Genomic DNA, 72,089 nt, shown 5'->3' with positions numbered 1-72,089 from the left:
TTTTCCTAAACTTCTAATACATATATATCGAGCGATAAATCACAAATAAACTTTTGCAAAGTTTCCTTAAAATTGCTTCAGATTTAAATGTTTCCCATATTTTTTTACTAACATTGTGTTCCACCTTAGTGCATTAGCCGACTTAAATTTTGAGTCTATAGATTTTGTAGAAGTCTATCAAATTCTGTCCAGATGGAGCGATATTTAAATGTATGTATTTGGGACCAAAATTTATATATAGCCCCCAACATATATGACGGATGTGATATGTTATCGAAAATTTAGACCTACAAAGGGTATAATAATGTCGGTCCCGCCCGACTTTAGACTTTCCTTACTTGTTATCAATATTTTTATACCCACCACCATAGAATAGTGAAGGGGGTATAATAAGTTTGTCATTCCGTTTGTAACACATCGAAATATCGATTTCCGACTATATAAAGTATATATATTCTTGATCAGGGAGAAATTCTAAGACGATATAAGCATGTTCGTCTGTCTGTCTATTGTAATCACGCTACAGCCTTTAAAAATGACGCTATCGTCCGGAAATTTGGCACAGATTCGTTTTTTTGTTTGCACGCAGGTCAAGTTCGAAGATGGGCTATATCGGTCCAAGTTTTGTTATAGTCCCCATATAAACCGACCTCCCGATTTGGGGTCTTGATCTTATAAAAACCGTAGTTTTTATCCAATTTGCCTGAAATTAGAAATCTAGAGGTATTTTAGGACCATCAAAAGGTGTGCTGAGAATGGTGCCTATCGGTCCATGTTTTGGCGTATCCCCCATATATACAGATTTCCCGATTTTGCTTCTTGGGCGTTTAGAAACAGTATTTTCTATCCGATTTACCTGAAATTAAAAATCTAGGGGTATGTTAGAACTGGAAATTGGAGTGCCGAAAATGGGGTGTATCGGTCCATGTTTTGGTATAGCCCCCATATAGACCTATCTCCCGATTTTAATTCGTGGGCTTCAAGAAACCGTATTTTCTATCCGATTTGCCTGAAATTGGAAATCTAGGGGTATTTTGGGACCATAAAGATGTGTGTCGAAAATGGTCCTTATCGGTCCATGTTTCGGTATAGCCCCCATATAGACCGATCTCCCGATTTAATTTCTTGGGCTTCTAGAAACTGTAACTACTATCCGATATGCCTGAAATTTGAAATCTATAGGTATTTTTTTATCAAATATTTTTTTCAAAACATTGTTTTTTATGTTGTGTATCGTTTTTATTTTCGGTGTATATTTTTGTATAAATATATTTTTGTCCATTTAAACTCAATAAAAAATTAAAAATTGTAGTAACATGCAAAACATTCTCGTACGAACTTCCAGGGAAGTGAAAAAGCCAACAGGCACAGGTTCGATTCACCGCGGGGGTGAAATTTTCAATTTTATTTTCTTATTTCTTCTAATTTTTTGTTTATTTTCTATTCGTTTATTTGCGTATTTTCTAAGACTGGTCCAAAATACCTTCATCGGAAGTGGAAAAAATCGGTGGATGATCACGTGATGCTCTTTTCAAGAAATGGTTGGGGAACAGTAACCAATTTTTTTGCTGGGTATTTGAATCACGTTTCCTTTTTTCTGGGTGTAGGTTGGACAATCCCTTTGTTCCATTTTTCCATAAAGAGACTTAAGTTGTATGCAGAATACATATTTACAAAATTCTTCAAGTCTGAAGGAAAGGTGATCATTGCTTGTAATTTGGAATATCTGCCAACCAGTAGTAATCAATAGTTGTCAAAAGAATTCATCAAAGTTATATCTCTTACCGCATTTCAAATATGCGTATATAAAAAAAATATTCCTTGGATCCTCTTGGCTATGCAGTATAACTTTCCTGTTCTCAATGTAGTCGTCGTTCATTGTCATGATAGCTGCAGCATCACACAATCGTTTTGTGTTTTCCCACTAAAGGATGTGGGTTTTGGAATCAATAGCAAACAATCTGTGCAAAACATTTTAAACAGACAGACAATAACAATAATGGAGACGATAAAGAAGTTTGTTCCTCCAAGTAACTTGCAAGTTTAGTAGACCAAACTATTTCTCAACGAGAAAGACAAACAATTTCTATGAGGAAATTTCTTGGGAAGACACCAAAGACATCAAGAGTACTGATGGTTGGTAGATACGCCATACAACGGCAAAGCCAGAATGGCTTAGGAAAGTAAGACTCGTAGAAGCAAACCAACCAACATGCCGAGAAATTCCAAACAAATATAATCGGAAATTAACTGGATGAGATTGTGTAACAATCAATGATAGTCAGCGATGGCAGATAGTGTGACTCTTGGATACAAGGAAAATGTTGTGTAGATTTGTTAGATTTGTTTTTGCAAGAAAAACAAAACAATTAAGAATGATGCTAAAATCGTACATTTGCATCATGAGCGTTGTTGTCACAGTTCTAGCAAAAATTGACGATTGGTAGTTCAGTAGAATTCTTAGCGTTTTGGTAGATTTTCCAAAATATTCTCCTCCGACGAGGAGAAATTTCAATTACTCTTCTGTTATATTTATTTTTGATGAATATCAGTACAGAAAAATTAGGATGATAGATACGACGGCAGTTCGGAAACTTCTTAGCCTAGCACAAAAAGCGCGGTATAAACAGAAAACAGTTAAGTGTTTTTGAAATTCCCATCTCTGTTATGAACACATGTTAAATTTTGTTTCGAGCTGGCAACTCCTTCATATATGTTAGAAACAGGTGTTCAGAAAAGACACATCCGCATTTTTTTTTACAATGGAAAAATTAGAAATGCGTGCTGCCATTAAATATTTACATAAAAAAGGTTTATCGGAACAAGAAATTCATAATGATATGATATGGAATGTGTTAGGTGAAAGTGCTCCTTCATAAGCAACAGTAAAAAATTGGGTTGCTGAATTTAAACGTGGTCGTACAAGCATTGAAGATAAACCACGTAGTGGACGTCCAAAAACTGCAACAACAATAGAAATTGTAGCCAAAGTGCATGATATGGTATTAAATGATCGACGAATAAAAGTGCGTGAAATTGCTAATATCATGGGCATCTCAAATGATCGAGTCCATTTAATTTTGCATGAAGAACTATACGCAAAGAAAAAAAAAAACGTTTGGAAAACGTGTACCGAAAACGTTTTTCTTTTGTTAGAGTTTTTTGAATTGCTTCGAAAATTTTAAACTTTTATCACCAAAAAATTCGTTTGTCACAAAATTTTTATTTTTTCAATAAAAAAAGTTATTTTTGAAACAACAACACAGTCCATTTCGTTTATATCAAACACTGTTCTTTTCTGACTTTAGGTCTTTAATAAGACACATTTTACAGTTCAAAATTTAACATACTACAATGTAATGTTGAACATTTTTTCGGAATCTTCCGAACATATCTGGAATATATGTAAAAAAAAAACAAAAAAAAAACTTTGGTCGAAGCAGGGATCGAACCCACGACCCTTGGCATGCAAGTCGGACGTAGCAACCACTGCTCCACGGTGCCAAACTAAATGTTTGTTTCTGTTAAGTAAACTTTGTTTATTCGGTTTGTGGGCGCCGCAAGCTATGCTATATAAATATAACTTATATGGATATTTATCTATTGATGACCATAACAGGTACATAGCTCAGTGGTTAGTGTGTTGGCTTACATAGTGCATGGTCCGCGGTTCGATTCTCCGTCCAGGCGAAAGGTAAAAAAAAATTTTTTAAATTTATAAAATCGTATAATTTCTTCTACATTGTTGGTATTACAGGAAAAGGTGTTAAGAACTAAAAAACCTCGTGGATGTGAGAAAGATGTGAGGAAAAATGCAATTAGCAAGAAAACAATGTTTTTTTTTTTTTTGAGTTTGTCTTTATGAAATTGTTTTTACATCCTGGAAAAGAATAAATACACTTCCTTACAGCGAAAAGCAAATGAGAAACGAACTTTGTTTGTCTAAAATTTCGTTTGGGAGGAAAGAATTATTTTTTTGCGTGTACAGATGAAAAAGCTTTCTGCAAGATGGGTGCCGCATTTGTTAACAGTCGATCAAAAACGCATAATATTGAACATTTATCAAGCTGGTTTGGGTCGTTTTAAGCGAAATAAAATGGATTCTAAGCGTCGTTTCATAACTGTTGATGAGACATGGATCCACCACTATACTCCAGAGACAAAAGAACAATTCAAACAATGGACTGAAGCTGAAGGAATTGTCCCAAAGAAAGCAAAAACAATTCAATCGCTTGGTAAGGTTATGGCAACGGTTTTTTGGGACTTCAAAGGTATTTTATTGATTGACTATCTGCAAAAGGATAAAACAATCAATTCAGAGTACTATTGCAACCGTTTGCATCAATTAAATGTACAAATTCTAGAAAAATGTCCTGGCTTACATCACAAAAAAAAATAATTTTTCATCAAGACAACGCACCAGCGCACAAGAGTGTTTTAACGATGGCTAAAATCAACGAATTAAAGTACGAGTTGCTTGACCACCAACCTTATTCTCCTGATTTAGCTCCCAGTGACTTTTACTTGTTCTCAAATCTAATGAAGATGCAATTACAGTTGTAAACCACAGTTTTGAAGACCTTGAGGAAAACTAGTTTAATCAAGGGATAGAATTGCTAGAAAAGCGTTGGACTAAGTGTATTGAAGTTTCAGGAGATTATATTGAAAAATAAACATATTTTTGAAAAACTAACTATTTTCTTTCATTGATAGGCTAAGAAGTTTCCGAACCGCCCTCGTACTATTCCATTTGTAATAATACTGTAATTTCCGCATTATTCATATTCATATGGAAAAAGGTTTACTTACAAAATGCTTCATGATTCAAAGATCTTAATTCTCGTATTCCACCCTACACTGAAAAAAATATTTACGTGATATTAAAGATGACGCAACCTTAATTGTAGGATGCGAAATTTACAAAATATTAAGGACAAATTTCTTTAAAATAAAGTTTATAATCTTTGCTTCAAAAAGTTTTTTCATTACATTTAGGACACACATTTTGTAAATTTTGCGTCCCTCCGTTAAAGTCGCATGTCTTTGAATTAAGCCTACTTTTCCTTAAAGTAAAGAAACACATTTTTGATTTAATGAAATTGTCCTTAAATTAACTGAAATATTGAAACTTTAGATTTAAGATAAAAACGCTTCAAATATAGGCTAAGACTTATTTTGAGGATTTAGCATCTTTGGTTTAAAGTTTTTTTTTGGAATTAAGAAAACATTTTTTACATTGAAGTGTCAGTTATAATTTGGATTTTTAAACTGGCATTTGTTTGTACGTGAGTACATTTATTAATAAACCGCGAAAAGAGAATGAAATGTTGATAAATGAGATCTGTATCTTAATTTTAATTTTATTGGTCCTAGATTTAAAGCCAAATTTAAAGCCAAATATGTTTTCTTTATTTTAAAGAAGCCGCATCTTTGGCTCAGAATCAATAGCAAAATCCTTGAGGGAAGCTCAAAATCTTTGGATCCAAGTAAACGTTTTTTTGGGTGTAGGATGGAGGCAATACTAACTATGTAACACATAGAAATATTGATCTTAGACCCCATAAAGTATATGTATGTAGGGGAATGCTGAGGCAATCAAGCGATGTCCAACCTTCCGTCTCTTGAAATCACTCTAACTTCCAAATAAAATAAGCTACCGACTTAACTTGGCACAAGTAGTCATTATTGATTATTATTGTATATTATTGCAAATGGACCATATCGGAGGATGCTCTCTAAAAAGCATACAAAATTTTGTCCCTATCAGTCCATAATTTTATATATCCCCCGTTTTGACTTCTGGAGCTTCATGAAGGAGCAGATTTCATACATATATGCTTTCAAAAACCGTGGTTGATATCAGGGCTGTGGAGTCGGAGTCTTGGAATCGGAGTGTGAAGATTATGCTGGAATCGTAAAAATTTGCTCGACTCCGACTCCGGTTAAACTATTTTTATACCCACCACCATAAAATGGTGACGGGGGTATAATAAGTTTGTCATTCCGTTTGTAACACATCGAAATATCGATTTCCGACTATATAAAGTATATATATTCTTGATCATGGAGAAATTCTAAGACGATATAAGAATGTCCGTCTGTCCGTTTGTCTGTCTGTCTGTCTGTTGTAATCACGCTACAGCCTTCAATAATGGCGCTATCGTCCCGAAATTTTGCAGAGATTAGTTTTTTGTTTGCAGGCAGGTCAAGTTCTATATCGGTCCAAGTTTTGATATAGTCCCGATATAAACCGACCTCCCGATTTGGGGTCTTGGGCCTATAAAAACCGTAGTTTTAATCAGATTTGCCTGAAATTGGAAATCCAGAGGAAATCCAGAGGACCATAAAGAGGTGTGTCGAAAATGGTCCGTATCGGTCCATGTTTTGATATAGCCCCCATATAGACCGATCTCCCGAGTTTGCTTCTTGGGCGTCTAGAAACTATATTTACCATCCGATTTGCCTGAAATTGGAAATCTAGAGGTATTGTGAAACTATAAAGAGGTGTGTTGAAAATGGTCCGAATCGGTCCATGTTTTGGTATAGCCCCCATATAGACCGATCTCCCGATTTTGCTTCTTACGCGTCTAGAAACAGTATTTTCTGTCCGATTTGTATCAAATTGAAAATCTAGAGGTATTTTGGGACCATAAAGAGGTGTGTTGAAAATGGTGTCCATCGGTCCATGTTTTGATATAGCCCCCATATAAACCAACCTCCCGATTTGGAGTCTTGGGCCTATAAAAACCGTAGTTTTTATCCAATTTGCCCGAAATTGGAAATATAGAGGTATTTGAGGACCATAAAAAGGTGTGCCAAAAATGGTGCCCATCGGTCCATGTTTTGGTATAGCCCCCATATAGACCGAGATCCCGATTTTGCTTCTAGGGCTTCTAGAAGCTATATTTACCATCCGATTTGCCTGAAATTGGAAATCTAGAGGTATTTGAGGTCCATAAAAAGGTGTGCCGAAAATGGTGTTCCATGTTTTGATATAGCCCCCATAGAGACTGATCTCCCGATTTTGCTTCTTGGGCTTCTAGAAACTGTATTTTCTATCCGATTTTCCTGAAATTTAAAATCTAGAGTTCTTTTGGGACCATAAAAAGGTGTGCCGAAAATGGTGCCCATTTTTTGGTATAGCCCCCATATAGACTGATCTCTCGATTTTTACTTCTTGGACGTCTAGAGACTATATTTTCTCGCCGATTTGTTTGAAATTGAAAATCTGGATGTATTTTAAGATCACAAATATGTGAGTAGCAAATGGTGCCTATCGGTCCATGTTTTGGTGTAGCCCCCATATACACCGATCTCCCGGCTTTATTTCTTGGGCTTCAAGAATCCGTAGTTTTTATCCGATTTGCTGGAAATTAGTAATCTATAATGAAATTTTAGACAAACGAAATTTCCTTTTCTTATAAAGTATTTTCGTTTATTCAACGATTGTCTCTAAAATTTGGGTCAAAAGAAAACCTTGCTTGTCTAAAATTACGTTTCTCAAAAAAGAAAACACTTTCAGGGTATAGCAGGCGCACTGACCATGAAAATTGCTTCAAACTGAAAGTAAAATTTCTAGATGTTACTCATCGTATTTAAATAATGGCGGAAAAATCTACATATTTAAGATTTTAAATCAAGGCGTAATTTCATCATATACACGATATGTTTATAATTTCTCTAAAACTCAAACAAAATTGGTTCTCATAAATCCAGAATCTGATCTGGTCTTCATAGGTAGAATCTTTAAAGTTTGTCTTCGGGAACTGACTTGCTTGGGAGAAGAATTGTCATCAAACCCCCTACAATTCTATATATTATCAAGTAACCCACTACGACGAAGAGTTTTCAAAGTATACTATCATATGTGATTCATGGTGGTGGGTATTTAAAATTCGGCCCGGCCGAATTTACTGCTTTGTATACTTGTTTTTTTTTTTTTTTTTTTTTTAACACTGCACATTTTTGTAACTAAACAAGTTTTTACGCAAATTTGTTTCCATTGTGTTTTTCATTCGATCCAAGTAAGGTATGACTGTAACTAAAAATCAACTTCCAATTACGGAGATTATTTTATGTTTCCTAGAATGTTAGACTAGCAGATGGGCTGAATCGATCCATTTTACTGCCTACCAACACAACATTTTTTGTTATGAAATATTTATGAACAAGCGATTTTATTTTTTACATTTTATTATAAGACTATATACCTATATATATATGTAGAATATTGGCAAAAATTTTTTTTCAATAGAAGATACAGATCCTATCTATCTGATAGAATTTTTTTCAAAAATGTATTTCTATAGAAAATTTTATCAAAATTTTATGTCTATAGATATTTTGGTCAAAATTTTATTTCTATAGAAAAAATGTTCAAACATTTATTTCTATAGAAGACTTTGTCAAGATTTTATTTCTAAAGGGTGATTTGTTAAGAGCTTGATAACTTTTTTAAAAAAAAAAAACGCATAAAATTTGCAAAATCTCATCGGTTCTTTATTTGAAACGTTAGATTGGTCCATGACATTTACTTTTTGAAGATAATTTCATTTAAATGTTGACCGCGGCTGCGTCTTAGGTGGTCCATTCGGAAAGTCCAATTTTGGGCAACTTTTTCGAGCATTTCGGCCGGAATAGCCCGAATTTCTTCGGAAATGTTGTCTTCCAAAGCTGGAATAGTTGCTGGCTTATTTCTGTTGACTTTAGACTTGACGTAGCCCCACAAAAAATAGTCTAAAGGCGTCAAATCGCATGATCTTGGTGGCCAACTTACCGGTCCATTTCTTGAGATGAATTGTTCTCCGAAGTTTTCCCTCAAAATGGCCATAGAATCGCGAGCTGTGTGGCATGTAGAGCCATCTTGTTGAAACCACATGTCAACCAAGTTCAGTTCTTCCATTTTTGGCAACAAAAAGTTTGTTAGCATCGAACGATAGCGATCGCCATTCACCGTAACGTTGCGTCCAACAGCATCTTTGAAAAAATACGGTCCAATGATTCCACCAGCGTACAAACCACACCAAACAGTGCATTTTTCGGGATGCATGGGCAGTTCTTGAACGGCTTCTGGTTGCTCTTCACTCCAAATGCGGCAATTTTGCTTATTTACGTAGCCATTCAACCAGAAATGAGCCTCATCGCTGAACAAAATTTGTCGATAAAAAAGCGGATTTTCTGCCAACTTTTCTAGGGCCCATTCACTGAAAATTCGACGTTGTGGCAGATCGTTCGTCTATTCATGATGAAATGTCAAAGCATACTGAGCATCTTTCTCTTTGACACCATGTCTGAAATCCCACGTGATCTGTCAAATTCTAATGCATGAAAATCCTAACCTCAAAAGAATCACCCTTTATAAAAAAAATGTGAACATTTTATTTCTATAGATATTTTGGTCAAAACTTTATTTCTATAGAAAATTTTGTCAAAATTTTATTTCTATAGAAAATTGTGCACAATTTTATTTACTATATAAACATTTTTTCAAAATTTGGTCTAAAATTTATATCTATAGAAAATTTTCTCAAAATTTTATTTTTAAAACAAATTTCTTAAAAATTAATTTCTATAGAAAATTTTCTCAAAATTTATTTCTATAGGAAATTTTCTCAAAATTTTATTTCTTACTGACGGTCACTGCTAAGTCGAAAACTTGTAAAAATGATAAAGCATTATACCTTTAATACATATCTATCGACTCATGAATCATAAATGCATTTTTGCAAAATTGCCTAAAAATTTATAAATTTATAAATATTATAAATATTTATTTCTATAGAAAATTGTGCACAATTTTATTTACTATATAAACATTTTTTCAAAATTTGGTCTAAAATTTATATCTATAGAAAATTTTCTCAAAATTTTATTTTTAAAACAAATTTCTTAAAAATTTATTTCTATAGAAAATTTTCTCAAAATTTATTTCTATAGGAAATTTTCTCAAAATTTTATTTCTTACTGACGGTCACTGCTAAGTCGAAAACTTGTAAAAATGATAAAGCATTATACCTTTAATACATATCTATCGACTCATGAATCATAAATGCATTTTTGCAAAATTGCCTAAAAATTTATAAATATTTCCCATGCTTATACTCTGCGTCACACTGTGCCCAAGATTTTGTAGAAGTCTTACAAAATATTGTGCAAATCGGGTCAGTTTTAAATGTTGACTAATGGAAATATAAACCTTTATATTAGAATTTATCGAAATGTAGATCTAAATACAAAGTTGTGCAGGGTATATTATAGTCGACCCCGCCCGACTTCAGACTTTTCTTATTTTTTTTTTTTATCACAATGGACTGAATAGTCTAAGTGAGCCTGAATCTTAATCGGGCTGCCACTTTAACCTTTAACCTATTTGGTTTTTTGCTAAAATTGTGTTTCGTCCCATAACGTTAGATTTAACTTTTAAGTACATAGATTTTGTTGAAGTGTATACAATTTTGTCTAAATCGGTTCAGATTCAAATTCATACATATGGTAATATTAACCTTTATATAAAGGGTGATACTGTCAAAATTTGGTCAAGGAAAAACGCGTGTAAATCGGTGAAATCGTTTATTTAAAAAATCAAATTAAATTTCTTTTTCAAGTTCAATTAGTATAAAATTCAGGAAAAATATTCAGTTAGGCTTTCGCTTTCCAAATCCGAATTGCCGGGCCTCACGATTGACACCTGCCATCAGATTTTGTACAGCCACCTTGTCCACCTTCTTCGCCGCAGAAAGCCAGTTTGCCTTGAACTGCTGCTCGTCCTTAGTCTTCTTCTTTAGGTTCCGCTTGACAATAGCCCAGTATTTCTCAATTGGGCTCTGGCGTGTTGGGAGGGTTCTTGTCTCTGGGAACCACCTGCACGTTGTTGGCGGCGTACCACTCCATGGCCTTTTTACCGTAATGGCAAGATGCCAAATCCGGCCAAAACAGTACAGAACAACCGTGTTTCTTCAGGAAAGGCAGCAAACGTTTATTCAAACACTCTTTCACGTAAATTTCTTGGTTGACAGTCCCGGAAGCTATGAAAATGCTGCTTTTCAAGCCACAGGTACAGATGGCTTGCCAAACCAGATATTTCTTTGCGAACTTTGACAGTTTTATGTGCTTGAAAATATCTGCTACCTTTCCCCATCCTTTTGCCGTATAAAACTCCTGTCCCGGAAGCTGATTGTAGTCGACTTTGACGTAGGTTTCGTCGTCCATTACCACGCAGTCAAACTTCGTCAGCATCGTCGTGTACAGCCTCCGGGATCGCGCTTTGGCCGTCGTATTTTGTTTATCATCGCGATTTGGAGTCACTACCTTCTTGTAAGTCGATAGTCCGGCTCGTTTTTTGGCTCGATGCACGGTTGTAGACGATACACCCAGCTTATTTGCGGCATCTCGGAGGGAGAGGTTAGGGTTTCGCTTGAAACTAACGGCAACTCTCTTTGTCGTCTCAGCGGCTTCCGGTTTTCGATTTCCCCCCGATCCAGACTTCCTGGCTGTCGACAAACGTTCCCCAAACACTTTAATTACATTTGTAACGGTTGATTTGGCAACTTTTAGCGATTTTGCCAGCTTTGCGTTCGAGTAGCTCGGATTTTCGCGATGCGCGAGCAAAATTTTGATACTCTTCTTGCTTAGACGGCATTTTGACAACTGAAGAGTGAATTCCAAAATCAAAATAGGAGCAACATTCTACACACACACACACCTTCAAAATGGGGGGTGTTCAGGTTTTTTAAATGCAAAATTGAAAGAAATACGTCAAGTTTATATTGACCAAATTTTGACCGTATCACCCTTTAGCTCGCAACAAACTTAAAGGACTTGAGATGGTATCAATCATTTTGGTCCACAATGTGCTGAAGGGTATAATACATTATTATTTTATTTATTAAACATGGGACCGACATTACCTTCAATTTTAAATATAGAGTTCAATTGGCATAAAATGTGGAATTAAGATCTTTTTTGCACATATAAATTAATACGATAATTTATATCATTTACGGTACCCCCATATTAAAATGAGATTTAGTTATATTACCCGTAGTCGACTACGGAGTCGTAGTCGAGGCTGATGAAAAATGCCGGAGCCGGAGTCGAGCAAAATTGGCTCGACTACACAGCCCTAGTTAATATCGGTTTATTACTATATATAGCCCCAATATAAACCCATCCCCAAATGAGATTTCTGGACCCTCTTGAATTGGCAAATTTCATCCGACGCAGTTGAAATTTGGTACCTGATGCTACTATATGTCCTCTAACAACCATGCAAAAGTTCGTCCTTGTTAGTCCATAATTATATATAGCCCCCATATAAAGAGATCCCCTGATTTGATTTCTGGAGCCTCTTGAAGGAGCAAATTTCATCTGAGGCGGTTGACATTAGGTACGTGATGGTAGTATATGCCCTCTAAAAACCATGCAAAAAAAAAAAAGAGAAGGGATATGATCACCTTAAACATGTTTCAAGAGCAAAATGTTATTTTTTTATGGGGAATATGTATACCGAAAAAAATATTGTTGTGAGGCCAACGATTGTCCTTAAAATATAAATACGAATTTAGCTTAGCGTAGAAGTTGCACTTTTCTGAGATAAAATTTTTTCCCTTGCCTAACTAAAAGTCGATAAACTTTTCAATGAATTCGTTGTGTCCTTATAGTTAAGCGATTCGACCTAACATTACGTATCCTAAAATGAAAGAAAATTTTGTTTGACCCAACTTGACTTTAATAATTCAGAAAAATTCTTCAAAATGAATAAAATCGTCTTTAAATTTGTTAACTTTTTGCATCTTGACTATAAAGCAAAAAAGCGTTTAAAAATAGATTTATTTCAACACTTTATAAAATATAAAGACTTTTTACTTGAAACGTAGCATAACTTCTACTCGTAGTCGAGTACGAATTTGGACATTTAAGTTGTCGTTAACATGATTTTAAAGGACTCTGATAGAACACGAAGAAAAGCTGAAATAACTAATAAATTAAACTTTGCTTCCTACACACAAAAAAAAATTTTTTGATTTCAATCACGAAAATCGCGGATTCAATCATTTTTTTAATTGAAATGTCTTCAATCACGAAAATGATAGTATCAATCACCCATTTTGATTGAAAACCAACACGATTTTCAATTAAAAATTTAATTGACTTTTGTCACGGAATCAATTAATTGTGTGATTGAATCAATTAAAAACGTGATTGATTTTTAACATAAAATTCAATCACAGTTTTAATTGAATCATTTAAAATTTTAATTAATTTCGCGACAAAAATCAATCAACTATTTGATTCATTCAATTAAATAATTAATTGAAATTGGTTATAAATTTCGATCAAAAAATTTATATATTGCGACCCCAAAACCGTATTTAGTTTTATTTGAAATAAAAGAAAATATGTGTTTCTTATAATATTTAATATTTTATTATTTTTTTAATTATGCAAAAGACAAATAAATTTGGTTCCTTTCATTTGTGTTTTGTTCTAACATAACTTACAAATACAATTCTATCAATAACAACTATAGGGTGAAAAAATAAATTATATCAATCATTAGCTAATAACCATGTTAGCATGTTCCTTCTAATATGTAGATGCGCCTAGAATTCCAATAAATCAGCAGACTGTAAGCTAAATTAGTTTTTCTGAAAGTAAACAGAATAATTCGAATTTAATTTTGTTCAATTAAAAGTTAATTTTGTTAAATATTACCTGCATAGAATATCAAGTTCAATTCTTAGTTCCAGGTTGCAGATTTATAATCTTCTTTTGCAGTTGTAGTCTTTTAGCATAAAAAGGTGTATTAAGGAGCTCGGTAATTTAATTTTAGTAACAATTCCTTTTCAAAATTTCCGCACATTGAAATCGTCTATTAAAATTTGAACCAATCAAAGACAAAAAACAATGGGAAAGCAATGTACTATTTGGTATTATATTGATGATACTTTGCAAATTCTGGAAATAGTTAAAAATATAAATGGAAAATATATATTTTTATTATTTTCGGATATTTTTCATATTTTTAAATCCAAAAGAAAGAACTTTTTTACCATTACATAATTCAGCTCATTAGTTTATATATCAGATATACTGCTCTCTACTTGGGTTCAAACTGAAAAAGGCAGGTAAAACAAAAATGCAATTTAATGCCAACGCCACTTCGCAACTTCAAGGTGAATCTTCCAACAAACCCATACCGCTCTTGGTTTTAAGAAAACTAGGAGTGAAAAAAATTTATAATTGTAAAAGATCAATACGGTACCCACTTTTTTATTGCAAACATATTCTTATATATTTGATAAAATGGTGGAGTTGAAGGGATTGATTGGTCAATTTCACGAAATAAAATTGGTCACTAAAAGAAATGAAAAAAAATATATATTCCATTGAATCCGTTTAATGTAAACAGGCTTCAATGGAAAACGGTATTCACATTTCATAATTTCTTACCTTCAATAAACGTAGATTGTTTTCCATTTTTACAATACCACAAAACACAAACACAGGTAATTTCAAATGCGTTCTCTCATATATTTTTTTTTCAAACCTTTACCACGTGGCCATTTGTTGTTGCACACTTTATTTATTTCAACCCTTTGCTATGATTTGTTGTTGCGTTCAAAATATTTATGCACACATTTTGAATGCAGCAGACAGAATGTCGCCAATCATGTTTTTCAATTTACGCGAAAAACAAAAACCCAACCGTTCGTTATGAGTTACTTCAACAGACTGATCTCTCCGTCATACCTTGTTGAATAAATACCCATTCTCTTGTTCTCTTTTCGCTCTTTCCATTGCTCAAAATTATTCAATTTCAATCACAAAGGTGATTGGATCAATCACATGTGTAATTGGAAACGGAAAAAATGTCAATCACGTTTGTAATTGAAAATTATTTCCGAATTGATTAACAAATTGATTGAATCAATTAATATTTTAATTGGAAACGTAACAAATATCAATTATTTTTTTAATTGGTTTTTATTCGGATTTGATTAAATAATTAATTGAATCAATTAACATATTAATTGAATCCGTTTCCAAATTCAATTAAGTGTTTAATTGAAAAAATGTTGGTCATAATTTTTTGTGTGTAGAATAAGTACACAACACTTAAACTCACAAGAGAATTGTGTCTTAAATTTGTCCTTACTTCAACTCTCCGCTTTGTTTGGCTCGGAATCAATACCAAAATCATCAGTGTAAAGACAAAATCTTTGGAAACGGGCATGCTTTTCTTTCAGTGCAACATATATGTAACCGTGCTATTTTCTCCGAAGTTTTGAGTCTGATTTCGGCAAGCATTTAATGTTCCACTCTTAATAATATATAGCTTCCATATAAATCGATCCCCAGATTTGACTTTGACCGCTAGGAGAAGCAAATTTCATCCGATCCGAATTTGTACTTCTACCCTGAGAAAAAATTAAGCATTATATTTCAACAACATACAAAGAATAACTGTTTCCTGTCCAATAAATCGGAAAGAGTGAATTTACCACATTAATATTTATTAAAAAGTTTGACACGGAGACCATGTCTTTCCCGAACATACACCGACAAATGATGCACCATCTACACTCTAAAAAAAAAAGTTTACTTGGATCCAAAGATTTTGACCTTCCTTTAAGGATTTTGGTATTGATTCCGAGCCAAAGATGCGATTTCTTTAAAATAAAGACATTTTTAGGGACCTCCCTGGCTTTAAATCTAGGATCGATAAAATTAAAATTGGATACAGATCTCATTCATCGAAGATGCAAATCCTTAAAACAAGTCTTAGCCTATATTTGAAGCATTTTTATCTTAAGTTTAAAAATTCAATATGTCAGTTGAGTTAAAGACGATTTCTTTAAATTAAATTTTTTCTTTATTTTAATGAACACTTGCCTTACTTCAAAGATCTACAACTTCAACAGAGGGACGCAAAATTTCAAGATTTGGGTCCTAAATTTAATGAAAAAAATTTTTGAATCAAGGTTTATAAACTTTCTTTTAATTAAAATGTCATTATTTTAAAGAATTTTGTCCTTAGCATTGCGTAAATATTGAATCCTAAAATTTAAGTTGCATAATCTTCTATATTAGGTCAATATTTTTTTTTCAGTGTACGTTGTCTGCATTTTTCATATAAATTTAAGTTTTTTACTTAAAAAAGTATGGCAGAAGCCTGTGCAAAAATCATAAAAATATGTACCGAGTTCCCATTTACGGAAAAACCTCGCCAAGATATCGGAAAATCACGTACCCTATATTAAATTCACAAACTACCCAGCGGTCCCTATAAATTCAAAGTAAATCGACAAACTTTTCCTCCCCAACCCCCAAGCTATCGAAAAATCATGTATAAATTTAATCACCTCCTCCCACGTTCCCTGTAAATTTCAAGTAGATCGGAGAAGGTTATATTTTGCTCAATATTTTTTTTTAAAGGGGTGTCACTTTCCCCGATAAAATATCGACAAACGCCGAAGTGAATAGCACCCTTAACCTTCACTGAAAATTCCAAGAAAATCTAGAAACTTTCCTTCAAGTGTGGGGCAAGGAGAAAGTTTCCTCCCCGTCCAAATATCCAAACAACAGGTACACCACATTGATATCATAACCTTCGCCCACGACCTTTGTAAATTTCCAGAAAACCTAAGTATTTTTGTTTTTTTATACCCTCCACCATAGGATGGGGGGGTATATTAACTTTGTCATTCCGTTTGTAACACATCGAAATATTGCTCTAAGACCCCATAAAGTCTATATATTCTGGGTCGTGGTGATATTCTGAGTCGATCTGAGCATGTCCGTCCGTCTGTTGAAATCACGCTAACTTCCGAACGAAACAAGCTATCGACTTGAAACTTGGCACAAATAGCTGTTATTGATGTAGGTCGGATGGTATTGCAAATGGGTCATATCGGTCTACTTTTACGTATAGCCCCCATATAAACGGACCCCCAAATTTGGCTTGTGCGGCCTCTAAGAGAAGCAAATTTCATCCGATCCGGCTGAAATTTGGTACATGGTGTTAGTATATGGTCTCTAACAACCATGCAAAAATTGGTCAACATCGGTCAATAATTATATATAGCCCCCATATAAACCAATCACCAGATTTGACCTCCGGAGCCTCTTGGAAGACCAAAATTCATCTGATTCAGTTGAAATTTGGTACGTGGTGTTAATATATGGCCTCAAACTCCCATGCAAAAGTTGTTCGAAATCGGTCCATAATTATATATAGGCCCCATATAAACCGACCCCCAGATTTGACCTCCAGAGCCCCTTGGAAGAGCAAAATTCTTCCCATTCGGTTGAAATTTGGTACGTGATGTTAGTATATGGTATCCAACAACCATGCCGGAATTGGTTCCTATCAGCCCATAATTATATATAGCTCCCATATAAACCGATCCTCAGATTTGACCTCCGGTGCCTTTTGGAGAAGCAAAATTCATCCGATCTGCTTGAAATTTGGTACGTGGTGATCGTATATGATATATAACAACCATGCCAAAAGTGATCCATATCGGTTCATAATCATATATAGTCCCATATAAACCGATCCCGAGATTTGGTTTTGGAGCCTCTTGGACGATCAAATTTCATCCGAGTGAGTTGAAATTTGGTACATTGTGGTAGTATATGGCCGTTAAAAACCATGCCTAACTAGGTCCATATCGGTCTATAGTTATGTATATCGCTCAGATAAATCGATTTCCAATCACACAAAAATTGGTCCATATCAAGTTCATAATTGTATATAGCCCCCAAAGCGACCCCCATATTTCAATTCTGGCTCTAATTATTTGTAGACCTAACTATACATAACTTTTTTGTCTAATATACCACGTATGGAAAATTCCAAGAAAATCTAGAAACTTTCCTTCAAGTGTGGGGCAAGGAGAAAGTTTCCTCCCCGTCCAAATATCCAAACAACAGGTACACCACATTGATATCATAACCTTCGCCCACGACCTTTGTAAATTTCAAGAAAACCTAAGTATTTTTGTTTTTTTATACCCTCCACCATAGGATGGGGGGGTATATTAACTTTGTCATTCCGTTTGTAACACATCGAAATATTGCTCTAAGACCCCATAAAGTCTATATATTCTGGGTCGTGGTGATATTCTGAGTCGATCTGAGCATGTCCGTCCGTCTGTTGAAATCACGCTAACTTCCGAACGAAACAAGCTATCGACTTGAAACTTGGCACAAATAGCTGTTATTGATGTAGGTCGGATGGTATTGCAAATGGGTCATATCGGTCTACTTTTACGTATAGCCCCCATATAAACGGACCCCCCAAATTTGGCTTGCGCGGCCTCTAAGAGAAGCAAATTTCATCCGATCCGGCTGAAATTTGGTACATGGTGTTAGTATATGGTCTCTAACAACCATGCAAAAATTGGTCAACATCGGTCAATAATTATATATAGCCCCCATATAAACCAATCACCAGATTTGACCTCCGGAGCCTCTTGGAAGACCAAAATTCATCTGATTCAGTTGAAATTTGGTACGTGGTGTTAATATATGGCCTCAAACTCCCATGCAAAAGTTGTTCGAAATCGGTCCATATATCGTCCAAATATCACCCCCCACGTCTTCTGTAAATTTCAAGTAAATTGGAAAAGTTTAAATGTTTCTCTGTATGTACTTAAGGAGAAACGGCCGACCAAAATTTAAAAAATCAGGAACCTAATATAAATTTCATAACCTCAATCAGTTTTTCCGTAAAATTTCAGTCGGAGGGCTTTAGTTTTTTTCACTGTACTTTAAAAAAGTCGGCAAAGGGGATGTCCCACTCCCCGGACTAAATATCGAAAAATGAAGTAGCCGTTCTTTGTCCAGACGCCCCCTTCAACCTTCCCTGAAAATTTCAAGCAAATCGCATAATTTTATTCCAAGTGGGAGGTCTCCTTCCCCGTCCACATATGGAACACGTCAGGTACCCCATATTAATTTCATAACATGCGGTGAGGATGTTCTCTGTAAATTTTATTTAAATTGTGTCTAGCGCTAAAGACATCTATATATATAAAATTCAATCTATGTTTGTTTATTTGTTTGTTTGTTTGATTGTTTGTTTGTATGTTCCGAGTTGGCTCCGAAACGGCTGAACCGATTTACTTGAAACTGTCAGAGATCGTAGGGAGCGTTCATGTGGTGAAAATAGGGTACCTCATTTTTTGACACCTGGTCGCGGAGGGGGACCTCTCCTTTGTCGGACTTTTTGAAAATTGGACCAAAGTTGACCGATTTGCTTGAAATTTTCATTGAAGTTTGGGGTTGGCATCTAGACAAAAATCCGCTACTTTATATTTCGATATTTGGTGGCGGAGGGGGACCTCCCCTTTGTTCGACTTTTTTTAAAGTACAGTGAAAAAACTAAAATTCTCTAAATTATCTGAGATTTACAGAGGACATGCGGTGAAGTTATGGAGTTAATATGGGGTTCCTGATGATTTCATATGTGGACGGGGAGGGTGCCTCCCCCTTGCCCTACTTTTTGAAACTTGGAACAAAATTATGCGATTTACTTGAAATTTTCATTGAATGTTGGGGTTGGCATCTAGACAAAAATTCGCTACAGTATTTTTCTATATTTGGTCGGGGAGGGGAACCACCCCTTTGCCCGACTTTTGTTTTAAAGTACAGTGAAAACAAAACTAAACTCCCCCGACTGTAATTTTACGGAAAAAAATGGGTGAGGTTATGAAATTTATATCAGGTTCCTGATTTTTTAATAAAAATAAAATGACATAGGGCGACATCCGCTTATCTTAAGTATATACAGAGAAACAATTAAACTTTACCGAGTTACATGAAATTTATAGAGGACTGGGTAGAGGTTAAGATATTAATAGTTGATACCTGATTTTGTGATATTTGGACGGAAGAGAGACCGCCCCTTTATGTTAGGCTTATATAATCTTGACATTTTCTGGGACGTTTACAAAAGATACGCTACATTACTTTTCGATATTTGGGGAGGAGGTCCTCCTCTAAAACTGGAAAAAAACAAAAAATCTTAAGTTTTCTTGAAATTTACAAAGGCAGTGGGGGAAGGTTATGAACGAAGAGGTAACCTTCCTTGCCCCACACTTGAAGGAAAGTTTCAAGAATTTTCAGGGAAGGTTAGGGGTGCTATTCATTACGGTGTTTGTCGGTATTGTATTGGGGAAAGTGACGTCTCTTTAAAACAATAGAGCAAAATTTAAACATCGCCGATCTACTTGAAATTTACAGGGAACGTGGGAGGAGGTGATTAAATTTATACATGATTTTTAAATTGGTATATGATTTTCCGATATCTGGTTGGGGAAGGGGAAAATTGAAATAAACTTTGTCGATTTACTTCGATAGAATTTATAGGGACCATTGAGTAGTTGCGAAATTAATATAGTCCGATATCAGGTCGGAGTGGAGCGAAGGTGGGGAGAGGATTCCCTTTTGTCCGTTATTTTTTCTTAAATTGAAAGTAGAGGGTTGTCCGTAAATGGGAACTCGGTACATAATTGTATGATTTTTGCACAGGCTTCTGCCAGACTTCTTTTTAGTAAAGAACTTAAATGTACATGAACGTAGAGGGTGCATCATTTTCCAACATTTTTGGAAATGTTAATGTGGTAACATTTTTTACTACTTTTGCTTTTTCCGATTTATTGGATGGGAAACAGTAATTCTTTGTATGTTATTATAATATAGTGCTTAATTTTCAAATATGTTGAGGAGAAGGATACCTTTCCTTGACAAACCACACTTAAAATTCACAAGAAATATAGAAGATTGTCCAACTACTTGAATACAGAACATTATTTAAAAAAGTTGGAGGAAAGGGTACACTCTCTCTCCGACATTTTTTAAAACGAACCATCTTACATATGCATATCCGCCGTATTTGTACCTATAAACGAAAAAGCAAGTAGTCCGATTTGTTTGAAAGAATTCAAATCTTTTCGAATTTGTTTTCAGCACGAAGGATATGGTTGACTAAGTTAACGAAAAATGTTCCTACATATACGCTTCGAAAGGCGCAGCGAAGCGGGCCGGGTTACGCTAGTTAAATTATAAATTACAAAAAAATATTAACTTGTTTGTATCATGTTGAAATTACTAAAAATATTTTAGTTCAGGGCGTAACGTGCGAAAATTGGCTCATATCGGCTCATTATTGTCAAGATATATAGTGGCCAATGTATGTATTTATCTGCTTTTTTATCTAACATAGATGGTCTAACTTACAATTTAGAAGACAATGTTAAGTGATCAGATCTCAACATTTGCCTAGATCTAATGTCTTAGATATATCTATCCCTATATATAGTTCGACCATAAGTTACATCTCGACAGATATGGAATTATATATAATTATATCTAATTCTATCTCATCATATCTGCGTAAATCTGCTTATATATAAAGTGGTCAATTTTGAGATCTAATCATATCTGATCTGATCCACCAATTTTTACACGGGGATCGACTTTTCTGTGTCGATTTAGCCCTCTATGTCTAAGCGTTTGTCCATTTCATGATTGCACCATTAAAAATTAGCGTTAGCTTAGCTCCAAAGATATTGGACCTACAATGGTTTGTATGTTCGTATTGCTGTCTGAATAGGGCATTGCTTAAATTGTACCCGTTCTTAGTATTGTCTTTAAATAATTAAAGAAAAGTCAAAAGTCTTACGTCCGCAGTGCTCGGCTAGGTGATAATATTATTCAATTAATATAAGTGAATTTCCATTTCATTTTGAATATAGATTTTCATAATGACACTTTTATCGGAATTTTTCCTTTCCGTCAATGTGTTAATGAGTCCAATGAAAACAATTTCCAGCGAACTCACATTTTGTTGGCCTTTAAAACATCCAGTCAATGCATATCAAATATCATCCGAAATATAATAATGAGACTTGAAAGCATTCTTTGGGTAAACCTATTTTCATAACAAACCCCAAACTGAAGCCATTGCAGGTTGTAGATAAATGTCCTGCCTGTCTTATGCTCTTGTCTATAAATATTATCCTTATATTGTGGAACTCTATTGACTGCATGTTTGCACATTGTCAACGTATAAAAACACAACATAAAATAATGGACGAACAAAAAAAAAACACACACACAAATAATAACAAAAGCAGCCTTAACTACAAATGGCAATGACAGTTTTATCCCACAGTGGAACAGCACCATCCACTGGTGGCAGTAGCAAGGACGCGATGACGTTACTTTTATTAAGAGGAGGAGGTAAACTAAAAATTGCACTAAGAGAACAAATATCCCGAAACGCACAAAAAAGAATGCAGAATATTCATATCTGTGTTAGTCCTTCCTCTTCACCAGCATGTATCATAGGTCCTGTCCATGTATGCATGTGTATGTGAAGGTATTTGCTCCGAAAGCAACAAACATGCCGAGCATAAATGAAGGCCAAGGATAACGGCTTTGGTTTGACATTCCAACATAGATTACAATGGTAGGTGAGTGGTGTATGTTAATGGTTTACATCCCCTTCTTATTGGAGAAATTCTCTGAAAGGCGTTTGAGAGAGCATGTTTTTTTTATAAAGCTTGTCAATTTAAAGCTTAAGTATAAAGAGGGGTATAGCAAAGCTTTAACCCAAAACTACACAAATTTTGTAGTAAGAAATTCGACGAGTTTTATATTTGTATACACACACATTTAAGGGGTAAAAGCTTTACGTATGTTGTGGGGGTTCTTGAGAAGTTCTTGTTAAAATTTGACTAAGACTGTGCAACAGAAAAGATTTTCTTCTTCACAAAATTTCATTAAATTTGTTTGGTCTTCAAATGATATCAAAATTTTATTTCTATAGAAAATTCCGTAAAATTTTACTTCTAAAGAAAATTTTATTAAAATTTTATTTCTAAAGAAAATTTTGTCAAAATTTTAATTCTACAGTAAATTTTGTCAAAATTTTATTTCTATAGAAAATTTCGTCAAAATTATTTTCCTATAGAAAATTTTGTCAAAATTTTATCTCTATAGAAAATTTTGTTAAAATTGTATCTCTATAGAAAATTTTGTTAAAATTTTATCTCTATAGAAAATTTTGTTAAAATTTTATCTTTATAGAAAATTTTGTCAAAATTTTATCTCTATAGAAAATTTAGTGAAAATTTTATCTCTATAGAAAATTTAGTGAAAATTTTATCTCTATAGAAAATTTTGTCAAAATGTTATCTTTATAGAAAACATTGTCAAAATTTTATCTCTATAGAAAATTTTGTCAAAATTTTATCTCTATAGAAAATTTTGTCAACATTTTATCTGTATAGAAAATTTTGTCAAAATGTTATCTCTATAGAAAATTTTGTCCAAATTTATCTGTATGGAAAACTTTATCAAAATGTTATCTCTATAGAAAATTTTGTCAAAATTTTATCTCTATAGAAAATTTTGTCAAAATTTTATCTGTATAGAAAATTTTGTCAAAATGTTATCTCTAGAGATAATTTTGTCAAAATTTTATCCCTATAGAAAATGTTGACAAAATTTTATCTCTATAGAAAATTTTGTCAAAATTTTATCTGTATAGATAATTTTGTCAAAATGTTATCTCTATAGAAAATTTTGTCGAAAATTTATTTTTATAGAAAATTTGTCAAAATTTTATCTCTATAGAAAAATTTTTCAAAATGTTATTTCTATAGAAAATTTTGTCAAAAATTTATCTCTATAGAAAACTTTGTCAAAATGTTATCTCTATGGAAAATTTTGTCAAAATTTTGTCAAAATGTTATCCCTATAGAAATTTTATCTCTTTAGAAAATTTTGTCAAAATGTTATTTCTATAGAAAATGTTATCAAAAATTTATCTCTTTTATACCTATAGAAATTTTTGTCAAAATTTTATCCCTATAGAAAATTTTGTCAAAATTTTATCCCTTTAGAAAATTTTGTCAAAATGTTATGTTTCTATAGAAAATTTTGTCAAAAATTTATTTCTATAGAAAATTTTGTCAAAATTTTATCTCAATAGAAATTTTTGTCAAAATTTTATTTCTATAGAAAATTTTTTTAAAATTTTATCTCTATAGAAAATGTTGTCAACATTTTATCTCTATAGAAAATTTAGTGAAAATTTTATCTCTATAGACAATTTTGTCAAAAATTGTTCTCTATAGAAAAATTTGTCAAAATTTTATCTCTATAGAAAATTTTGTCAAAAATTTATCTCTATAGAAAACTTTTGTCAAAATTTTATATCTATAGCAAATTTTGTCAAAATTTTATCCCTATAGAACATTTTGTCAAAATTTTATCTCTATAAAAAATTTTGTCAAAATTTTATCTCTATAGAAAATTTTGTCAAAATTTTATCTCTATAGAAAATTTTGTCAAAATTTTATCTCTATAGAAAATTTTGTCAAAATTTTATCTCTATAGAAAATTTTGTCAAAATTTTATCTCTATAGAAAATTTTGTCAAAATTTTATCTCTATAGAAAATTTTGTCAAAATTTTATCTCTATAGAAAATTTTGTCAAAATTTTATCTCTATAGAATATTTTGTCAAAATTTTATCTCTAAAATTTTATCTGTATAGAAAATTTTGTCAAAATGTTTTCTCTATAGATAATTTTGTCAAAATTTTATCTCTATAGAAAATGTTGACAAAATTTTATCCCTATAGAAAATGTTGACAAAATTTTATCTCTATAGAACATTTTGTCAAAATGTTATCTCTATAGAAAATTTTGTAGAAAATTTATCTTTATAGAAAATTTGTCAAAATTTTATCTCTATAGAAAAATTTTTCAAAATGTTATTTCTATAGAAATTTTGTCAAAATTTTATTTGCATCGAAAATTTCTATAGAAAATTTTGTCAAAATTTTATCTCTATAGAAAATTTTGTCAAAATTTTATTTCTATAGAAAATTTTGTTAAAATTTTATTTCTATAGAAAATTTTGTCAAAATTTTATCTCTATAGAAAATTTTGTAAAAATTTTATCTCTATAGAAAATTTTGTCAAAATTTTATCTCTATAGAAAATTTTGTCAAAATTTTATCCCTATAGAAAATGTTGACAAAATTTTATCTCTATAGAACATTTTGTCAAAATGTTATCTCTATAGAAAATTTTGTCGAAAATTTATCTTTATAGAAAATTTGTCAAAATTTTATCTCTATAGAAAAATTTTTCAAAATGTTATTTCTATAGAAATTTTGTCAAAATTTTATTTGCATCGAAAATTTCTATAGAAAATTTTGTCAAAATTTTATCTCTATAGAAAACTTTGTCAAAATTTTATCTCTATAGAAAACTTTGTCAAAATTTTATCTCTATAGAAAATTTTGTCAAAATTTTATCTCTATGAAAAATTTTGTCAATATTTTATCTCTATAGAAAATTTTGTCAAAATTTTATTTCTATAGAAAATTTTGTAAAAATTTTATGTCTATAGAAAATGTTGACAAAATTTTATCTCTATAGAAAATTTTGTCGAAAATTTATCTCTATAGAAAACTTTGTCAAAATGTTATCTCCATAGAAAATTTTGTCAAAATTTTATTTCTATAGAAAATTTTGTTAAAATTTTATCTCTATAGAAAATGTTGTAAAATTTTTATCTCTATAGTTAATTTTGTCAAGATTTTATTTCTATAGAAAATTTTTCAAAATTTTATCTCTGTAGAAAATTTTATCAAAATTTTATCTCTATAGAAAATGTTGACAAAATTTTTTCTCTTTAGAAAATTTTGTCAAAATGTTATTTCTATGGAAAATTTTGTCAAAAATTTATCTCTATAGAAAATTTCGTCAAAATTTTATCTCTATAGAAAATTTTGTAAAAATTTTATCTCTATAGAAAATTTTGTCAAAATTTTATCTCTATAGAAAATTTTGACAAAATTTTATCTCTATGGAAAATTTTGTCAAAATTTTATCTCTATAGAAAATTTTGTCAAAATTTTATATCTATAGAAAATTTTGTCAACATTTTATCTCTATAGAAAATTTTGTCAAAATTTTATCTCTATAGAAAATTTTGTCAAAATTTTATCTCTATAGAAAATTTTGTCAAAATTTTATCTCTATAGAAAATTTTGTCAAAATTTTATCTCTATAGAAAATTTTGTCAAAATTTTATCTCTATAGAAAATGTTGTCACAATTTTATCTCTATAGAAAATTTTGTCAAAATTTTATCTCTATAGAAAATTTTGTCAAAATTTTATCTCTATAGAAAAATTTGTCAAAATTTTATCTCTATAGAAAATTTTGTCAAAATTTTATCTCTATAGAAAATTTTGTCAACATTTTATCGCTATAGAAAATTTTGTCAAAATTTTATCTCTATAGAAAATTTTGTCAAAATTTTATCTCTATAGAAAATTTTGTCAAAATTTTATCTCTATAGAAAATTTTGTCAAAATTTTATCAATATAGAAAATTTTGTCAAAATTTTATCTCTATAGAAAATTTTGTCAAAATTTTATCACTATAGAAAATTTTGTAAAAATTTTATTTCTATAGACAATTTTGTAAAAATTTTATTTCTATAGACAATTTTGTAAAAATTTTATCTCTATAGAAAATTTTGTCCAAAATTTATGTCTATAGAAAATTTCGTCAAAATTTTATCTCTAAAGAAAATTTCGTCAAAATTTTATCTCTATAGAAAATTTCGCCAAAATTTTATCTTTATAGCAATTTTTTTTTCTAAATTTCGTATATTTTCTAGAAAATAGCCCCGGTCATCAAAAGATTTAGTTTTTTAAAGATCCACCCTGTATATAGGAGGGTAAAATAGCATATCGTGAAACCTTTTAGGACAACATTACTACACCCTGTTTTTGGAGTGTGTGTCAATAATTTTAATCTCTTAATTATGATAGAAATGTTTTATTTGTAGATATATATAAAAAAGTCCATTTATTATCTTGTACTGACCATATTTCGAAAATTTAAAAAGAAAACTTTTGAAAGTTCCACACTTGAATATTCTATCTCGAAAGTTAATAACAGATTGCATTTTTATAGTTAAATATCTAACAAACTTTTGACTTTTGTAGCTTTTCTGTAAGAAAAAAGCATTGCTAAAGTTGACATTGAAAACTTTATAATATTGGTGGTAATCTAAGATAGTAAAAAAATCCATTTTTGACGACGACATCTTTAGGGAGAAAATTTACTTCGTTTCTCACGTGACCTCTAACCAGGGAAATTTGAATTTATTTTGGGATATATTTTTTAACACTGTTGCTTCTCTATCTGTATCTACGTTTTAAAGGACTTTGTTATTGTTTTGCCTACATACCTTAATGAGGATAGAAGTGTCTGTGTGTGTTCCCCCACAAATACACACAACTACATAGACATATTTTTATGTTGAAAATGAAATTGTTGTATCCTTGCGAAACATTTGAAAATCAACATCATCGGCACACAGACACAGAGAAACGCACAGAAATACACACATGCACACACAAACACATATGTATTTGTGTACACAGACACCCTCTCATTCGCACATGTACACGCAATTATTTTGTTTCCTATATTAACAGGATACATCTGGAAAATACATTTAGTCTACAGAGATCCTTTGAACATTCAACAACGATTTTTCGGGACTACAAAGGCTCCACAGATTTGGAGCCAAGCAAGTAGTAATCAAGTAGCAGCAGAAGCAGCAACAAGCTGTTGTTGGATTATTTACTTAGGCCTCCCATGGACAAACAAGTGAAAGTAGCAAACAAGTGTTTCTCAGCCAAAGTATTGATGGGTGTAGGTGGCAAAAGCTCTGTGACAGCTACAAGCAACAGTTGGATTTTAAGAATATTTTGAAATAGATTTTTTTCCACAAAAGAAAGTGTTTATTGAGACATAATTATAAACCAAAAAAAGGATATATTAATTAAATGCAAATGATGTTCAAAGGATAATTAAGAAGAAAATAAAAAAGCAAATCAAGCTAAGAGATCTCTAATTTAAATGAAATAGAAAAAGTTTGAAAACTAATTGAATTTTGAAATTTGTTCAAAACAAACATCCCTGAATTTTGGCATCAAAAGTAAATTTGTGTGTGTGTGTTTTGTGTTTTTCAAGAAATTAAACTAAATTGATTAAAAATTTTAAAATAAAGCTATAATTGAAAATTGAAACAGTGAAATTGTGTATTTAACTGACCGCAGAAAATCAAATTATCTAAAAACAAATCATATTTTAATTGGACTTGGAAAACCCTATTTTTAAAGGACAAAATCCCAGGTATGATTTTTTTTTTATTTTTTTTTTTTTTCAGACAAAGTATTACTTACAATAGGACTAAGGTCATTTGGATTATAAGGAAATGTAAATTTAATAATAAATATATTTTCCCCAAATTTGTGAATCGTTTACATATAATTTCGTATATTTCCTTGTATGGTTATTATAGGGTTTCCGCCACACGAATGAAAAATAATGTTTTTCATATGTTTCGGTGTAAAAATTATATGTTTGGAACTCAAATTGTTAGAACATTTTGTTTAAGTGCAAGCATATAATGTTCTTAAAACTAATATAACATGTTTGGGATATATCTTTAAAAATTTTGGAATATATTATGTTGGGCACATTACATTTTGTTAAATATAATGTCTCTGAATCCAAACATATATTAATTTAGAAATTTCTTATAAACCTATTTGTGTTCGAATTGCCAGAGAGAGCGGGAAAGAGAAAAAGGATAAATATGGCACGGAAAAGCGTCGTCAAAAAAGTAGTGAAAATATTCTTGATGGATCCGGAAGTGGTTCAAAATTGGCGCAGAAGCGATAAATTTAACATGGGCTTGTCATAGGACAGATGTCCACTATTTCAAAAGCTGTTGCACTGAATTTACATCACTTCTTAAGGTGTGATCCAAATTCAGTGTTTTGAATGTGAATTAAAAAATTTTGTTACATTTTGCTTCTAGGGGATTTCGTCTATTTGAAAAATAATAAAATTACGATTACACTTTTTAATTGAATAATTACCACCAAATCACTAAAATGTTATACCTCCCACCAAGCATATCATGGTGAAATTCCAGCTTCTAGGACAGAAGGGCGTCCTTCATCTCAGGTTTTCGTTATCCTGTAGAAATTTATCAATTTTAAATTTTCCGAAACGAACTCAATAAAGAGATTAACCCAATTTATATTCTTTGGCCGATTTATGTGAAATTTGAATAAACTTAAAATTTATACAATTCAAGATTTCCTGAGTCGAGATTAGATATTTCTAAAACAAATGAATAAATAAAACAAATTGTAATAGCAGCAGAGTGTACCTACAGTATCTTACTATTTGAGTTTGGTACTTATATTGAAGTCCCCCTGTAGAAAAAATTTATTTTTTCTCGCCAAACATAATATGCTTGCCGAAATCAGATATATAGTGTACGAGAAAATAATATGGTTGCGACAAACATTACCATCGGTCCATTACCATCGACGGCACTTGAGTTAGTGTGCCAAATCGATGGTGTACATTTTCAGCGGACCTGCTAGAGATCCGCATTTAAATGAGATTCGCAGAAAATGTACACCGTCAATTGACCACCCGAATTCAAGCACCGTTGATGGTAATGTTCGTTCACAAACTGCTTAATTTGAAATGGCTTCTTATCGGAGAAAATGAAATTCCGTAACAGACCATTTTCGTGGTAGCGAAGCAACTCCTCTGCTCTGTCCAGTCTAATTTGTTTTGTGCAATGGTGAATTCCTGGACTTCTTAAAATTGCAATGGCTTAGTACAAGCTCATGAGAAAGGCATGGATTTCGATAAAATCTGGTCTTCACTTTTCGGATCATTTCTGGTGTTGTTACCTTTTTTTCGTCCTGTCATAAATAATACACAGTAGATATTTATTACGATTTGAGCACTTTATACATTAATGCCCATATGCAAAACAATTTATTGACAGTTTATCAAAGGAATTTCTATGGAAAAATAGGCTTGAAGTTTCTATAACTTTTTTGCATATAGGTGTAAAAATGTAAGATTTCACTTGATTTCTGTGATTGTTTTTAAACAGTTGATGCAAGTATTGCACATTTTTGGGCATGTCTTGGATAAACGCGTAATCTGGTTTAGAAATGATTGCAACCTGAAGTTGGTTGCAATACAAGTCGTCCACTCTGTAAGTGAGCCTTTACAAATAGTATACAATTTTATCTAAAGGTGTGTACTATGTTCAATCAATGACAAATTGTCATTGAGCTTAACATGGAATCGGGCAGCATTCAGTGATAAGAGAGAAGTTCACCAATGTGGTATCACAATGGACTGAATAGTCTAAGTGAGCCTGATACATCGGGCTGCCACCTAACCTAACCTAACCATGTTCAATCAAACTCACTTTATTTTCGCGATTACTTTTCCTGAAATAATCAAAATCATAAATGAAAACAAACATATTTCTGTAAAGTCTTGCCGAAATATAGAAGTAATATACCCTCAAAGAAAAAATCGCATCTGTGACATTTACCCCAAACACATTTTGCTATCAAGCATATATATTTTCAGGATTGGTCCAAAAAAAATATTATTTGTATTGTTCAAACATATTATGTTTCACTTTAGGGCATACACTGGTAGAAAACATTTTAATGAAATTTTCTTTGTGTGGATATATTTTTAAGGCGTCCATTGGTTACTTCCTTTATTCTAAAAGCGAACATAGTACTGACCTTAACATAACTTACGTTTGCATTTCAATATGTTTGAATAATATTTGGAAGAAAGTTTTAATCAAACTCAATTCAATGAGAATTAACCTTGCGTAGATTTTTAGGCAATATTGATAGACATCATATAATTTTTGCCACGTTCGCATATTAAATGTCAGACTCAGAGCGTGTAAATTCTAAATAACTTGTTAGGCGTAAATAAATTTGAGATCCAATCATCCAGTGTTCATATTCAAAATACGCTATAACACTATGTTAGATTAAACTTCGTATGTTTGGTACACAAAACAGTATAACAGTGAATGGTGATTTTTTAAGACACATAAGAAAATTACAAAAAACAAAAAAACAAAAACAAGTATATACGGCCGTAAGTTCGGCCAGACCGAATCTTATGGTCCCTCCACCATGGATTGCGTATAAACTTCTACGAAAGACTTTCATCCACAAATTTCAACTCAAATGGTTGTTAAATATCATATACTAAAGATACGGTCAAAATTTGGTCAATATAAACTTGACGTATTTCTTTCAATTTTGCATTTAAAAAACCTGAACACCCCTCATAAGCTGGGTGTATCTTCTACAACCGTGCATCGAGCCAAAAAACGAGCCGGACTATCGACTTACAAGAAGGTAGTGACTCCAAATTGCGATGATAAACAAAATACGACGGCCAAAGCGCGATCGTGACGATGCTGACGAAGTTTGACTGCGTGGTAATGGACGCAGCTTCCGGGACAGGAGTTTTATACGGCAAAAGGAAAGGTAAAGATAGCTGATATTTTCAAGCACATAAAACTGTCAAAGTTCGCAAAGAAATATCTCGTTTGGCAAGCCATCTGTACCTGTGGCTTGAAAAGAAGCATTTTCATAGCTTCCGGGACTGTCAGCCAAGAAATTTACGTGAAAGAGTGTTTGAATAAACGTCTGCTGCCTTTCCTGAAGAAACACGGTTGTTCCATACTGTTTTGGCCGGATTTGGCATCTTGCCATTACGGTAAAAAGGCCATGGAGTGGTACGCCGCCAACAACGTGCAGGTGGTTCCCAAGGACAAGAACCCTCCCAACTCGCCAGAGCTCCGCCCAATTGAGAAATACTGGGCTATTGTCAAGCGGAACCTAAAGAAGACCAAAAACTTCTAAGGACGAGCAGCAGTTCAAGGCAAACTGGCTTTCTGCGACGAAGAAGGTGGACAAGGTGGCTGTACAAAATCTGATGGCAGGTGTCAAGCGTGAGGCCCGGCAATTCGGATTTGGAAAAGCGAAAGCCTAACTGAATATTTTTCCTGAATTTTATACTAATTGAACTTGAAAAAGAAATTTAATTTGATTTTTTAAATAAACGATTTCACCGATTTACACGCGTTTTCCCTTGACCAAATTTTGACCGTATCACCCTTTACCACAACGTACCAAATTTCAACCAGATCGGATGAATTTTGCTTCTCCAAAAGGCACCGGAGGTCAAATCTGGGGATTGGTTTATATGGGAGCTATATATTATTGTGGACTGATAGGAACCAATTCCTGCATGGTTGTTGGATACCCTATGCTAACACCAAGGTGCTCCGGATGTCAAATCTGGGGATAGGTTTATATAGGGCCTATATATAATTATGGACCGATATCGACCAATTTTTGCATGGGTGTTTGAAGCCATATATTAACCTCACGTACCAAATTTCAACTGCATCAGATAAATTTTTGTCTTCCAAGAGGCTCCGAAGGTCAAATCTGGTGATCGGTTTATATGGGGGCTATATATAATTATGGACCGATATGGACCAATTTTTGCATGGTTGTTAGAGACCATATACTAACACCATGTAGCAAATTTCAGCTGGATCGGATGAATTTTGCTCCTCTAAGAGGCTCTGCAAGCCAATTCTGAGCGTCGGTTTATATAGGGGCTATACGTAAAAGTGGCCCGATATGGCCCATTTGCAATACCATCCGACCTACATCAATAAAAACTACTTGTGCCAAGTTTCAAGCCGATAGCTTTTTTCGTTCGGAAGTTAGCGTGATTTCAATGAATGTTAGGAAATGTTTAAATTAAATGTTTCCCATATTTTTTTCCTAACATTGTGTTCCACCCCAGGGCATTAGCCGACATAAATTTAAAGTCTATAAATATTGTAGAACACATTTGATGGATTTGATATGGTATCGAAAATGTGGATCTACAAAGTGGTGCAGGGTATAATATAGTCGGCCCCGTCCGACTTTAGACTTTTCTTACTTGTTTTTGTGATGAATTTTAACAACAAAACGATTTCAGTTCTTGATGATACACCATTCCTGGCCAACAAAATTTGTTCTAGTCATAACCCATGATCATATTTTAATGACTGTTTTTAGCTATTAAATAATGTGCTTTTAAACTAAACTATTTAAATAAAAAAATACTTTCTAACGTTTATCTTCTTTCATTACAGATAATATCTATATAAAATTAAAACTAAAACCATTCAAGAAGAAAAACCTATTGGACAGTATTTAGATGTATTTGTGACGTTAATATGGATTAGGTATAAAAAAATAAACCAAATAAATAAAAAAAAAATATTCCCAAGTGACAAATATCAACTAACAATTGAAGTGGAAAATAGTGTTTATTTTACAAAAAAAGTGCACTCGTAGAAAAAATGTAAATTTAATAACAATAATCATATTTGGCAATTGGTTGAACAAAAAAAACAAGTTTAAGTATAATGAAATTCATAAAATTATTGGTCAAATAATACAGCAACAAAAAGCATCTATTATCAATCCCCAATACAATTTAAGTGAAATGAATTTACTACAAAGTGAAATAGGAATAAAAAACTAGCAAATAAACTAATTGATGTACATTTGAAATACTGTCAGTTGCAATTAATCAATAAAAGAGCTTGTTCAAAAATATTTCCTTATCTCTTGGGATAAATTGTGAAATTGTTAAACAACAATAGTTTTTATCCTCTATAATGGAATGTTAATTAACGGAAAATGTTGAAAGAGAAAAACGAAAAACAACAACTGAAAAGAAATTACATCAATTGTCCCGGGACTTTATCAACTAAGCTGTAATTTTTCAACGCCCTTCTGACGTGGCCCACAAACAAAGCTTTGGAATTCATACTTCCTTTTACCTGCTGCTTGTTCATTTGGTCCTTTGGTTTGATGAAATACAAAAGCGAAAAATTCTGAAACAAATGCCAGAGTCTGAAACTGGTTTTGACACTTGCTAACAACTGAAAATTTCCCAATTGAATGTCTTTGTGAAATAACCAAGTTAACGTGAGCGGAGAGTAAGAGTGTGTGAGAAAGAAAAAAAAACTCTTAATGTCATACAACACACTTGCACACCAATACTAAGACAATTGCCAACAATTTTCCTGTAATTTTCCACTTAAGCCATTATGGCCCAAATAAAACTGTGCTGAGGTAAGTTGAATTGAAAATAAAATCATTCTAAAGTTCTCAGGAGGAACAAACAAAAAAGTAAAATTCAATTTTACTATCTCTACTTTATATGATTGGCTTTTTTCTTAGATTCCATTGAATCGAAATATAAAATTAAAGAGAAATAATTCAGCATTGAAAACTTTTTTGTTTTATCCATTGGCAACTGGAAATTAATTCTGAAATTGGTCAGTTAGTGATTATTGAAGCTTATAAGATAGTGGATTTTAGTGGGGGAGTAAATATCAATGAAGATTTAATTTCGCCGAAACTAAATTAATCGTTTTTCTATCATACACTGAAAAAATACTGACGTGCGGTCAAAGATTTCTGATTTTTTAAATTACGAATGCGAATTTTGCTTATCATAAAAAATGCATTTCTCTGACAAAACGTTTTTGTCCTTGTCCAAAAGTCGATAAACCTTTCGACTCAGAATTTCACCACGACTCAGGATATAATAGGTTGGCTGATAAGTCCCAGGTCTAACAAAGAAAAACACATTTTTTTGTCAAAATTAGTTTTTATTATTCACCATAGTTCCCTTCAAGAGCGATACAACGATTATAACGACCTTCCAATTTGTTGACACCATTTTGGTAGTACTCCTTCGGTTTTGCTTCAAAATAGGCCTCAGTTTCGGAAAAAAATTTGGCCGCAATGAAGAGGTCTTCATTGCGGCCAAATTTTTTCCCTGCGACCATCCTTTTGAGGTCTGAGAACAAGAAAAAGTCGCTGGGGCCAGATCTGGAGAATACGGTGGGAGGGGAAGCAATTCGAAGCCCAATTCATGAATTTTTGCCATCGTTCTCAATGACTTGCGCATCCCAAAAAACAGAGGCCCTTACTTTGCCAGCGGTCTTTTGAGTCTTTCCACGCTTCGGAGACTGGTTCACCGGTCGCTGTCCACTCAGCCGACTGTCGATTGGACTCAGGAGTGTAGTGATGGAGCCATGTTTCATCCATTGTCACATATAGACGTAAAAACTCGGGTGTATTACGAGTTAACAGCTGCAAACACCGCTCAGAATCATCAACACGTTGTTGTTTTTGGTCAAATGTGAGCTCGCGCGGCATCCATTTTGAACAGAGCTTCCGCATATCCAAATATTGATGAATGATATGACCAAGACGTTCCTTTGATATCTTTAAGGCCTCTGCTATCTCGATCAACTTCATTTTACGGTCATTCAAAATCATTTTGTGGATTTTTTTGATGTTTTCGTCGGTAACCACCTCTTTCGGGCGTCCACTGCGTTCACCGTCCTCCGTGCTCATTTCACCACGCTTGAATTTTGCATACCAATCAATTATTGTTGATTTCCCTGGGGCAGAGTCCGGAAACTAATTATCAAGCCAAGTTTTTGCTTCCACCGTATTTTTTCCCTTCAGAAAACAGTATTTTATCAAAACACGAAATTCCTTTTTTTCCATTTTTTTCACAATAACAAAAGTTTCTTCACAAAAGACTCTCTATCTCACAAACTAATTGACTTACAGACGTCAAATTTTGACACGAATCATTTGAAGGTTGGTACTATATAAAAATAATATGCATTTAATACTAGCGACGCCATCTATGTGTCAGACCGGGGACTTATCAGCCAACCTGTTATTTACTTTATGGGGTTAGAGACCAATGTTTCGGAACGCAATGACAAAATTTCAGTATACACCCCATCATATGGTGGAGGGTATAAAATTATATTTGATTTATAATTTAATTCAATTCATCGTCACTTTCAATTAGTTTTTTTTAATTGAATAAAAAAATTGATATTGATAGCACAACACATTGAAGAGCAAATTAGCAATGCATGATTTTGTCAAATGTATGATAAATTACTCCAAAAATAATTGTAATAGAATGATCAACTGTATAATTGTCCATGGTTACACCGATAGAAAATTCATGAACGGCGTGCACATTTCAAAACGATCCGTTCGTGAAAGTGAGTCAAAACACATGTGGTGTCAAACGAAGAACAGACGGTGTCAATCTGACAACGATAAAATGACACCATGCGTTATCAAAACAACAACCTGCGTTCATGATCTGAAAACGTAATGATGACGAATTTATTAAAAAAAAAATTCGCCACTGTGACTCGAACATGGATTGTCTGCTCCATATACGTTAGCTTAGGTTAGGATTGGTGGTGGCCCGATGATCAGGCTCACTTAGACTATTCAGTCCATTGTGATACCATATTGGTGAAATTCTCTGTTATCACTGAGTGCTGCCCGATACCATGTTAAGCTCAATGACAAGGGACCTCCTTTTTATAGCCGAGTCCGAACGGCGTTCCACATTGCAGTGAAACCACTTAGAGAAGATTTGAAACCCTCAAAAATGTCACCAGCATTACTGAGGTGGGATAAACCACCGCTAAAAAAACTTTTTGGTGTTCGATCGAAGCAGGAATCGAATCTACGACTTTGTGTATGCAAGGCGGGCATGCTAACCATTGCACCACGGTGACTCCCATATGTGTTAACAGTCGCCTTAGCCCATTGTACCGCCGAGTTGCCATAAGAATTTCTAACGAATTTTTTGAGACTTTCATGGCCGAAGAAAAATGAAAGACGTTCATGAACACCAGTTGCCGAAACCGTGAATATTCCGTTTGATTTTTCGTGAATGTATCCGTATAATTTTGCTGCCATTCGTTCATGATTTTAGTACTTAAGTTTTTAGCCTCTATTTATTCCCATCCGTCCAGTAACATATATCAGATGAATAGCGTTTGCGAATTGGCTCAATTTTTCGATTCCTCATAACGACGCAAATGCTGATCAGCCAGGTAATGCGTCATTTAGGGGAACATGTTGTAATCAGAAGTAGCAATGTTTGGGCTTTCCTTTCCCAGCAAAAAATATTTCAGCAGTAAAATTTAGTTGTGCTTTTTGGTATACAATAAAGTAGGCAGTGCACACTTCTGAGCAATATTGTTATTGAAATGAGCAATTATGTTATATCAGCGCTATGTTGAAGCTGCTATAAATCGCGACATCGCCCACAAAAATCAGCGCCGATTCGGTTGTTTTGTAAGCAGTTCGTACTGCCTCTCTCCCTTACAATCCTGCTGAAATAGTGCTCCATTTTAATGTGGAAGACAAAGAACGTATAGGTCAGGCGAAGAAGTTTCAAGATGATCGATGATGACTCACACGCAAAACGAACTTGACAAACCGAACTTGCCAACAATTGTTGTCTCTGGAGCAGCTGTTTGCAAGTAAAAAATCGCCTTTCGACATCTCTCGGCTTCAACTCGTACGGCACCCGATTTCTTTGCTTTCGAACCATTCTTCATCTGACCTTTAACTTCCAACAATTGTTGTCTCTGGAGCAGCTGTTTGCAAGTAAAAAATCGCCTTTCGACATCTCTCGACATCTTTCGAACCATTCTTCATCTGACCTTTAACTTCCAGAGGTTTGGCAAGTTCGTTTTGCGTGTGAGTCATCATCGATCATCTTGAAACTTTTTCGCCTGACCTATACGTTCTTTGTCTTCCACATCAAAATTACAACTTCTGAATCGCACATACCTCTTCTCGTATGTTGAAACCGAAAGAGCATACCCCCGGATAACCTTCGGAAAGTAATTGATGCGACTTATCTGAAATTTTCTCCAAGAAGAAGAACTAAATCAAAATTTCCTGTAAGAGGTAGGCATGAAACTTGACATATCAAAAAAAAAAAAAAAAAAAAAAAAAAAAAACATCTTGTTTATGCTAAGTAAAAACTTACGGAGGATATTAACTCTTTCACTACCGAAATAAACCTAATGTTAAAAACTTTTATGTTTCTTCTGTTTTTACTTGTACTAACAGCATGTAGACCAAAAATTGTCAGTTTAAAAACCTATTTCAATTACTTCAAGAGCTATATGAGCTTGTTCTGAAAACTTGATTCTTGAATTGTGACCAAATGGCCTTACGAAAATAATTTGGCTATTTGGCCTATAATATCTTTCAAAGTGTGAGAAAAAATACAAAAACCCTAAAAAGTATCAGCTACAGTTTTTGTTACTACCCATTTACTAGAAACATACGAGGGCGGTTCAGAAACTTCTTAGCCTATCAATGAAAGAGAATAGTTAGTTTTTCAAAAATGTTTTTATTTTTCAATATAATCTCCTGAAACTTCAATACACTTTGTCCAACGCTTTTCTAGCAATTCTATCCCTTGATTAAAATAGTTTTCCTCAAGGTCTTCAAAATAGTGGTATACAACTGTAATTGCACCTTCATTTGAGGTAAAACGCTTGCCAGCAACGAATTTTTTTAGATTTGGGAACAAGTAAAAGTCACTGGGAGCTAAATCAGGAGAATAAGGTGGGTGGTCAAGCAACTCGTACTTTAATTCGTTGATTTTAGCCATTGTTAAAACACTCTTGTGCGCTGGTGCTTTGTCTTAATGAAAAATTATTTTTTTGTGTTGTAAGCCAAGACGTTTTTCTCGAATTTGTATATTTAATTGATCCAAAAGGTTGCAATAGTACTCTGAATTTATAGTTTTACCCTTTTGCAGATAGTCACTAAATAAAATACCTTTGAAGTCCCAAAAAACCGTTGCCATAACCTTACCAGCCGATTGAATTGTTTTTGCCTTCTTTGGGGAACTTCCTCCAGCTTCAGTCCATTGTTTGGATTGTTCTTTTGTCTCTGGAGTATAGTGGTGGATCCATGTCTCATCAACAGTTACGGGGGAGCCACCGTGGTGCAATGGTTAGCATGCCCGTCTTGCATACACAAGGTCGTGGGTTCGATTCCTGCTTCGACCGAACACCAAAAAATTTTTCAGCGATGGATTATCCCACCTCAGTAATGCTGGTGACATTTCTGGGGTTTCAAAGCTTCTCTAAGTGGATTCACTGCAATATGGAACGCCGCTCGGACTTTGCTATAAAAAGGAGGTCCCTTGTCATTGAGCTTAACATGGAATCGGGCAGCACTCAGTGATAAGAGAGAAGTTCACCACTGTGGTATCACAATGGACTGAATAGTCTAAGTGAGCCTGATACATAGGGCTGCCACCTAACCTAACAGTTATGAAACGACGCTTAAAATCCATTTTATTTCGCTTAAAACGATCCAAACAAGCTTGAGAAATGTTCATTCTTATACGTTTTTGATCGACTGTTAACAAATACGGCACCCATCTTGCAGAAAGCATTTTCATCTGTAGTTCTTCATGCAAAATTAAATGGACTCGATCATTTGAGATGTCCATGATATTAGCAATTTGACGCACTTTTATTCGTCGATCATTTAATACCATATCATGCACTTAGGCTACAATTTATGTTGTTGTTGCTGTTTTTGGACGTCCACTACGTGGTTCATCTTCAATGCTTTTACGACCACGTTTAAATTCAGCAACCAAATTTTTTACTGTTGCCTATGAAGGAGCACTTTCACCTAACACATTCACCATATCATTATGCATATCTTGTCCCGATAAACCTTTTTTATGTAAATATTTATTGACAGCACGCATTTCTAATTTTTCCATTGTAGGTTAGGTTAGATTAGGTTATGTGGCAGCCCGATGTATCAGGCTCACTTAGACTATTCAGTCCATTGTGATACCACAGTGGTGAACTTCTCTCTTATCACTGAGTGCTGCCCGATTCCATGTTAAGCTCAATGACAAGGGACCTTCTTTTTATAGCCGAGTCCGAACGGCGTTCCACATTCCAGTGAAACCACTTAGAGAAGCTTTGAAACCCTCAGAAATGTCACCTGCATTACTGAGGTGGGATAATCCACCGCTGAAAAACTTTTTGGTGTTCGGTCGTAGCAGGAATCGAACCCACGACCTTGTGTATGCAAGGCGGGCATGCTAACCATTGCACCACGGTGGCTCCCATTGTAAAAAAATTGCGGATGCGTCTTTTTTGAACACCTGTTTCTATATGAAGGAGTTGCCACATCGAAACAAAATTTAACATGTGTTCATAACAGAGATGGAAGTTTCCAAAACACTTAACTTTTTTCTGTTTATTCCGCGCTTTTTGTGCTAGGCTAAGAAGTTTCCGAACTGCCCTCGTACAGTAGAAATATTGTCTCAAAATTTCGTATTTTTCGTTTATTATTAAAGAAGTTTATAAAAATATATTTTAGACCTCACCGATATGGACAATATTTATAGCTTATTGGTGTCTTTTTCGAATGTCCTTCTAAGTGGACATCGGTAGTGAAAGGGTTAAAATGTCATCCTTTGATAATTTACATTCTTCTATTAAGATTTTGTAAAATACTGTAGATATTTTTCTTTGAGTATCGATTTAGCGATACCACCTACAGGTCATTTATGTTAATGATGGCCTCACGTAAACACATCCGTTTGTTTCTTCTTGTATTACCTCTCCTCGGCTTATTCTTAAAGATTTTAATGTATTCGGAGGTACTTATTCTCAATTTACTATGAATTAATTCGCCATAGCAATGGTCTGCAAGGTTTTTTCCATTAGTGGAAGTGTTGCAAATATAGTGTTTGCCCTTGGCTTTGAATGTGAATACGATTGGAAATTTAAATGGTAAATAAATAGAGCGAACAACAGGTAAGAGGAATATGAAAAGAAATAAAAAATTCAATATGTGCTCAATGAAATTTAAGTTACAAATTTTTAAAAATAATACTTTCTTTGGCAACGATTTAAATACTTTGAGTTAGTTTGAACATCATGTGTTTAGATTAGATAATTTATAAATAAATTGGAATTAAAAAAATGATTGCATCATTTAGATGCACTGAAAAAAAAATAGCTCGTAATTTATGACAAATTTTGAACTTCAATTTATTTAATCTCTTGGTAGTAAAAATGACCATGATAAATTACAAGCTACTTTTTTTTCTGTGAAATCATGAAATTCAATCATGAAATTAATTGATCCAATTAACTTTTTAATTAAAAATGCTTCAATCGCGAATCAGTCATAAAATTATTTAGAAATAAAAAAAAATACTTTATTAAAATATTTATTGAATTCTTCGGCACTTTTCATTAATTTTGAATGGGTCCAATTAAAAAATTTTTTGATTATTTTACCTCTAAAGGGTGATACGGTCAAAATTTGGTCAAGGGAAAACGGGTGTAAATCGGTGAAATCGTTTATTTAAAAAATCAAATTAAATTTCTTTTTCAAGTTCAATTAGTATAAAATTCAGGAAAAATATTCAGTTAGGCTTTCGCTTTTCCAAATCCGAATTGCCGGGCCTCACGCTTGACACCTGCCATCAGATTTTGTACAGCCACCTTGTCCACCTTCTTCGCCGCAGAAAGCCAGTTTGCCTTGAACTGCTGCTCGTCCTTAGCAGTTTTTTGGGTCTTCTTTAGGTTCCGCTTGACAATAGCCCAGTATTTCTCAGTTGGGTGGAGCTCTGGCGTGTTGGGAGGGTTCTTGTCCTTGGGAACCACCTGCACGTTGTTGGCGGCGTACCACACCATGGCCTTTTTACCGTAATGGAAAGATGCCAAATCCGGCCAAAACAGTACGGAACAACCGTGTTTCTTCAGGAAAGGCAGTAGACGTTTATTCAAACACTCTTTCACGTAAATTTCTTGGTTGACAGTCCCGAAAGCTATGAAAATGCTGCTTTTCACGCCATAGGTACAGATGGCTTGCCAAACCAGATATTTCTTTGCGCACTTTGACAGTTTTATGTGCTTGAAAATATCTGCTACCTTTCCCCTACCTTTTGCCGTATAAAACTCCTGTCCCGGAAGCTGCTTGTAGTCGGCTTTGACGTAGATTTCGTCGTCCATTACCACGCAGTCAAACTTCGTCAGCATCGTCGTGTACAGCCTCCGGGATCGCGCTTTGGCCGTCGTATTTTGTTTATCATCGCGATTTGCAGTCACTACCTTCTTGTAAGTCGATAGTCCGGCTCGTTTTTTGGCTCCATGCACGGTTGTAGACGATACACCCAGCTTATTTGCGGCATCTCGGAGAGAGAGGTTAGGGTTTCGCTTGAAACTACCGGCAACTCTCTTTGTCGTCTCAGCGGCTTCCGGTTTTCGATTTCCCCCCGATCCAGACTTCCTGGCTGTCGACAAACGTTCCCCAAAACACTTTAATTACATTTGTAACGGTTGATTTGGCAACTCTTAGCGATTTTGCCAGCTTTGCGTGCGAGTAGCTCGGATTTTCGCGATGCGCGAGCAAAATTTTGATAAGCTGCTCTTCTTGCTTGGACGGCATTTTGACAACTGAAGAGTGAATTCTAAAATCAAAATAGGAACAACATTCTATACACACACACCTTCAAAATGAGGGGTGTTCAGGTTTTTTAAATTCAAAATTGAAAGAAATACGTCAAGTTTATATTGACCAAATTTTGGCCGTATCACCCTTTAGATGAAACAATTTTCTTTTAATTTTACAAGAGTTTATACATTCTTATAAGAATGTATGAATATGAATTCATATATGAATTTTCCGATTATAATATAGTTGAATTTTCTTTAAATTTGAGTTAATATTTAAAGAACCAATGATAACCTTTTCTTTGGCGAGATTTGGCGACCTTAATGTTGCAATCTACCACCTGACAGCTGTATCGTAAAGCATGATATTTTTGAGGTTATACGTACTCAAAACGTTTTGACATACGAACGCTATTTGTGTTCGTGCGATTATTTTTTATCACTTTGGGCGTGAATTAACTCATCAACAGAGCATCGAAGAACTTAACCTTCTACTGTACACGTGGTGGTAAAATTTACCACCTCGCACACTCGTTTACATTTATTATAAATAAGACGTGTGCATGTTAATTATTGAAAGTACATATAATATTTCGAAATTTTGTTTTCTTTTCATTAAATAAAATGTGTTCTAATCAACAAATGAAATAATGATAAAAAAACTATTTTTTTATACAAAAAATATTAATGTAAAAGAGGAAGAAAATGTAGGTTTATTTTAGAAAATTTTAAGTAAAATAGTTTTCTAATTGCAATATGTTACAAATAAGTTAATACTTTTTGTCAAATTGAAGAAAATTTTTTAAAAATAATAATTTTTATACCCTCCACCATAGGATGGGGGTATATTAACTTTGTCATTCCGTTTGTAACACATCGAAATATTGCTCTAAGACCCCATAAAGTATATATATTCTGGGTCGTGGTGAAATTCTGAGTCGATCTAAGCATGTCCGTCCGTCCGTCCGTCTGTCCGTCTGTCCGTCTGTCCGGCTGTCCGGCTGTCCGTCCGTCTGTGGAAATCACGCTAACTTCCGAACGAAACTAGCTATCGACTTGAAACTTGGCACAAGTAGTTGTTATTGATGTAGGTCGGATGGTATTGAAAATGGGCCATATCGGCCCACGTTTACGTATAGCCCCCATATAAACTGATCCCCAAATTTGGCTTGCGGAGCCTTCCGGAGCAGCAAAATTCATCCGATCCGGTTGAAATTTGGTACGTGGTCTAAGTATACGGTCTCTAACAACCATGCAAAAATTGGTCCATATCAGTCCATAATTATATATAGCCCCCATATAAACCGATCCCCAGATTTGACCTCCGGAGCCTCTTGGAGGGGCAAAATTCATCCGATCCGGTTGAAATTTGGTACCTGATGTTAGTATACGGTCTCTAACAACCATGCAAAAATTGGTCCATATCGGTCCATAAATATATATAGCTCCCATATAAACCGATCCCCAGATTTGACCTCCGGAGCCTCTTGGAGGAGCAAACTTCATCCGATCCGTTTGAAATTGGGTACCTGATGTTAGTATACGGTCTCTAACAAGCATGCAAAAATTGGTCCACATCGGTCCATAATTATATATAGCTCCCATATAAACCGATCCCCAGATTTGAACTCTGGAGCCTCTTGGATGAGCAAAATTCATCCGATCCAATTGAAATTTAGTACGTGGTGTTAGTATATGGTATCTAACAACCATGCAAAAATTGGTCCATATCGGTCCATAATTATATATAGCTCCCATATAAACCGATCCCCAGATTTGACCTCCGGAGCCTCTTGGAGGAGCAAAAGTCATCCGATGCGGTTGAAATTTGGTACATTTCGTTAGTATATGACCTCTAACAGCCATGTAAAAATTGTTAAATTTTATTACTATAGAAAGTTTTGTCAAAATTTAATTTCTATAGAAAGTTTTGTAAAAAGTTTATTTCTATAGCAATGTTTGTCAAAATTTTATTTCTATAGAAAATTTTGTAAAAAATTTATTTCTGTAGAAAATTTTGTCAACATTTTATTTCTATAGACAATTTTGTCAACATTTTATTTCTATAGAACATTTTGTCAACATTTTATTTCTATAGAAAATTTTGTCAACATTTAATTCTATAGAAAATTTTGTCAAAATTTTATTGCTATAGAAAATTTTGTCAACATTTTACTTCCATAGAAAATTTTGTCAACATTTTATTTCTATAGAAAATTTTGTCAAGTTTTTATTTCTATAGAAAATTCTGTCAAAATTTTATTTCTATAGAAAATTTTGTCAAACTGAATTATATACGTATTTAATCGGCCTTTTTTTTGTTTAATATATACCCCTTATGGACTAACTTACAATTTAGCAGACAGTGTTAAAAAGTTTTACGATACCTTGCCATCGGCAAGTGTTATCGCAACCCAAGTAATTCGTTTGTGGATGACAGCCTTTAGTAGAAGTTCCTACGCAATCCATGGTGGAGGGTACATAAGATTCGGCCTGGCCGAACTTACGGCCGTATATACTTGTTTTTTCTGTTGTTTAAGAAAATTTCATATGTTGGAAGAAAAAATTGGATTTAAAAATTGTTAAAATGTCTTTAGCGCTGTACGAAGTTCGAGACTGGTACAATTTTAGTAAAATGTACTCATTTGAGAGACTTATGAACTCAATTTAAGCAAACTTCTGCCATTTTAGAAAAATATGAACTATTTTATTTTTTAGTAAAATTGTGCACTATATTTGTATACAATTTTTTTTCTTATTTTTAGTTCACGTCATTAAAGTTAGCAAAAAATCATTCAAATAAGGAACATTTACTCATACTGTGCAAAATTTGACTAAAATCAACTAATCTTCATGAACTAAAATAAAGTTCAGTTGGCATTATAGCCCCTTTTTTCTGGGTGAGGAGATCAAATGTATCCCACGTCCAAATTTACGCAAAAATGTTCACCCCACCAGTTAAAGGTTAATTAAATTTTTAGCAATGAATCCAATCTATATCGAGGTCGTAGTGCACTCCAATACGAATTTCTTAAATGTCGTCTTTAGTGCTGTGCCTCAATTGATATTGCAAGAGCGTCATGTGATCTATCGTGACATTGAGATAACCTAGGTATTAGTGGGACCAGCGTACATTCAATATTGCATGAACAGTTGACCGTAAAAAAAATATTTCGCACACAATTTGTAATTCGCTTAAAAATGGTTCATAGTCGAACGAAATGCTCTAAAAATACGATCGCGGGGCTTCGAAACACGTCTATGACGTCGTGGATTTACACCTGACAAAGCGGTTGATGCGTTTAACCCTTTGACTACCGATGTACACTTAGGAGGACATTCGAAATCGACATCAAACTCTATTTCGCCAATTAAAGCAGAGACTTTAATCCAAATAAGCTATTTCCCAAATTGGTAAGCATGAAAATGCATTTTTATACACTGAAAAAATATTGTCGTGAGGTCAAAGATTTCATGTCTTTAAAATACAAATGCAAATTTTGCTTACCATAGAAGACGCATTTCTCTAATATAAAGTTTTTTTCCTTGTCCAAAAGTCGATAAACTTTTCAATGAACTAAACTTTTCAATGAAGTAAACTTTTCAATGAAGTATTGTCCTTATAATTAAGCGATTTGACTTAAAAATGGGTATCATAAGATGAAAGAAAAAATGTTTAGGCTAAGGTCAATTTGACTTTAATAATTCAGAAAAGTTCTTTAAATTTATTGAAATTGTCTTTAAATTTGTTGTCTTTTTGCATCTTGACTACAAAGCAAAAAATCGTTCAAATATAGGACATGTTTTTCAAAACTTTATTCTAAAGACGTTTTTTAATGAAATTGTCTTTAAATTTGTTGTCTTTTTGCATCTTGACTACAAAGCAAAAAATCGTTCAAATATAGGACATGTTTTTCAAAACTTTATTCTAAAGACGTTTTTTACTTGAAACTTAGCATAATTTCTACTGGAAGTCGAGTCTTAATTTGGAAAATAAAGTTTATAAAGGACTTTGATAGCATATGAAGAAAAAAATCTGAAAAAACGAAAAATTAAGATTTGCTTCTTAGAAGCAAGTACACAAAACTCACATTTAAAAGAGAATTGTGTCTTAAAAGTATCCTTACTTGTATTCTCCGCTTCTTTGGCTCGAAATCAATACCAAAATTTTTAAAGTAAAGACAAAATCTTTGGAACCGGGTATGCTTTTTTTTCAATGTAAACTTCTTCAACAATAAACGAAAAATACGAAATTTTGAGGCTATTTTTGTACTGTATGTCACTGGTAAATGGACATTCATACAAGAACTATAGACGATATTTTTCCGGATTCTCTTTTGTGTTTTTTCTCACACTTCGATGGATATAAAAGGCCAAAAGGCCTTATTTTCGTAAGGCCATTTGGTCACAATCCAAGAATCAAGTTCTCAGAACAAACTCTTGAACTAATTGAGGTACACAGAAAAAAAAGTGTCTCGTAAATTTAAGAAGATTTTTACAATAATTTATTACAAGAATTTTCCAGAATTTTAGTTCATTTTTCGTATCTTCAACGAAAATTAACTACTCGAAAGGAAATTTTACAAATTCTAAGTAGCAATCGTTTAGTTCATGGCCTACAAAATACGATGGAAATTTCCTTAAAAAATTTCTTAACTGATAGTTAAAAATTCGTTTGTTATGCTATAAAACTACTTGTGAAATGTAAAGTATTTTCTAAATAATAAGTGCAATTTACAATAAGATTTTTTTGTATGAGAAAATATTTTTTTACGAAAAATGAACTTGAAAGTGGATAGCAATTTCTTACTGACAATTCCTATAGTTAATAATTGTTGGTAAAAAATTACCCAATGAAATATTTTTAGTTCACATGTAATTAAATTTATAGACATTTTCGTCAAAAATGGTAGATAACATTTCATGAAAATTTTGCAAATTTTAAGTTACACGTTTCATCGTTCATAAACTGGTGTGCCTTTACGAATATTATTCTTAGAGCAAATTGTCAGCAGATGCGATGAACTAATGCATAGTACAGAGATCTTTATCGGAATAGGGGAATGTGATTAATGTAAAGATGATGTTACTTGAGTTTTGTTGTGTATACATGAGCGTGGGGTTGTTTTTATTTTGGTTTATTTAGTGGTTTGTGTGTGTTTGTTATTCTTGGATGGTTTATTGGCTGGATGAGGTGTTGTTTTCAATAAAGGCACATGTGTTTTTGTTGTTGTAGGAATGTTTTGGCTTTGCTTGGTTTTGTTTGGCATGCTTCAGTTGTATAGTTGGCGTTGGCGTGGGATGTTGCATCTTTTAATATGCAACAAGGGAATATAAAGGCATGGAATATTTTGGAATTTTGAGACATATATTGCTGTTTGTTTATTAAACCTTTTAAATTAAAGTTATTAATATTTTATCGGTAGTTTTGAGAAAAGTTATTAAGAATATTTAGGAAAATATGTTGAAATTGAAAGTGTATTGAAATTTTTATTATTCAATGTAAAAAATTAATATTCAATTCCAGATGAATTTGGACAATTTTTGTTATATCTCAGCGTATAGTTTAGCCATAAATTGGTAAGTATTGTTTTTTTAATATGGCTTTCTTTTAAAAATAATATTTTTTATGTATATTATTATTTGTTAATTATTTTTTTTTTGGAAACCAGTTTAATGTTTTTCTTTGTTGTAAAAGCAATATTTAATTTCAGAGCAACTCCAGATGGGTCCGAAATAGAGAATTGGTAAGTTTTCTTTTAAAATTTGGCTTTCTTTCAACTAGAATATTTACGTTTTTATGACCTTTTTATCATCAAAATTATAGGTTTTTAATACCTTATTTAAGTATTTCTTTAATCAATTTTTTTGGAAACCAATGTAATATTTTAATGTAAAAAAACAAATATTTAATTTCAGAATAACCCCTTAAAAATTTGAAAAAAATGTTGGTACTCCTTAGCTTGTAATTTAATAGTGAATTGGTAAGGATTCTTTAACTTTCTTTTAACCAGAATATTTGTGTTTTTTATGCATAATATTATTTTTTTCATTCGATTTTTGGAAACCTATTTAATAATTTTATTTAATGTAAAAAATAAATATTTAATTTCAGAATAGCCCAAATAAATTTGGACAACTTTTTATGTATATTTCCCCTCAGCGTACAATTTAATAGAGAATTGGTAAGTTTTATATTAAAACTCTGGCTTTCTTTCAACTAGAATATTTATTTTATTATATCCTTCACATCGATAACAACACAGTTTTATGAGTTTATATAGAATACTTCATTATTTCTCTAATTGTTTCAGGTACCAATTTTATGAGATACGTTTTCCAAAGAAAAGTTGAATTCCTTACACCATTCGATAAAATGCCCCCAAATATGGTAAGTTACAAGCTAAAATGAAGAATTAAAATTATATTTCATTACATGGTGTTAATTTTTAACAATTTTCATTATTGTTTCCATTTTTTTCCAGCAAGATATGTGAAAAAATTACCTACGATGAATAAAAAAAGGATAAGTCAAAATGTCCAAACAGCGGGTTCAAATGAACTACTCTCTGTTCCACGTGGTCATAATTTTTATTCACAAAAAACATTGTATTAAGAACTTTCATCATAAGTTTTTATAATAAAGTACTTTTGCTTAAAGATAGTTTAATTTTAATGTATGAAAATTTTCATAATAGTAAAACGGTTTGTTGTTCCTTTAATTATTTAATTTCTCTGTACTGTGGAATGATTGATTTAAAAATAGTTTAATCGTCGACATTTTAAAGAGACTGTTAACCAATTTTTATTATCGGGTTTCCCACAAAATAAACAAGTAAATCAAAATAATACTGACTTTTTAACTTGGTAGGGGTATATAAATCTTATGGTGTTGTAAAAATGAACTAAACTACAATGTTATAGATGAACTAAAACTTAAGAGAATTATAAACTAGACAAGTTGAAAAAAATCTTAAGGGCTAAATCATGGTCAATATTACTACAGTTTAGTTCATTTTGCAATGGAAAAGGGTTCACTGTTTTTTCAGTGTAGGTTAGGTTAGGTATAGTGGCAGCCCTATATTTCAGGCTCACTTAGACTATTCAGTCCATTGTGATACCACAGTGGTGAACTTATCTCATATCACTGAGTGTTGCCCGATTCTGTCTGTGTTAAGCTCAATGACACGGGACTTCCTTTTTATAGCCGAGTCGGAACGGTGTTCTATATTGCAGTGAATCCACTTAGAGAAGCTTTGAAACACTAATTGAGGTAGGTCCTCAAACTTACTATTTCTATACCCTCCACCATAGGATGGGGGTATATTAACTTTGTTAATGAACCACGAAGTGGACGTCCAACAACAACAGAAATTGAAGCCAAAGTGCATGATATGGTATTAAATGATCGACGAATAAAAGTGCGTGAAATTGCTAATATCATGGGCATCTCAAATGATCGAGTCCATTTAATTTTGCATGAAGAACTACAGATGAAAAAGCTTTCTGCAAGATGGGTACCGCATTTGTTAAAAAATAATTTTTCATCAAGAAATAAAATAATTTTTCATCAAGACAACGCTCCAGCGCACACGAGTGTTTTAACAATGGCTAAAATCAACGAATTAAAGTACGAGTTGCTTGACCACCCACCATATTCTCCTGTTTAGCTCCCAGTGACATTTACTTGTTCCCAAATCTAAAAAAATTCCTTGCTAGCAAGCATTTTACCTCATATGAAGATGCAATTACAGTTGTAAACCACTATTTTGAAGACCTTGAGGAAAACTATTTTAATCAAAGAATAGATTTGCTAGAAAAGCGTTGGACTAAGTGTAACATTTTGAAGTTTGAGGAGATTATATTGAAAAATAAAAATATTTTTGAAAAACTAACTACTGTCTTTCATTGATAGGCTAAGAAGTTTCCGAACCGCCCTCGTAAAAAAGTTTTTAATATTAGGTTTAATTCGGTAGTGAAAGGGTTAAAAAAAGCTTGTGTTGGAGATACCTCTGTTTTACTAAACGAAACGTGGGTACAAAGTTTAATGATCGTACATATAAGTTCAATATGAACTAAAGTGGAAGAAAAATTTGGTACGATTCCGAAAAATAGTAAGATTACTGTATAGTTAGAATGGTCATGATTTGATGCCAATGATTAATTCTTTCTTTACTTTTACTTTATTTTATCCTTTATTAATTGATTAAGTTTTCAACTTCAATTAACTTTTAAATTGGGAATATTTTGGTGATATTATTTTTTCTGTGTGAGATACAAGACCACATCCTTTGTCCTATCGCGCTTAAAGAAATAAAATCTGACTAAAATAGAAACATTTCTATTTTTGGCGTTCATCACTTCAAAGTATAACCCTTGAGAGTTGCTTTTTTCGAGATTTTTATTTTCATTCTCATTGACATTCACTGGTCAAATCCTCTTGTTAAGCGATTGCTAACGGTAATACCATAAAGAAGCACACTTGAAACATTAACATATATTTTTCCTTTATTCCTTTATCAAATATTTTGGATTTTGCAAATAAATAGAGACTGACTTCTCTAATTGGAAGCAGTACTTTGTCCAAAAATGTAAACTATAAAAATTTGAAATTGCACTCTACATATTTGAGCAAACGTTTTTATTATGCCATAGCAGCAGAAACAGCTTGAAAGGCGAACAGAATATTTCCATCGCTTGTGGAAATGGGAAATGAATGAAAACTAATCAAAACTTTGCTGTAGTAGCGGCAACAGTTTGAAAGGCGATTAAAAATATTTCTTTGTGCCGTTTTTAATAAAAATTTTTCCAATATGGCGAAGTGACGAGAGATTGTTTACGACTTTTGAAAAAAATTCTCTTTCGCCTTTTGAGATAGTTGAAAACTCGACTTTTGGCTTTCTGACTAATTTTCGATAAAAGAGCTACATCATAATCCACCTTAAATTCGATTTCTCAATTCTTTTGCTAAAAAGTCTTTTTTTCTATCACTATCAATATCAATTAATTAATTTTTGCACACTCTATTTTATTTCAATTTCAACAATAAGTAATTATTCCATATTTTACATCGTGCCCATCAAATGTACAAACGCAGACATCATGTAACTGCAAATAAAAATAAATGACACCATATATAGCAAAATGCAGAACAAAAAACAGGTACATTTTTTCAATTACACCTTTCTTTTTTGTCTTCACATAAAACCACTTGCCACTTCCTAATAAATAAATTAACACAAAACAGTAAATCCGTATTCTCCGTCCATTCCAAGAAACAATCAATACACGACTGACGCGCAAAATGAAAATCGTGTGTACCTGCTCAATGTTTTTATAAAATGCTTTTCGTTGCAAAAAAGTTAAAAAATTAAATGGTCACGAAAAAAATGTAAGTGGTCTTTATGGCCATGTAATGGTTCTAGACATGTCTATACTTAACCTCTAAAAGTACTTTCTTCCCTTTAAAAAAATAAAAAATATAATGGTCAGGTACATGATTTTTCCGACCATTTAATGGTCTCAAATTCTATCATTTAAATGATGGAACATGTTTGCTGTATTTGAGAACCATTCAAACGCTTATTGCCACCATACGTTTTTCTCCGCTCGAAAACTATTTTTACAAAGACAAAATACATGGTTTTCGCGTCAATTACATGTTCTAGATAAGCATTAAATGGATGCGGCAACCATGTCCAAACATGGGTTTTCTGTGCGTGTATTTGTTAAGATACAACTACTACTTTTGTAAAAAAACAAAAAAAAAAAAAACAAAAATAAAAAAAAAATGAAAAAATCTACTATGCAGTTGTTCTTTTTACCAGTTTGCATATTATAACATATTTTCGGAGGAATCCGTGTTCTTGTGCACTTAAGGGTTAAGCCGGTAAAAAATGGGAATTTTCCGATAAAAAGATGAATTTGTGAATCAAGACATTTTAATCCTCGTGAATAGTAACTCCGTTGCAAAAGATTTACGTTCATTAAAGATTTTCCGCAACAGAGTATTATGATTAAAATGCATGTCGAAGAGTAAGGCTGAACTTTTCATCGTTCTTCTTTAGTTGAAACGACAAAAAATCGCCTATAACTCTCTCTTTCTAGTAAAGTCTATAATACATATATAAACCATTCATCTGAAATCGTAATCTACGTATTTGTTAGATTTTTGCAAAATTTTTCAAAAGCCTGTTCATTCCCAGAAATGTGTTTTATTACATTTACATTTCGAAAGGATAGAATTCAGCTTTGTCCTTTTGGCTTTTCCTTTATATGCTCTTTTTTTCTGTCTACTTAGAAAAACATAAATGGTGTTAGCAATCAGTAAGGGAAACTATGTGTGAATGGAAAATGATGGCACACTGAAAGCACAAAAGACGGATACAAAAAAGTAACATGACTCTTGACAGAAGCCATTTTTTTTTGTCAGAAAAGTATTTTTTTATTGACTAATGTATGAGTAATCCTGACATTGGATGAAAATTAATAATTGCGACACCACAATGCTTTAAATTGACAGTAATGAAGAGATATATGTTTTTTCTATGAAGTTGTGATATTGGAAGAACTTATGATTGCAAGCTCGACATCATTTGAGATTTTATTGAGATATCTAAATTTATTAAGACTTTAATAAAATTGAAGAGCTTCTTTACAATTGCAAGAAAAAAAGATAATTTCAATGAGAAGTGCCAGTTATTTTCCTCTGACATCACCTGCGTATGTCACCTATTATCTGAAGTTTTCTAAAGAGAGCAAACGAATTTTGTCAGAAACAGATTTTGGCACTCCTCTTACAGGAACAATGCAATTGGTGGCATATATAGTTGATGGTGGCTCTAGCAATTATGGGCAAATGTCAGTTTAAATTAAACATATTAGATACAGAGTCCTTGGCATGACTGACTAATAGAGAATGAAAAAAGAAGACAGTCAGACAAGCGACTTAAAATCCTCACAGTTCAAGGTGACCCTGAAATGCCCTTTATGATTGAGCAATGCAAAATTTTGACACAATTTTCGATAGAAATAAAATTTTGACAAAATTTTCTATAGAAATAAAATTTTAACAAAATTTTCTGTAGAAATAAAATTTTAACAAAATTTTCTGTAGAAATAAAATTTTAACAAAATTTTCTATAGAAATAACATTTTGTCAAAATTTTCTATAGAAACAAAATTTTGACAAAATTTTCTATAGAAATAAAATTTTGACAAAATTTTCTATAGACATAAAATTTTGACAAAATTTTCTATAGAAATAAAATTTTGACAAAATTTTCTATAAAAATAAAATTTTGACAAAATTTTCTATAGACATAAAATTTTGACAAAATTTTCTATAGAAATAAAATTTTGACAAAATTTTCTATAAAAATAAAATTTTGGTAAAATTTTTTATAGAAATAACATTTTGACAAAATTTTTTATAGAAATAAAATTTTAACAAATCGTTTCTAGAAATAAAATTTTGAAAAAATTTTCTATAGAGATAAAATTTTGACAAAATTTTCTATGGAAATAACATTTTGACAAAATTTTCTATGGAGATAACATTTTGACAAAATTTTCTATGGAGATAAAATTTTGACAACATTTTCTATAGAGATAAAATTTTGAAAAAATTTTCTATTGAGACAGAACAAATACAAAATTTTCTATAAAAATAAAATTTTGACAAAAGCTTCTATAGAAATAAAATTTTAACAAAATTTTCTGTAGAAATAAAATTTTAACAAAATTTTCTATAGAAATAAAATTTTGACAAATTTTCTATAGAGATAAAATTTTGACAAAATTTTCTATGGAAATAACATTTTGACAAAATTTTCTATGGAGATAACATTTTGACAAAATTTTCTATGGAGATAAAATTTTGACAACATTTTCTATAGAGATAAAATTTTGACAAAATTTTCTATTGAGACAGAACAAATACAAAATTTTCTATAAAAATAAAATTTTGACAAAAGTTTCTATAGAAATAAAATTTTAACAAAATTTTCTGTAGAAATAAAATTTTAACAAAATTTTCTATAGAAATAAAATTTTGTCAAAATTTTCTATAGAAACAAAATTTTCTATAGAAATAAAATTTTGACAAAATTTTCTATAGAGATAAAATTTTGACAAAATTTTCTATAGAGATAAAATTTTGACAAAATTTTCTATAAAAATAAAATTTTGGTAAAATTTTTTATAGAAATAAAATTTTGACAAAATTTTTTATAGAAATAAAATTTTAACAAATTTTTGTATGGAAATAAAATTTTCACAAAATTTTCTACAGAGATAAAAGTTTGACAAAATTTTCTATAGACATAAAATTTTGACAAAATTTTCTATAGAAATAAAATTTTGACAAAATTTTCTATATAGATAAAATTTTGACAAAATTTTCTATGGAGATAAAATTTTGACAAAATTTTCTATGGAGATAAAATTTTGACAAAATTTTCTATGGAGATAAAATTTTGACAAAATTTTCTATGGAGATAAAATTTTGACAAAATTTTCTATAGAGATACAATTTTGTCCAAATTTTCTATAGAGATAAAATTTTGACAAAATTTTCTATAAAAATAAAATTTTGGTAAAATTTTTTATAGAAATAAAATTTTGACAAAATTTTCTATAGAAATAAAATTTTAACAAAATTTTCTGTAGAAATAAAATTTTAACAAAATTTTCTGTAGAAATAATATTTTAACAAAATTTTCTATAGAAATAAAACTTTGTCAAAATTTTCTATAGAAATAAAATTTTGTCAAAATTTTCTATAGAAATAAAATTTTGACAAAATTTTCTATAGAAATAAAATTTTGCCAAAATTTTCTATAGAAATAAAATTTTGACAAAATTTTCTATAAAAATAAAATTTTGGTAAAATTTTTTATAGAAATAACATTTTGACAAAATTTTTTAAAGAAATAAAATTTTAACAAAATTGTTTGTAGAAATAAAATTTTGAAAAAATTTTCTATAGAGATAAAATTTTGACAAAATTTTCTACAGAGATAAAAGTTTGACAAAATATTCTATAGAGATAAAATTTTGACAAAATTTTCTATAGAAATAAAATTTTGACAAAATTTTCTATAGAGATAAAGTTTTGACAAAATTTTCTATGGAAATAACATTTTGACAAAATTTTCTATGGAGATAACATTTTGACAAAATTTTCTATGGAGATAAAATTTTGACAACATTTTCTATAGAGATAAAATTTTGACAAAATTTTCTATAGAGATAAAATTTTGACAAAATTTTCTATAGCGATAAAATTTTAACAAAATTTACTATAGAGATAATATTTTGACAAAAATTTCTATAGAGACAGAACAAATACAAAATTTTCTATAAATATAAAATTTTGACAAAATTTTCTATAGAAATAAAATTTTAACAAAATTTTCTGTAGAAATAAAATTTTGTCAAAATTTTCTATAGAAATAAAATTTTGATAAAATTTTCTATAAAAATAAAATTTTTGGTAAAATTTTTTATAGAAATAAAATTTTGACAAAATTTTTTATAGAAATAAAATTTTAACAAATTTTTGTATGGAAATAAAATTTTCACAAAATTTTCTACAGAGATAAAAGTTTGACAAAATTTTCTATAGAGATAAAATTTTGACAAAATTTTCTATAGAAATAAAATTTTGACAAAATTTTCTATATAGATAAAATTTTGACAAAATTTTGACAAAATTTTGACAAAATTTTGACAAAATTTTCTATGGAGATAAAATTTTGACAAAATTTTCTATGGAGATAAAATTTTGACAAAATTTTCTATGGAGATAAAATTTTGACAAAATTTTCTATAGAGATAAAAGTTTGACAAAATTTTCTATAGAGATAAAATTTTGACAAAATTTTCTATAGAGATAAAATTTTGACAAAATTTTCTATAGAAATAAAATTTTGACAAAATTTTCTATAGAAATAAAATTTTGACAAAATTTTCTATAGAAATAAAATTTTGACAAAATTTTCTATAATATAAAATTTTGACAAAATTTTCTATAATATAAAATTTTAACAAAATGTTCTATAGAAATACAATTTTGACAAAATTTGCTATAGAAATAAAATTTTGGCAAAATTTTTTATAGAGATAAAATTTTGACAAAACTTTCTATACAGATACAATTTTGACAAAATTTTCTTAAGAGATAAAATTTTGACATAATTTTTTATAGGACAAAATTTTGACAAAATTTTCTATAGATATAAAATTTTCTATAGAAATAAAATTTTGACAAAATTCTCAATACAAAAAAATTTTTGACAAAATTTTCTATAGAAATATATTTTGACAAAATTAAATTTCTGTGAAAATATTATTCATGCAATCCATTCAAGAATTTGACAAAATTTTCTATAGAGATAAAATTTTGACAAAATTTTCTATGGAAATAAAATTTTGACAAAATTTTCTATAGAAATAAAATTTTAACAAAATTTTCTATAGAAATACAATTTTGACAAAATTTTCTATGGAAATAAAATTTTGACAAAATTTTCTATAGAAATAAAATTTTAACAAAATTTTCTATAGAAATACAATTTTGACAAAATTTGCTATAGAAATAAAATTTTGGGAAAATTTTCTATAGAGATAAAATTTTGACAAAATTTTCTTAAGAGATAAAATTTTGACATAATTTTTTATAAGATAAAATTTTGACAAAATTTTCTATAGATATAAAATTTTCTATAGAAATACAATTTTGACAAAATGTTCAATACAAAAAAATTTTTGACAAAATTTTCTGTAGAAATATTTTTTGCAATCCATTCATGCGATCGATTCAAGAATTTGACAAAATTTTCTATAGAAATAAAATTTTGACAAAATTTTCTATAGAGATAAAATTTTGACAAAATTTTCTATAGAGATAAAATTTTGACAAAATTTTCTATAGAGATAAAATTTTGACAATATTTTCTATAGGGATAAAACTTTCACAAAATTTTCTATTGAGATAAAGTTTTGACAACATTTTCGATAGAAATAAAATTTTGACAAAATTTTCTATAGAAATAAAATTTTGACAAAATTTTCTATAGAGATAAAATTTTGACAAAATTTTCTATAGAGATAAAATTTTGACAAAAATTTTTATAGAAATAAAATTTGGACAAAAGAGATAAAATTTTGATAAAATTTTCTATAGAGACAAAGTTCTATAAGATAAAATCTTGATAACATTTTCTAGAGAGATACAAGTTGCTATAGAAATAAAATTTTGACAAAATTTTCTATAGAGATAAAGTTTTGACAAAATTTTCTATACAAATAAAATTTTGACAAAATTTTATATAGAAATATTTTTTGACAAAATTAAATTTCTGTGAAAATATTAATTTTCGTGTTATTTCATGCGATCCATTGTAAGTTTTCCCTTTTTGTAGATATAGTTTCGTGCATGCTAAAATCTTTAAAACTTTTAAAATTCGACTTATTTACAATTCAAGGGATAAATATCCCCAAGAACTTGTCGCTAATTTATTGATTCGAAGAAAACGACCTCAAATTTTATAAAAAGTTAAAAAAAGTATTTTGTTTTAATTTGGTAGATTTTTGTTAGATTATTTTTGGCACGAGTGGGAAGCCGCTTCTTTCTGAATGTTCCATAAAAATTAAGAAACTTATTATTATAACAAATACTAGCATATTTGAAATTTTGTGTGTCCAAATGATAAATTAGTAATTAGAAAAATCAAAAAAAAATATCCTATATGCTAAACAAAAATTTTGCGGCTAAATACAAAGACAAAATGCTAAATATAGATGCCAAAACGGCCACACAGCTCACGATTAAAACACTCACGATAACATTCACGTTCACGAAAACATTCACATTCAGGATAAAATTCACGTTCACAATAAAGTTCATGTTCACGGTAAAATTCACGTTCACGATAAAGGAAAATTACACGAACAAATACACGTTCACGATTAAATTCATGCCCACGCTTAAGATTTCAAACATATTTTATTTTTACGATTTTGCTAATGGTTCAGTCGCGAGTTATGAAAACGTTCTTTACTTATGAGTAATTGTAGCCAGTTATGAGGTTTGTTGTGAATCATAATTGATAATTTGCGTGATTCACGCGAATTGTCGTGTCACGAACATTTCCGTGAATCACGAATAGTGTCGTGAATCATGAAATAATCTTCAAACAGTAAATTAAATGGACCGTACTACCGATTCAAATAAAGATTTTTTAAATTTTTCTGAATTTTATGTGTTGCTTTTTTGAAAATTTTTCCTATAGCTCTTAAAAAATTACCCTTTGTGTATTTTTTCTTACCAGGCAATTGTTGAAAACCTTCACTTGTTTTTCCAACATATTCCAAATATCAGATATAAATATGCTTGTGTGTCATCTTTTTGCGCAGTTTGATTCAACTCTTTGTTGAAATTGTCAAGAATTTATTTAAATATATCCTCTATATAATTGAATACTCACATTCACATATAAACAAACAAACAAATAAACAAAAAATGAGATTCTATTGTTGGTTGGTTGGTCGCGGTAACTTTCACACTTGAAAATTATATCGTGCACTTTTCAAACAAGATATGAATGCTCTGTTTATACAATTCATTCATAGAAACACATACTAACACATGGAAAAGTTTGCATAATGGCAACTGCAAAACCACACAAACACAAACGCCAATGCTCATGTTGATTTAGACTCTTCACAACCACAGAAGCATACACACAAAGTAAAACAATTTTTCTACCACTTATCGTACAACAATATTTCGGCACCATACCACACAATGAATGTGCCGTGGGGGGTGCTATATGTATGGCTAGTTTTTTTTTGTTTTGCAGGCGGGGGTGTAAAGCGAACAAAGAGATAAATAAAACCGCCTGTTGCTTAGAATTCAAAACTTTTTCTCTTTTTTATACCAATGCTCCGTTTGAACATTCTTTTTTATTAGAAAATAAAAAAACACAGGAAAAAGAGTTTTGTATGGTGTACAGTGATGTAGGATCTAGCAAATACCGCTGAGTTAGTGTACAAGTAGTGGTAATGAGCACATTCAAAGGGTATCTGGTACAAAGTGTTGCCAAATATATAATAATTTTTGATTGATTCAAATGATGGAAGTGTAATCCAAATTCGAGAATCCATTACATTTTGCTCGATATGAGCCTATTTTGCTCTTGACTATTGTTGTGAGTCGCCTATAAACTAGTTAATCTGTTGCTGTGCTTATTCAGCATATCCATATTGGTATATTTTATTTTATAGTCCGAATAGACAAAGTTCATTGGATAAGCATTTGCGGAATCGGACAGCAACAGTATCTTCAAAGCCAAGTGTAAGCAACAGTGTATTATAAGATAGTCCCTATGTTTGAAGCAACCAGAAGGAGATAAAATAGATAAATTATATCTTTGGTAAAAATTTTGGGATCAAAATTTTTTGGTTATGTTATTATGAGAAATAATTGTTTCTTCTAAAATTTTGTAAATTTTTTCCTATAGAAAATTTTGTCAAAATTTTATTTCTATAGAGAGTGTTTTCAAAACTTATTTCTATAGAAAATGTTGTCAACATTTTATTTCTATAGAAAATGTTGTCAAAATATTATTTTTATAGAAAAATTTCTAAAAATTTTATTTCTATAGAAAATTTTGTCAAAATTTTATTTTATTTCTATAGAAAATTTTGTCAAAATTTTATTTTATTTCTATAGAAAAGTTTGTCAGAATTTTATTTCTATAGACAATTTTGTCAAAATTTTATTTTTATAGAAAATTTTGTCAACATTTTTTTTCTATAGAAAAGTTTGTCAGAATTTTATTTCTATAGAAAATTTTGTCAAAATTTTATTTCTATAAAAAATTTTGTCAGAATTTTATTTCTATAGAAAGTTTTTTTCAAAATTTATTTCTATAGAAAATTTTGTCAAAATTTATTTCTATAGAAAATTTTGTCAACATTTTATTTCTATACAAAATTTTGTCAAAATGTTATTTCTATAGAAAATTTTATCAAAATTTTATATCTATGGAAAATTTGGCAAAATTCTATTTATATAGAAAACTTTGTAAAAATGTTTTTTCTATAGACAATTTTATGAAAGTTTTATTTCTATAGAAAATTTTGTCAAAATTTTATTTCTAAAAAAATTTTGTCAAAATTTTATTTCTATAGAAAGTTTTTTTCAAAATTTATTTTTATAGAAAAATTTATTTTAATTTATTATTTAAATTTATTTTTATAAAAAATTTATTTTGTGAAAATGTTATTTCTATGGTGAATTTTCTCAAAATGTTATTTCTATAGAAAATTTTGTCAAAATTTTATTTCTATAGAAAATTTTGTCAAAATTTTATTTCTATAGAAAATTTTGCCAAAATTTTATTTTTATAGAAAATTTTGTCAAAATTTTATTTTTATAGAAAATTTTGTCAAAATTTTATTTCTATAGAAAATGTTGTCAAAATATTATTTCTATAGCAAATTTTGTCAAAATTTCATTTCTATAGAGAATTTTGTTACAATTTTATTGCTATAGAAAATTTTGTCAAAATTTTATTTTATTTCTATAGAAAATTTTGTCAAAATTTTATTTCTATAGAAAATTTTGTCTAAATTTTATTTCTATAGAAAATTTTGTCAAAATTTTATTTCTATAGAAAATTTTGTCAAAATTTTATTTCTATAGAAAATTTTGTCAAAATTTTATTTCTATAGAAAATTTTATCAAAATTTTATTTCTATAGACAATTTTATCAAAATTTTATTTCTATAGAAAATTTTGTCAACATTTTATTTCTATAAACAATTTTGTTAAAATTTTATTTCTATAGAAAATTTTGTCAAAATTTTATGTCTATAGAAAATTTTTTCAAAACTTTATTTCTGTTGAAAATTTTGTCAAAATTTATTTCTATAGAAAATTTTGTCAAAATTGTATTTCAATAGAAAATTTTTTCAAAATTTTATTTCTATAGAAAATTTTATCAAAATTTAATTTCTATAGAAAATTTTGTCAAAATTTTATTTTATTTCTATAGAAAATTTTGTCAAAATTTTATTTTATTTCTATAGAAAATTTTGTCAAAATTTTATTTTTATAGAAGATTTTGTCAAAATGTTATTTCTATAGAGAATTTTGTCAAAATGTTATTTTTATAGAGAATTTTGTCAAAGTTTTATTTCAATAGAAATTTTTTTTTCAAAATTTTATTTCTATAGAAAAATTTATCAAAATTTTATTTCTATGGAAAATTTTGTCAAAATTTTATTTTATTTCTATAGAAAATTTTGTCAAAATTTTATTTTTATAGAAGATTTTGTCAAAATTTTATTTCCATAAAAAATTTTGTAAAAATTTTATTTCTATAGAAGATTTTGTTAAAACTTTATTTTTATCAAAATTTTATTTCTATAGAAAAGTTTGTCAGAATTTTATTTCTATAGCAAATATTGTCAAGATTTTATTTCTAAAAAAAATGTTGTCAAAATTTTATTTCTGTAGAAAGTTTTTTTCAAAATTTATTTCTTTAGAAAAATTTGTCAAAATTTATCAAAATATTATTTCTATGGAAAATTTTGTCAAAATTCTATTTATATAGAAAATTTTTATCAAAATTTTATTTCTATAAACAATTTTGTCAAAATTTTATTTCTATAGAAAGTTTTGTCAAAATGTATTTCTATAGAAAATGTTGTCAAAATTTTATTTCTATAGAAAATGTTGTCAAAATATTATTTCTATAGAAAATTTTGTCAAAATTTTATTTCTATAGAAAATTTTGTCAAAATTTTATTTCTATAAAAAATTTTGTCAACATTTTATTTCTATAGAAAATTTTGTCAAAATTTTATTTCTATAGAAAATTTTGTCCAAATTTTATTTCTATAGAAAATTTTGTCAAAATTTTATTTCTATAGAAAATTTTGTCAAAATTTTATTTCTATAGAAAATTTTGTCAAAATTTTATTTCTATGAAAAATTTTATCAAAATTTTATTTCTATAGAAGATTTTATCAAAATTGTATTTCTATAGAAGATTTTATCAAAATTGTATTTCTATAGAAAATTTTGTCAAAATTTTAGTTTTATAGAAGATTTTGTCAAAATTTTATTTCTATAAAAAATTTTGTCAAAATTTTATTTCTATAGAAAATTTTATCAAAATTTTATTTCTATAGAAAATTTTGTCAAAATTTTATTTCTATAAACAATTTTGTCAAAATTTTATTTCTATGGAAAATTTTGTCAAAATTTTATTTTTATAGAAGATTTTGTCAAAATTTAATTTCTATAGAAAAATTTTGTCAAAACTTTATTTCTATAGAAAATTTTGTCAAAATTTTATTTATTTCTATAGAAAATTTTATCAAAATTTCATTTCTACGTACTGACGTTTTGCCCCAGCAATTGTCAAAAAGCGAAAAGCCACCATATAAGCCGAACAAGAACTATAGTGGCTTTTATAGGCATTTAATATGTTTTCTATCTAACATAGACACCAAGTTCTAATATTCCTTACCATAGACAACTGTTGCTACATCCCAAGTAATCCGATTATGGATGACTGTTTTAGTAGAATTTTGTAGGTGGAGGTTAGCCGAACTTTCGGTCGTATTTACTTGTTTTTTTTGTGCACATTAAATAAGTGCCAGGTGTTTTTGGACATAAAATACCTCTAGATTTCCAAGAAAAGTAAAATCAGAAAACATGCGACGTCTAGATGCTCCTGAAGTCAAATCGGTGGCTCGGTTTATATGGGGTTTATATCAAACCCTCGATCAACATTGAACTTGATTGTCAAAAAAAGAAAATCTGTGATACATTTCAGGAAGGTATCTTTATTATTGAAGGCTGTAGCGTGAATAAAGCAAACATGCGGACATCGTTAGGTCGTCGATATGTTACAAACGGAATAACAAACTCATTATACCCCTATCCTATGGTGGTGGGTATAACAAACTAAATAGTTGAAGTTTTGGATTATTTTTTTTTTCAAATTCAATTTAGTTTAAAAATCTTTTGCTGTATGTTTTGATGATATCAAACAAAATAGCACTGTGCCAAATTTTCTATTCTTTGAACATTTTGCAGACATTCGTTTGTTTTTTATTTTTGCATCGTTTATACCATTTTCACATTTGAATGTGACACTTTTAAAAGCTTTTATATGTCCACTTGAGGGGTGGAACGTGCAATGGCTAGGGTTTTAGAACAATTTAGGGTTTTGTTCCTTTTTTTTGCGATTGTGCCTGTGTACACTCAATGCTTGAAAGTTGGAGGAATATTTCTAGCAGGATATGGCTTTTTTTGCTGTTGTTGGTTTTATTTTCTGTTCTCTTTGCTATCCATAACAAAGCAGACAAAAAGTTTTTCATTTAACTGTGGGTGGCTTGCCACAATACCACTCCCTATTTACTTGCCAGTAGGATTGTACTATCTGGTTATGTTTATCTTTTATGACATTCATGCGTATTTAAGTGCCTATAGGTTTAACTGATCAAACGCCTATTACTATTGTTTGGATAGTGTGTATGTGTGTGTGTGCGTTTCGTTTCGCTGCAATGTGAAAAGTTAAAAAAAAAATTCAAACAATTCTATGGAAAAAGTTGTGAAATCGGAACGAAGAAAGTGACAAAAAGAAGATGTTTGATTAAATCAAATACACTTTAAGAGCAAAGGATACCAGGAATATTCTAATAAAATCGAGGTCAAATAGGAAATTGTTCCATAGAAGCTTTGGAGTAGTTTCAATAGAATTTTATTTTCAATTAATTTTATTTTCATAGAACATTTTGTCGAAAAGTAAATTTTCATGGAAAATTCTATTTTCGAACATTTTTATAACAAAAAAAAAAAAAAAAACAAATAAAATAAAAGTTCAACCGGACCTGTTGTCCTATGGCCTTCACCATGGATGTGACATTTTTGGATCTCCTGTAAACCTTCTTTACTTGTTGGACTAAGAATCCTAACTAGACATTTTCTATTAAATAAAGATTGCAAAAAGTGAATGCACTTTGCTCCCCACGTACATACGGGAGCTATATCTAAACCAAATTTGACACACTAGAACCACAATTGTACTATCTGTGCAAGATTTCAAGTAAATCGAAGTTAAACTTTGGCCTCCGGTGATCACATGAGGGAGAGATTTATATGGGGGCTATATCTCAATCTGAACCGATTGTGACCAAATTGTGCACATATTTCGGAATGTTAGTACAATTATCTTTGCACAATTTCACGTCAATCGGGGTAAAAATTATGCCTTTGGGATCATAAGAGTGTAAATCAGGCGATTGATCTATATGACAGCTATATCTAAATCTAAACCGATTTCAAATCACATTTTTCACACTTAACGATATTAACAAGTGTACTTCTTGTGCAAAATCAACAAGTGCATTTCGGTCGAAAAATATATGGGAGCTTTATTTAAACTTGAACCGATTTGGCTGATATTTTTCAAGTTTTACAAGACTCGCAAAAAATCGGACGTTCGAATTTTTAAGAAGACTGACGGATAAATACGTCAACTCAGGCAAGATCGGTGATAGATGTATATGACAGCAATGTCTAAATCTGAACCGCGTTTTTTCCAAAATCAATAGGGATTATGTTTGAGCCATAGTAAGACCTGTAGTAAGAAGATGGCAAATCTAAGGATCATCGGACTTATGAAAAATTCATCAAAATACCGACGGACAAACATATGGGCATCGCTAAATCGCCTCAGAATTTATTTGGCATGGGTCTCAGAGTAGTCCTTCTTGGCGTTATATACAAATGCACAAACTTATTATACCCAGTACCATAGAAGTAGTGAGAGATATAAAAATCATTGGAGTGCAATCATTATCATATTATTCGCGCATTTATTCATTCTAGCGAAAAAAAATATTTGTAAAACGTCAGAAACCAACTCGTTTTCAAAGGTTTGAAACCTTGTTGAACATAAGGTTTTCTCATGCATGTATAGAATATGGTAGCACAGTTGCCAATGTTGGTAGGATTCTACCAAATATGGTAGAGTTTTTTTTACTAATATTCCTCTCCATCACATGTGTATAAAAATGAAATTTTGGCCAACATAATTTTCTATAGCAATAAAATCTTGACAAAATTTTCTATAAGAATAAATTTTTGAGGAAATGTTCGATAGAAATAAATTTTTGACAAAATGTTCTATAGAAATAAAATGTTGAGGAAATTTTCTATAGAAATAAAATTTTGACAAAATTTTCTTTAGAAATAAAATTTTAAAAAAATTATCTATAGAAATAAAATTTTGATCAAATTTTCTATGGAAATAAATTTTTGACAAAATTTGCTATAGAAATTAAATTTTGAGGAAGTTTTCTATAGAAATCAAATTTTGTCAAAATTTTCTATAGAAATAAAAGTTTGACAAAATTTTCTATAGAAATAAAATTTTGGGAAAATTTTCTATAGAAATAAAATTGTGACAAAATTGTCTTTAGAAATTTTTCATAGAAATAAAATGTTGACAAAATTTTCTATAGAAATAAAATTTTGACATAATTTTCTATAGAAATAAAATCTTGACAAAATTTTGTATAGAAATAAATTTTTGACAAAATGTTCGATAGAAATAAATTTTTGACAAAATGTTTTATAGAAATAAAATGTTGACAAAATTTTCTATAGAAATAAAATTTTTACATAATCTTCTATGGAAATAAAATTTTGACAAAGTTTTCTATAGAAATAAACTTTTGACAAAATGTTTGATAGAAATAAAATTTTGAGGAAATTTTCTATGGACGTACAAGTTTGAAAAAATGTTGTACAGAAATAAAATTTGGACAAAATTTTCTGTATAAATAAAATTGTGACAAATTTTTCTTTAGAAATAAAATTTAGACAAAATTTTGTATAGAAATAATATTTTGACAAAATGTTCTATAGAAATAAAATTTAGAGGAAATTTTCTATAGAAATAAATTTTTGACAAAATTTGCTGTAGAAATTAAATTTTGAGGAAGTTTTCTATAGAAATAAAAGTTTGACAAAATTTTCTATAGAAATAAAATTTTGGGAAAATTTTCTATAGAAATAAAATTTTGGGAAAATTTTCTTTAGAAATTTTTCATAGAAATAAAATGTTGACAACATTTTCTATAGAAATAAAATTTTGACATAGTTTTCTATAGAAATAAAATGTTGACAAAATTTTCTATAGAAATAAATTTTTGACAAAATGTTCGATAGAAATAAATTTTTGTCAAAATGTTCTATAGAAATAAAATGTTGAGAAAATTTTCTATAGAAATAAAATTTTGACATTTTCTTTAGAAATAACATTTTGACAAAATTTTCCATAGTAAGAAGATTTTGACAAAATTTTCTATAGAAATAAAATTTTGACAAAATATTTTATAGAAATAAAATTTTAAAAAAATTTTCTATAGAAATAAAATTTTGACAAAATTTTCTATAGAAATAAAATTTTGACAAAATTTTCTATAGAAATAAAATTTTGACAAAATTTTCTATAGAAATAAAATTTTGACAAAATGTTCTATAGAAATAAAATTTTGACAAAATTTTCTATAGAAATAAAATTTTGACAAAATTTTCTTTAGAAATAAAATGTTGACAATTTTTTTTATAGAAATAACAAATTTGACAAAATTTTCTATAGAAATAAAATTTTGAAAAATTTTTCTATACAAATAAAATATTGATAAAATTTTCCATAGAAATATAATTTTGACAAAATTTTCTGTAGAAATAAAATCTTGACAAAATTTTCTGTAGAGATAAAATTTTGGGAAAAATTTCTATAGAAATAAATACAGCTTAAAATGTATACATTTTCCCACCAGAACTCAAGCGCCGTACTCATCGTCCGAAAGTGCCAAATGTTCTCGGGAAAATGTATTAATGACAGTATTGAAGTGCTGGACTGAAAAAAGGAGGTTCTCGCTAGCACACAATGGTTTCCAAAAACTCAGGATGTCAATTCCTTGGACTTTTGCGCCTAGGCTAGTTTGGAGCATAAAGTTGGCACTAAGAAATAAAGTTCTTGATAACAATGTAACAGCCATATCTAGCATTAAATTTTGCAATAGTACGTCTATAAAAATTGCACAACTTTCGGTCTCTGGAGGTAAATGGACTCGTAAATTCCAAATTAAAAAGAAAAGGAAAAAATAGAATGAAAACCGAATTTGATAAAAATTTAAATAATAAGAATATACGAACTTTTCACAAAAAATATAAATTTTTGTTAGGTGTACGACATTGTAAATGTATATCGAGTAAAAGTTAGATGTAGTCCTCTAAATAGTCTTCGGGTGGCATATAGACAGACTGACCTAGATTATAGGCTATAAAACCAATATTTTGCATGTATTGTTTGTAATTTTTTATACCTTCCATTCTATTTTGACCATATAAAGTAAGCAATTTCTTAAGGTTAAACAATAAATTTTGATAATGCGTTTTATATTTCGAAGTAGTTCAAGGTTAAATTCAAAGAAGCCAAAATGTTTCCAATGCATATGGCTTCTTCATCTCTCTCCTTTTCTCTTTCAGAAAATACTCGTAATATTTCATTGATACATCTTTATGTTGCCTTTGCTTTACGTTATTCTCCCCCACACCTCTAGAAAAATAAATTTGATTCATTAGCAGCCATAGTAGTCTTTAGTTCGGGTACATATTTTTTCCCTCTTGGATCAATATTAAATTGAAAAAGTTTTTAAAATATGGCCAATACAAATGTCTACAGTAGGGACTTTATCGTTAGTCATACCTTATCGAAACTTAAGTGATAAATATACGAGTATATCTAAAAAATCTCTCTTTTTTTAGTCAATGCCAACTGCCAATTATTTCCAGTAAGGCTTTTGCTTTTTTTTGCATATGAACAGCAGGCTTTCGAAAGTTGAGAAAGGAGATGATAATGTCTGCCTGTCTGGAAATAAAGCCCAATTACTGGGAAGAACCCTGTTTTCTGATCAATTTATTTTCATTTGTGGTGACGTTGCATACGTTAATGCGATTTTTTCTTTGTATATTCTCCACAGTCAAATTGGTAAGACGACATGCCTTAAAAGGTTATGACCTTTTTGGTTTTTGCAATCAGACATTTGCTTTGCAAATTCAATACAAATTAGATTGGAAGGTAAATCCCAAAAAATGCCATTTACTTGATTTTTCAATTTATTGATTTTCAAATTTAGAAGAAAACGTATACTTTAGAAACATTTAAACATTTCCAATAGTTGAGTGTTAAACTTTCAATAAGCAAATTAGTGGAATGAGACATTTCCAATAATAACATTAAAATATTCATTATAAATGTCTTGTTCCTCTTAATCGGTCGAAAACCATTAGAAAAAATGCAATTACTCGAACTATATTGATTTTCAGAAATATAATTTTAACAAGTACAGCCAAAAGCTTGGCCGGGCCGAATGGTTAATACCCCACCACAATGGAACGCATACAAAACATCTCCTCGTAATTCATAACATACAGTCTTTGGATATTGCACAAAGTGGATAATTTTAATCTATCGATATGGGAACTATATGGAGCATTTAAGTGTCTAAAGTTAATTTAGTCATCCAAGAATTCGAATAGGACAATTAGACTATAAAAGATTTATACTGAAACATTGATCGATATACCCACATATACTAAAAAGGTAAAGAAAACTTCAATTTCATTGATCGATATACCCACATACACAAAAAGGTAAAGAAAACTGCAAGCCTACTTTTACCATATATATTCATTTGATAAACTGCCAATAAATTGTTTTGCACATGGACAATAAACTATATTTGGGCAATAAACTAATATCAAATTTCAAGCACATTGGAGAAAAATTGGGGTTTCCTAGGCCCATGTGAGAGCTATATCCAAACATGGGCCGATAAAGCCCATTTTCGACCTCGATCTGTTGCATACAAAAGATAAGCTTGTACAAAATTTGACCGCGACAACTTCGTTATTGAAGCATATGTTTTTTAATAATCATGCAAATATTGGTCCATTCATCTGTCTTTTTATACCCTCCACCATTGTAACACATCGAAATATTGCTCTAAGACCCCATATTCTGGGTCGTGGTAAAATTCTGAGTCGATCTAAGCATGTCCGTCCGTCCGTCTGTTGAAATCACGCTAACTTCCGAACGAAACAAGCTATCGACTCCAAACTTGGCACAAGTAGTTGTTATTGAAGTAAAGGGTGATTCTTTTGAGGTTAGGATTTTCATGCATTAGTATTTGACAGATCACGTGGGATTTCAGACATGGTGTCAAAGAGAAAGATGCTCAGTATGCTTTGACATTTCATCATGAATAGACTTACGATCTGCCACAACGTCGAATTTTCAGTGAATGGGCCCTAGAAAAGTTGGCAGAAAATCCGCTTTTTTATCGACAAATTTTGTTCAGCGATGAGGCTCATTTCTGGTTGAATGGCTACGTAAATAAGCAAAATTGCCGCATTTGGAGTGAAGAGCAACCAGAAGCCGTTCAAGAACTGCCCATGCATCCCGAAAAATGCACTGTTTGGTGTGGTTTGTACGCTGGTGGAATCATTGGACCGTATTTTTTCAAAGATGCTGTTGGACGCAACGTTACGGTGAATGGCGATCGCTATCGTTCGATGCTAACAAACTTTTTGTTGCCAAAAATGGAAGAACTGAACTTGGTTGACATGTGGTTTCAACAAGATGGCGCTACATGCCACACAGCTCGCGATTCTATGGCCATTTTGAGGGAAAACTTCGGAGAACAATTCATCTCAAGAAATGGACCGGTAAGTTGGCCACCAAGATCATGCGATTTGACGCCTTTAGACTATTTTTTGTGGGGCTACGTCAAGTCTAAAGTCTACAGAAATAAGCCAGCAACTATTCCAGCTTTGGAAGACAACATTTCCGAAGAAATTCGGGCTATTCCGGCCGAAATGCTCGAAAAAGTTGCCCAAAATTGGACTTTCCGAATGGACCACCTAAGACGCAGCCGCGGTCAACATTTAAATGAAATTATCTTCAAAAAGTAAATGTCATGGACCAATCTAACGTTTCAAATAAAGAACCGATGAGATTTTGCAAATTTTATGCGTTTTTTTTTTTAAAAAGTTATCAAGCTCTTAACAAATCACCCTTTAGTATTGCAAATGGGCCATATCGGCCCAGTTTTACATATAGCCCCCAGGGGTCCCCCAGATATGGCTTGCGAGGCCTATAAGAGTAGCATATTTCATCCGATCTGGCTGAAATTTGGTACATGGTGTAAGTATATGGTCTCTAACAACCATGCAAAAATTGGTCCATGTCGGCCCATAATTATATATAGCCCTCATATAAGCCGATCCCCAGATTTGGTTTGCGGATCCCCTAAGAGAAGCAAATTTCATTCGATCCTGCTCAAAATTTGGTACATGGTATAAGTATATGGTCTCTAACAACCATGCAAAAATTAGTCCACATCGGTCCATAATATATAGCCCCCATATAAACCGATCCCCAGATTTGACCTCCGGAGCCTCATGCAGGAGCAAAATTTATCCGATCCGGTTGAAATTTGGTACGTGTTATTAGTATATGGTCTCTAACAACCATGCCAGAATTGGTCCATATCGGTCCATAATTATATATAACCCCCATATAAACCGATCCCCCGATTTGTCCTTCGGAGCCTCATGCAGGAGCAAAATTTATCTGATCCGGTTGAAATTTGGTACGTGGTGTTAGTATATGGTCTCTAACAACCATGTAAGAATTGGTCCATATCGGTCCATAATTATACATAACCCCCATATAAACCGATCCCCCGATTTGTCCTTCGGAGCCTCTTGGTGGAATAAAAAATAGAAAATGTTGTCAAATTTTATTTCTATAGAAAATTTTGGCAAAATTTTATTTCTACAGAAAATGCTGTCAAAATTTTATTTCTATAGAAAATTTTGTCAAAATTTTATTTCTATAGAAAATATTGACAAAATTTTATTTCTATAGAAAATTTTGTTAAAATTTTATTTATATAGAAAATTTTGTCCAAATTTTACTTCTATTTTTAAGACACTTTGCCATCGGCAAGTATTACCGCAACCCAAGTAATTCGATTATGGATGACAGTCTTCAGTAGAAGTTTTTACGCAATCCATGGTGGAGGGTACATAAGCTCCGTCCTGGCCGCTCCTGACCTGACTTAGGGCCGTATATACTTGTTTTTGGTCTAACATAGACATTTGGGCTAATTTATAATTTAGCAGACAATGTTAAAAGGTTTTACGATGCATTGTCATTGGCACAACCGAAGTAGTTCAATTGAGAAGTTAGTAGGCAATCATTGTTGAAGGATACTGTTCATGCCAAAATATACAAACACCATAATATTCAATTTCTTGAAACAAACAGGAACTGGAATCCCTAAATTTAACAACCTTATATGAGTTAACTTGAAGCGCATATGCTATCAATCGTGGTAGATTGACTTGGGCGAATTTAAAATGCCAAAAACAGAACCTCCCAGTAAAAATAAAGCGTCGCCAAAAATGTAGTGAAAATGTTTTTTGTTTTTGGATCCGGAAGTGGTGCAAAATTGACGCAGAAGCGATGAATTTAACATAGGCTTGTCATAGGACGGATGTCCACCATTTCAACAGTCGTTGCACTGGATTTGCATCACTTCTTAAGGTGTGATTCGAATC

This window comes from Haematobia irritans, chromosome 3 (genome assembly GCF_050003625.1).
Source record: "Haematobia irritans isolate KBUSLIRL chromosome 3, ASM5000362v1, whole genome shotgun sequence".
NCBI classification, from domain to species: Eukaryota; Metazoa; Arthropoda; class Insecta; order Diptera; family Muscidae; genus Haematobia; species Haematobia irritans.
This window is presented reverse-complemented; position numbering follows the sequence as displayed.